Consider the following 72,089-nt stretch of genomic DNA (forward strand, 5'->3'; position numbering starts at 1 on the left):
CCCCAGACCCACCGGGTAGCAGAGAACCTGCTACATTATCTCACATGACTCTCTCCAAAAAGAGAAACGTGTTCAGAGAGAATATCATTTATGAGCAAGAATGAACAGAATATATATTCCCAGTGGTGTATCGTAACGAAGTAGAAGTACTTCGTTACTGTACTTAAGTCGTTTTTTGGATAACTTTACTATTTATATTTCTGTTGACTTTTACTTTTACTTCACTACATTTTGCAAAGAAAACTGATACTTTTACTCCGATACATTTCCCCTGAAACCTTCGTTACTCGCTACAAAATCAAATCTATCTTTAGGAAAAAAATGAATCATGAGAGCAGCGTCGGGGACTGTGGTGGAACACAGACTGCAAGCAAGCAGGTTTGGTGAATCAGTGGTCCTAGCAGCAAGTTAAATCATTGGTTAATCACGTTAATGCACAATTGCAAACAAGTGCTCTCAAAGCCGCGGCGTTTTGATTCCTAGTGATGCCCAGGATCAGTGGCGGCTGGTGGAAAATGTTCTAGGTAGGGCCGTCCTATCAATTTCAAAAAACATCCCAGTATGATTTAATGCAAACAAATTAAAGTATCAAACGCGCATTACTACTTTGCAGTTAAATATTTAACATTCATTCCAACACGGAAAAAAGCAGTAAATAACACTTATATAATGTAATATAATATAACAGCACATGTGTATGTATTGAGATGCCCCTATGGACATCATAGGAGGTAAAGATCAGGAGAAGTAAACATGAAGTGTAATTATGAATACTGATGTTAAATTAAGCTATGATGAGTTTTCACTGTTAATTTAACATCTCTATTACATGTTGATGTCTCCTTGACCAAGTTAAGCAGATGAGACTGAGGACAACTATGTAGAAGAAAAGATGTTCACTTTGTCTAATATGTAGCTTGACAGAGTTCTCCATGTGTGTCCTGGTGTTCTCATGTTTCCTTACCTCCTCATCCCTCACTCCCTACCCCTGGTGTTCTCATGTTTCCTTACCTCCTCATCCCTCACTCCCGTAGCTGTCCGTGCTGGATCTGTCCCCGTTGTTTTAAAAAGCTAAATAAATTATTAGCATGACGTCATCCAGCTAGCCAAACCTGTCTGGTGTACAGCTAGTACAGAAGCTTCGCATGTACTGCTTCCCTTTCCCGCGAGTCTGCTGTCTGATTGTGAGGTCAGGCTGATCTGATATCAGCTCTTTGGCTGCAGAATCTCCGCCAAAGTTCTCCTCTCAAACGGGGGTTGGAGGAGTAGTGCTCGCGCTGGCGCGGGCGCGGGCGCCTGTAGAGACTTCTCCTGACGAGAACGCGCAGCGAGGGGGGCCTGATCGTTCTGGCCCACAGCTGAATCTATTTGAGGGCGCTGATTGGCTAAATTGTATGTCACTCATTTATATCTTGAATCAGCAATTGGCTAAACTGCTTCATAGACCCGTCTCTTTTGGGCCAAAACGATTAGGCCCCCCTAGCTGTGCGTTCTCAGTGTCGTGCATACAGGCGGAGAGGACGAGCAGGAAAAGCATATATTTTGCGCAGATATCATATTTTACACACATTACTGGGTACATTCCATAGTTCAAAAACACAAATATTGACAATTTGTATAATTTATGATGATTACAATTTTTTTTTTTTGTGTGGCTCAAGGTGGGGCCATGCCCCATGGCCCTCTATTGACCAGCCACCACTGACCAGGATGCTACATGCTATAACTACATGAGTAGAATTCCACACAGGACGGGTAGGATGAGGAGAGGTGGATGGTCAAACTAACACTGGTGTTTCCTCCAGGAGGCTGCAGTTTGTGCCGTGTGTGAAACGAGAAGCCAATGTTGATTTATTTGTGACATGACTTCCGTACTTAAGAAACGCCACTTCCGTAGATATTTTAACGCAAACCACGATCTTTTCCTAAACCTAACTAAGTAGTTTCATCGCCTAAACTTAGTTGTTTCCTGTGAAGATGGAAGTTTATTTTGAAAAGACAGTATGCATGTAACAAGCCAAAACAGACTCATGTTGCTGGACTTTTGCAGGAAAAATGCACGAAAAATGAGGAGTAACTTTTCGTAAGATATCAATAAAACGGGGATGAATTTATATCATTGTATAAAGAGTGACATGAGAAGATCAATCTCATGTCTGTCAGTTAAATCAGCTATCATCACTCTTTTAAAGTGATTAGTGACTCATCTAAAACATTTAAAAAAGGAATAACTTCAATAGAATCATTCTATACACTGTAGCTGCTTTACATTATATGTAAAGAAGTTACATTCTAATACAATGTAACTTCTTTACATACTAATATAATTGTCTTTTGAAGATGAACAGGACATTTTTCAGTTTCAAGTAATGATTGGGTTGTTACTTTCGGTGCTGCTTTAGTATTGATCATGTTTTGACCCTCTACATCCTCGAGTTCAGGGGTGCCCACACTTTTTCGGCTTGCGAGCTACTTTTAAAATGACCAAGTCAAAATGATCTACCTATATTAAAAATGCTAAATATCTATATATATATATATATATATACATATACTGAGTATACTTTATATTTGCAATAGGGGTGCAATAACGGTTCACAAAACTCACGGTTGGGTTGGGTACGATACAGTGGAGCCACGGTTCGGTACGTTTCGGTACAGTAGAAAACTATAAATGCCAGAGAAATGTACTTGATTTTAAAATATATTTATTCATTACAACTAACATCATAAAGTTATTCTTTGACTTTGAACAATGATGGAACTATACCTGAGTGACCCATCTTCTGGGGTGTCTTCTTAGCAACACATAAGCATAAAAAACAAAAACTGCTCCTTAATGTTATGTAGTATTGTTACTTACATCTTGCAAAAGAGATTTTTAATCTCAATGAGACTACCTGGTTCGATAAAGGTTTAAAACTTTATTTATTTTTATTTTTATTTATTTTTATTTTTTATTCAAATGTATTTTATTCAAACGAACCGTGAGCCTTGTACCGAACGGTTCAATACGAATACGCGTACCGTTACACCCCTAATTTGCAATATATGTTGGCGTACCTTGCATAACTGCATGAACCCTTATGGCACAATACAATTCTGTACATTTTTGGTCATGACCTTACTCTGATGACGTGCACTGAATGGAATCGGCCAGAGTTGCATAGTCCGGACAGTAGCTGCTGGTAGCCGCCTCAAGCAGACTTCCAAATGATCATCAGTCATGGTGGAACGGTGTTTGGACTTAATGTTCTTCATGTGGGAAAAGGCTGACTCACATAAATGAGTAGAGCCGTCAATGCAGTCAGGAAGGTATCACATGTCCTCATGTTTGGGTACTTTACCTCTGTGAGTAAGTTCCAAAACTGTCCATGAGCCCTGGACTTCAGCTGAATGTCAGCTTGCAGTGTCAGGATCTCATCCTCCACTCCAGACGAGTTCAGGTGAAACAGCATTGCAATTTTTGATGCGAGTGAATCAACCTCAATATCTTCCTGAAATGTGCAGCACATAAGTGTAGCAACTGGCTCGAGCAAAGCAAAGTCTTGAAAGCGTTTGTCAAACTCTGACAGACACTTGTCAACCTGCTCTGTGTAGCGTCAAGTTACGGTTGTCAAGTTACGCACACGCCTTCTGTTGCGTCTCCAGCTCTGACGCGAGGTTTTGGAAGTTCCCCAAATCATGCGGTTGACTGCGGTTGACTGCGCATGTGTGGTTAGAAAAGACGTGATCTCAGACTGGCTGCCCTGCACGTCAATCAAGTGTCAAATGCCATAGGGAGGATGGACGATGATAGACTTTGTCATGTCTGTCTTATAAGTGCCCCTCATACACGAACCTAGGACACTCGGTCACAAGAGGCTAACATCTCATTTTTTTGCACTTCCTTCGCGATCGACGCATTGGGCATCCCTGCTCTAGTCGGAATGAGCATACTTATAAACGCACTGTTACAACTCCTTCATAGTGTCATATTGCTTTTCGGAGAATTATGATGAAAAGTATACTCATGTACAATATATTATGTTGAACATTGTTGCTCCTGGATGGATCACAGCAAACTCAATTATTTTCAACACAGCTCAATGTCCTTGGTCATGGTGCCACAGCACTTTTTTTAAACCTTTATTTAACCAGGTAGTCCCATTGAGATTAAAAATCTCTTTTGCAAGATGTAAGTAACAATACAAGATGTAAGCAACTTAAAACGTAAAGCAACTGCACGCAAGCATTGTACTTAAAGGAAAAGTATGTCCTTTTATATGTGGAATTTATAACACACTGTATGTTTTAGTGTTTCTGTTAATACGGTCTGGGTGAAATTTGCTTGATGGGAAAGTCCAATGTGCCTGTTGCATAGTCTAATATGCTTAAAGAGATAGTCTGGATGTTTTGAAGTGGGGTTGTATAAGATACTCAGTGTATTACTTACAGTAGATGGCGGTTGGCTCGCCCTTCAGTCCTCCAGCGCAGGAGCAAAGTAATGTACTGCTGTAGACGGGAGCTGCTCTACAAGGTCAAAATAAAACTTGAAAATAAAACCATACTTTCATTTTGGTGAAAAATGACTGTCATTTTTGGAACAATAAAGAGTTGCTCTATCACGTGGACAAATATCCCTTGTCTCCTGTGTTATTGTTTTTTATTGAAAATAGTGGGGCTGTGTTTGCTTGTTACGTGATATCTGGGGGGTGACCCCTCACGATTTTTTAATCCGATAATAAAAAATTGAAAAACTAATAATTATTAATTTTTTTATTTTTTTATTATTAGAATAAGTATCAGTGTGGTTTGGGCATTTCAAGAATGCCATCAGTAATGTACCGAGCTGGATCAAACACAACTTACCTCAGGGGCTGAAGGGGATCATCTGAGGCGTAACCCCCCTCTGGGCTGGCTTCTCAAGAAAATATGAAGAAAAGGACTTGGTCGAAGAAACTAATTCGTTATTTATTTATTTGCATTTAAATCAAAGTGTAGTCTCTTGGTCCAAAATACAGAGAGAAAATAGTTAACTGAAAAATATAAGAGAAAATCACCTAAGTATTCAAAAACCCCTTCAGAGCAGTTTACAGACAAAGGATCTGAAAAAACACTGACTCAGCCAGCAGACGGGCTTGCTGTGTAGCTTACGGAGGAAAAAGTTAATGATTCACCCAGCGCAGGACTGGACAGAGTGAGCTTTCTCTCCTGTTTCGACTTCAAAAAACCTTCTAAGTTTTCTTAAAAACTCCGACTCTCAAAGTCCGGAGACTCTGCAAAAAGTTAAAGTTCTCCTCCGTGCAGGCCGGAGCCCGCACGGGATTAGAGACTCCTTCCAACTCCTTCTCCAAAGCTGCTTCAAGTTCCTTCTGCTGTTTCAAAACTGCCCCTATATACTCGTCCGGGCCTCAGATGTCTGACTTCAAACGGATTCCTACCCTTCACATCACTTGATTGATGACACAAAAACCCTTACTTCAGCGTAATCTTTGAAAGCCAGGTCTGCCTTCGTGGTCCATATGAACCCGTCAGCAGTCTCATCGACGCCACTGTCAAGGCTGAGTTTACTTATATGTACCCCGAGGCTACTCTTACTGATCTGACCGCCTCATAGGTTCTTCCTGGAACTGCTGACTCGGTCCTTATAACTCCGTCTGGGGTTTTCCCTTCTTACTCCGCTAGACTAGGTGGCGTCTCAGTCTTCCTTCTTTGTGTGAATTTGCTGGCTCAGCTCTTGGACTTCCCCATGAACCGAGGAGAGCATCGGGGGGGGGGGGGGGTGAGGGTGTGTGTGTGTGTGTGAATGAGTGTGCGCCCACCCGTACACATCAGTGCAACAGGGGTTTTGCACAACACAAACCTGTCTGTCTACCCGGTGCAATATTATAAGAGCCTCAGAGTCATATGCCTGATTTAAACAACGGCTTTGCTGGTAGAGACATCACGACTTCGCAAAATCTCCACCGTGTTCAACAGCTTTAATTCTGAGAAATTCTGGTGAACACATGGCACTTGAAGTTCTCTGACTTTGTTTTGTTGGGCTTAGTAACTTCATGCGTCGGTAAACAAAGCATTCTGTTTCCCGCGTTGTGTTTCGCCTTGGTATTGTCATACATTGAAGCATTCCACACAAATGTTATACGTTATACGAAATAAAGAGGAAACATGTTGTTGTTGTTGTTAGGTAAGAGATTGCTGAAACTACAAATTCAAAGATAGTCATAGTAAAGTCAAGTAATGTCGTTAATAGGCATAAAAAAGTTCAAATATAGGATGTCCAAAAAATGTATGTATAGTATGTCAAGTATAGTATGTATTAGTAGTATAAATGTATGTATAGTATATCAAAAAAGGCATAAAAGAGTCATAGTATTGTTTGTCAACAAAATCATAGATTAAGCTGTCTAAAAAAAAAAGCAAGAAAAAGTCAAAGCCTAAGCCTAAAAACTAGTATTTCTAAAAACGTCTAAAAATATTATGTCCAAAAAGGTCATCAAATGTCAGGAAAAGTCATAAAACAGTCACAGTATAGTATGTCGAAAAAGAGTCATAAACAGTCATAATAGTACGGTATGTTGAATTTTTTTATAAAAAGGTCATAGTATGGTATGTCAAAAAAGTAATTAATACTCAGTGTATTACTTACTCAGTGTATTACTTACTCAGTGTATTACTTACTGGCGGTTGGCTCGCTAAAAAAGGAAGGTTTGAATGGTGACAGAAAATGAAAGGCTGGAGAGTGATTTTGGTGTTGTGTGAAAGCGCAAAGTTTAGTATGTCAAAAAAAGGCAGAAATAGTCATAGTACATTATGTCGGTCAAAAAAAGTCAGAAGTCAAAAAACTTCATAATATATTCAGTTTTAAGAATAGTCATAGTGTTGTATGTCTAAAAAAGGCATTCTAAAAAGGCAGTCATACTATGCTATATAAAAAGAAGGTAATGGTTTATGTCCAAAAAGTCTTAAAAATAAGATGTAGTATTTTGTGTCTAAAAATGGCATTAAAAAGGCATAGTAAAAAAAGTAATGAAAACGTCATAGTACAGTATGTCGAAAAATCATTCAGTAATCAGTCATTAACAAGTCATAGTATTTTTTATTTAAAAAGGTGCTCAATCAAAAAAAGCATTCAAAAGATAATTGTTTATTATTATATACTTCTCTTTTGTTATTCACCTCTCCTCTAGTTTCAGGATCTTCACTTCCTGCCTTTGTGTGTTTGTGATGGTCTGCCTCGCCCCCTGTTTCTAATCACCCACACCTTTAATCCATGCGTTTCCATGTCTCTGTACCTGTTTGTCTTAAACCTCAATGTCAAGCGGTCCAGCGATTTCCTTGTGTTCATGGTCCTGTTTTTTTTGTAAACTTTGCTTATGCAAGTTTTTTCTTCACCTCGTTTTTGCGAAAACCCTTCCTGAATTGCTTACCTTATATTCTGACAGATCTCCTGTGTCCAGAACCGCTTTTCTGCTTTCTGAATCGTGCATTTGAGTCCTGTTTGTCCCTGTGGTTCCACCAGTCATACACATATAAGTCCAAAAATGTCTTCAAAAAGACAGAGTATAGTCAGTTTAAGAATAGTATAGTATGCTTTATTGAAAAAAAAGCACAAAACGTCAAAGTATATTATGTTGAAAAAAGTCATGGAAGAGTCGTAGTATAGTAGGTCAAAATAAGGCATAAAAAAGTCACCGTACAATATGTCCAAAAACGTCATAGTATTGCATTTTGATTAAAAAAATCTAAAATTGTTCAAGTGTGGGATATCAAAAAAGGTAATACAGGTAATGCATAGTATGTCAAAAATGGTCTCAGTATGGTATGTCATAAAAAGGCATAAACAGTCAATATATACTTTATAGAAAAACTGACTGTGGCTCAGAGCAGGGTTGTCCTTCAATCAGAGGATCGGTGGTTCGATCCCTGGCTCCACTATCCATGTCCATGTGTCCTTGAGCAAGACACTTGACCCCAAAATTGTTGTGAATGTGTATGAATGTTAGTTTGATGGGCACATCGGTGTGTGACTGGGTGAATGATGACATGTAGTGTTGGAAGACTAGAAAAGCGCTGTACAGTCCATTTACGCATGTGCAAAACGTCATAGTACAGTTGGTCCAAAAAAGTCAAAATATAGTAAGATTAAAAATAGCCGTACTATGCTATTTTGAAAGTAAGCATAGAAAAGTAAAAGTAATAGTAATGTGTATAAAAAAAATTAAGAAAAAGTCATATAGTATGTATAGTCACTTAAAAGGCATACTATATTATATCGAATTAAGTCATTGAACAGTCATGGTATAGAATGTTGAAAAAAGTCATTAAAAAAACTCTTAATGTAGTATGTCATTAAAATGTGAAACAGTTTATTGTATGGTATGACACTGAAAGGTCATTAAAAATTGATGGTATTGTATGTCGAAAAAATGTCCAACAAAGTCAAGTATAATGTCACAAAAGTCATACAAAGACATAGTACATTTCATCAAAAAACTCCAAAAAGCAAAAGCCATTGTATATGTTTAAGAAAGTAAAACAAATATATACCTCATTGAATGTTTTTTTTAAAGCTATAATATAGTAAATGAAAAAGTCATTAAATAGTCATTGAATAGAATGTCAAAAAAAAGTGAAAAAGTCATGTTAGAGCATGTCGAAAAAAGCCATGAAAAGCCACACAAAAAGTCAGTGTAGGATGTCAGGTCATAGAAAATGCATGTTATACCATTTCAAAGAAAGCTATAAAAAAAGTCAAAGATGTTATGTCAAAAAAAGTTGTTAAAAAGTGTATAATATGTGAAAAAAGATTCATAGTGTAGAATGTTGTAAATGTTGAAAACTATACTATGTAGAAAGAAGTCACAAAAAAGTAACGGTGTATATTATGTCAAAAAAGGGACAGTTGTCAAAAAGTAATACAAAAGTCATGGTATAGTCTTCTAACAGAGACCACAGTGTCACAAACTCTCACACACACACTGCACGGCTCGCTGCATGTGCCAACACGGGCTGCACACACCATTCAAAAAGAAAAAGGGAAGCTGTCTTTTTTGGGATACAGTTTCAAAGATTTATGAAAATATTATTTATCATTTGTCACTGTGAAATATGTAGTTTCAACATTAATTATGACAAGATTCTTTGACCATGTTCCAAAACAAATGAGTTTCACCATAATGAAACATCTCTGTAACAATTCAATCTTGCACCATAAAGTCATGGTTAATTCATATTGTTGACATTTTGACAATAATTCATACTTTTATAACATTTAAAGTAATGCTATACTTTGATAGGAACTAAAGTTTTACAATTGCAACATGTATAGCTATTTGCATGCATGGAGGTGCAAATAGCATGCATTAGAGATTGTTTTCTTTGATATTTATTCTCTCTAAACACAGATGCATAACAATGTTAAAAACCACAGACTGGCCGCTTTAAAGCCTCTCACATGCTGCATTCACTGACACCAACGTGGAAATGCCCCAAAGCCATTTGCTTACAAATAGTAGCAGCACTTTTAAAAACAAATGTTGGGTATTACAAAGTTAAGGTAAAAGTTAAAGTTGTAAAACAAGCTAAATGATTTAGAGATTACTATTTAATGCAAGACTGTGTAACTTTTGACAAAATAAATAAATAAACATCCGGTAACAAATAAGTTAAATTCATGAGCATATGGTTGCTAATGTTAGCTAGCCAGTAACGTTAGTACACTTTAGGTAGCAATTGCTGTGTGACTGATGTTACTGGGTCAGTTAGCTGACTCGGCGACTCTCCTCGACAGGTGCTGTTGTTACACTTGCATGTTCCAGGATTCACCATCATCCCTTATTTGTCAATTATTGACCATTTTGGCTGTTACACAGTTACAAAGGTTAACTGTGTAACAGCGCTGCTTTAAAAACAATGATTTCCAATTCAATGCTACTATGCTAAAGTCCATGGATGTTACATTATGCTGAACATAACACTGTAGAACAGGGGTCTCTAACTGACGGACCGCGGTCCGGATCCGGACCCATACGCAGTTGCATCCGGACCCAGGACCTAAAATCGATATTTCGGAATCATACATATTAGGCAGCGAGTTTTTACTTTTAAGCGGCGCATCTTATACAGCCGTTACGGTACTTGTTCAGCGGTGCAGGAGACACCGACCAATGCATTGTAAATCACATCACGTGATGCAGCAGTTTTCTGACTGAGCGAGGTTTACACACACCGTGACACACGGGGGAGAGACGAGGAAATAGAAACAAGAGCAGGAAAATTGCGCTAATCAGAGAGGTTATCTCACATGACGTTCTCCAAAAAGAGAAACGTGTTCAGAGAGAATAGAATTTGCAAGCATGAATGAACAGACTCTTCTATGTTAATTCTTCCCACAGGCAGTTAAAACATATTCAACCCCTACCCAGAGTTTCATAAGAAACTAAGACTTTTTTTCCCATCAGACAAGACGGCAAACATGAGGAAATCCATACATATATTAACAGGAAATGTATAGCTGCATTAGTATTCCTTACACCTTATATTTCTGATCAAAACAATTGGCCACCATGCACAGTGGTCTTATGCCGTGGTGGTGTGGCATCAGCACCACTTCCAGTTCGGTTGTTATCATCTTTGCTCTGATAGCGAATGCTCTGTGCTGTACTTTATCCACAGGGTCAATTTATTGTCAATGCCTTTTTTACGGATTATATGGCAGGAAGAATTGTATACAGATTATGCTGCAAAATTAACCGATTTTTTATCAATATTAAAGGATTTCTGCCTGCGGTTACATCGTTAGAACTTGAAATTATTCTTATATTTATAACAGTACAATAGTAATGTAATGTCTCCAAAATGTAAATTACACATTATAGATTGCTTCTTGGTAGAGATAAGAATCCGCATTATGGAGCTTATGTTATAAATTGTAACTGATATTATTCATGGTTTTCTGTTGTGTTGAGTGTCATTCTGTTCTGAATGTCAAGACCTCATCCATGATTGTCCTCTGTCTCGCAGACTACAGTGCCTATATATGAAGCTAGTTAGCCATAAGTTAAAAATAACTGGTGTATGTAATGCAGTTAAGAGTGACTGTGGAGTAATGGTAATAGTTATCTATGTTAGTCTTGGGGGTAGGCCCCCCTTATTTTCTATATGCCCACCCACAACATGAATTATGGCCATGCTACTGCTGGCAACATTGTTGTTAATGATTGCTTACAACTGATCTATTGGTTAATGAATCCTTAACTAGGTTAAGGATTCATTAACCATTAATAAAAACAATATTTGGAAATCCCCCTTTATAAAGGGTACCTTATTAGAAAGTGGTAGCATAATGCTATTCTTTCAAATGAAAACCCCCTTCCAAGGGTTTGGTACTGTTGGGGTCTGACTCTGACCATATGGCTTCAATATGTGCGGTGGACAAAGGGAATCAGGCCTTCACTTTTTCAAGCAAAGGTCTCATCCTGACTTGTAGTTTGATGAGAGCAAGCCTCCTCTGGGAGGAATTTCACACTCAGGTGTGAATTCCCCCCCCCCAAATAACCATGGTAACCGCGGCAATCTCATTGGCCGAAGGCCAAGAGACCCCAGGACCCCTGTGGTTCGGCCACTGTTCTATAAAACTGTCTGCAGGTTCACACTTCTCTGCTTTTACCCTTCGACCGTCCGTCGAACAGGGAGCACACAACCGCTCTCTTCGCCCGGACCCCCCCGTCCAGGCCACAGAGAATCCAGCTTTCCCCGCCAGCGCGACGCCGGCCACGTGAAAGCCATGAGGAAGCCCCTCAAACCCTCATCAAACCCTGACAGGTCACGAGCCATTTCGCTGGACGAAGCAGCCCGCGATAACGAATCTGCATCAGCGATCCGTTCTCCGCTTTTCTTTTTATTTTGTGCACAAACCGGCACAGAGGAGCCCGACGAAGCCTCGCTCCTCTCGTGACCGAGGATCCCCGGTAAGACGCGCAGACCCGTCGTCTCATCCGAAGTTAACTGTCCTCCCTGCAGCGAGTACAGACCGGACCTGCGTTTGCTCCAGAGCCACGCCAACGGACCGAAGCCGCACCAGCAAAAGCCGTGCGACACACAGCGCCCGCTACCAGCCGCGCTGCAAGCAGCCTGCCCCCCCCCCCTTGTCCGACGAGGAAAAAGGACCAACTCTTCCACGAACACTCTTCCCTTGCTCCGAAGCATCTCAAAGTAAGAGTTCATGGCGTCTGGGCATAGCTTAGCTTAAATTAACGTAAGTTTAATTCAGGCCATTCATTTATATGTTGATATTCCCGTGTTTTTGTGTGTTTAAGTTACTGTCGCGTGATATTGAGGTATTGCGCAATCATTACGGCGCAGAGAAGCGCCGCTGTATTCGTGTATTAACTGCTATGACCGTTTCTTTGGGATTATTTTCATTCATTGTCTTCCACTCCGTGTGGAAGTTCTCTTTTCATTAACTCGACTCGGTGAGTGAGCTGAGGTGCGTGGCTTATCACGGCATAAGTTACCGGCAGTTCAAAGACGACAGCGGTATATTTATGCATGATAGAGCCAGCAAACTCAGGCTCCCTACCACATCGCACGCCGAAGCGTGATTCACTTCGAGTTCTCGCTCCTTTTTTCTCTTTCCTCCTCTCACGTAACACACACAGCTCCTAGCTCTACACCTGAGAAACCCCGTTGAAACGATCGCCTCACATCACGTGCTGCCCAGGCACACGTGATTACATACAGCAGCCTAACTGCCATTTTGGTCCGAGTCACTCGACTCCGCCATCTTTGTAGTTTCTAGCTGTAGTTCTTAAGGCCCCTCCCCTTTTGGCCCGCGTCACTCGACGCCGCCATCTTTGTAGTTTTTAGCGGTAGCTGTAAGACTCTCCTTCCTGTTCACCCACAGACCCACACACACACATACACACACAGACATACACCCTCATCCATTTTATTCATTCTTTAGTTTAGGCATATAAAATTGTATGATAACGTTTGTTGGTTGCAATATTAATTGATTTGATCATTTATTATTTTGATTCAATAAACTCTGTTATACTTTCAGGAGCAGTCGTCTGTGATTACTTGTGCATATGTATTTGATAAGACTGTATGTAGTAGCCTGTGCTCGAACTTAAAAACCTTCACTGTCACTGAATGTATAGTCATACGCAGACTATTGACATTATGAGTGACTACTAATTATGAGACTTAGTTTTATCGTTTGGTTATTGGTCCCTGTTCGCAGGGTGGTGCCCCGTTTTATTAATAATCATTAATAATTGTTACATACATCAATAATTCTATTGATGTCAAGAATTCAGTTTCTTAAATGCTGATAACCCAAACACGCTCCTTTAGATCCCAACATAATGGTGCCCCGTGTGAGGGACGTTATTCCAGTTTTGTTACAGTATATATGCACATTAATCCATAATTGTTTTTGAATAATTAATTTTCCAAAAAAATATTTTTTTCGAAAAAATATTTTTTTTCTTCTTTTGAATGATCCAAATTCCTGAAACTTATTTCCCAAAATAGGTAGGCTTTGATATTCAAAATCTTTTCTTATTGTAATTAAATTTTTGATTTTAAATCCAGATTTTTTATCTTAATCTTTAATTCCCTTCTCGAAATTTTATTTCGTTTCCAGGTTTAATTATTCGTTTCATTTCTTAAAACTAACAGCCAGCTGTGGAGTAGATTTGTTCGTTTATTTGTAATACCTTGCTTGCTTTCTTAAATCCCTCCAAAGAAGTTACACACAGCTGTCACAGGCCCAAAGTGCTAAACCACATTAGCATTTTCGCACCTCTGGTTGCAAAGCAGTAGTGATACCTCAGAGCAGCAACAGTAGAAACGTAAGTCACAGAGCTAGACATTTCACTGTGCGCCTGCATGAACCGTAACACTAACAGTAATTAACATCTAACAGTAGAAATGTAAGTCACAGAGCGACGAGCAGCAACGCGAGATCTGGACACTCCGAACAGAGGTTCAGGAGTTGTCACGTGACTGTAGAGCCCTACAGTCAGAAAATAGTAGCCTGCGCAGTGACCTCAGAGAGGTCAACCTAGAACTCTCTAAAGCATCAGAGAGTGATGACAAACTGAAAGCGCTTCAAGGTGTTCCAGCAACCCCGGTAGGTACTGCTACCCCCTATCGAGCCTTTCAGCCCAGTCATTTCTTGGTCTCGGCTCCCTCATTCCCCGAGACCCGAACCACCTTGCATTTCTTGAAAGCGACATCCCCAACCAGGAGTAGAGAGGGCCAACACCAGGTCCTAGTCGGCCCAGGTGGCTTCAAAACCACCTCAGGCGAACGCAATCCTCCACGCAGTTCACGCGCGCGACAAGAACTGACCCCATCCCCCTCAGGGAGGGAGGATGATAGTCGTTACCACCATCGCGAGTATGGAGACTCAGACGACTCGGACGGCTCAGGCCCCATCAACCTTGGAGGCCTGCGTACTCGACAGATTGAGTCTCTGGCAAAAGACGTAGAGCGCTTCAATCCCGATAATCACGACTCGAGCATCGATGACTACCTAAGGGAGATCGATCGCTGCCTCCTCGACCTATCGCGCCCCTCATCGCGCGAAAAGCTAAAGCTAGTGTGGAAAACCACTGCGCGAAGCGTCCACGCTTTCATTGAAACGCTCCAGCCGAGCATCCGCGACTGCTATTCATCCCTTTGTCACGCCCTTAGGGAGGAGTACTCCCTGTACACCGACCCAGCTTCTGCCACCCTCTGCGCCTTTGCCATTTCCCAGGAAAGGCTAGAGTCTCCGAGAGACTACTTCAGGCGTTTGAGATCTGCGTACTTCCAAGGACGTAACGCCCCAGGTCTAGAAGAAGACCATGCCTTCAAGTCGCTATTCTTGCACAATCTCCACGACAACGTGAGATACGATGTTACTATGCACTGCAGAACGAGTAACCTCACCATGCCAGAGATTAGGAAATACGCACAACTTGCATGGGAGACACGCGGACGGCCGACAAATCGGTACGAAGACACCGCCATAGTCTTAGGCATCCAACAGTCGAGCGACTCCGACCTAGCGTCGGAAGACGACGAGAGGACTTGGCCTAGCGAGCCCTGGTCACCCCCGAGGAACAGACGACCCTGGCGGTCGAAAGACCAACGGAACCAGGGGGGTGAAAGACACCCTCAAGGGCAACCCATCAGGTAACGCTGACTCGCAGCCCACCTGACTAAGCCAAGTGACCTTTCCCCCTGCTGCCAAGTCGACATGGTAGGGGGGGGGAAGAGAACTCAGCACACTTCCGGAAACGACCACTCCCATTTCGCACCTCGTTCTTCAACCTTCTTGGGCGACCTTGTTCGCAAAGGCAATGCCCGTTATGTATATATCTATACATATTCTTCAGTCTTACTGGGGGGTCATAACACTCTTGCTCTACCCGACTCCGGGTCAGAAACGAGCCTCATGTGTTCCCCCACCTTTTCGCATACACCTCTAGGGTGCCACAACCTTAGAGGCCCTTCGAGCACCCTAGCTCGTAAGATCTTTCGTCAACTAAGCCTTCTTCTCCTGCTCTGTCAGCATGAGCCACCTCCAGCTTGTTCAACGAAGCCACCGCCTTCTTTCAGCCGAGTCATCGCCCGGGCCTGTCAAGTCGCCAGTGCCGTAGGTAACTGAACTTGACCTGTGCGCCGGACCTGTCTCCATCTCTAATTAGGAGGGTGGGGGGAGGGAGATATCACCAGCCCGCCATGACACACTCCAGAGTGAAACTGTTCGTGACATTTCCCTGAGTGCTGACGGTAACGTGGGATATCCGCCCTCGCCACTTGAACAGCGCGAGGGGGGTGGATCTCTGACAACAGAAACTTAGAGAGATGTACTTCACAGGAAGTACACTCTAATCTCGCCAGTGCCGAAACAAACCGGCAGAATGGCAGCTTACTATTGACTACTGACGTTTAACTGCATGCTCCAACTCACCCTGTAGACATGCACTAACCGCTAACACATCCAACTTCAACCAGAACAGTTGCATGACCTGACAAACCATTGTGACTGTAAACTGATGCTCCACTCTCATAGAGAACCCTTTGCATGCTTTATAGACTCTACCAGAAGTAACCAAAGAGGACATAACCTCTGCCGTAGCAGTCAGATTTAACCCAGGACCTCATCTGAGAAGGCTCAGTTGTCAACAGCTGGAGCAGCGAAAGACCAGCCTAGCTAGTCACACTAGCCGTGCTAACGAAATCTGTAAATCTGCTACCACTACTGTTATGCAACCCCCACAGGTACCTCTGGCCTATAGTCTTGGCAACGCAACTCCAATATCGATAGATTCCAAAACTTAGACACAGGACTCGCTCTAAATCTACCGATTAGAGAGAGGTAGACGCACATATCATGTACTAATAGATCCAGAAGCGACAGACTAACTGGATTCCCTCCTATTCGTAACACCACGTAGCTAACCTACGACGGCTCCGCCGACGGACTCCAGTCCTGTCTAGGAGTTGAACCAGTAACCACTGTTTGCCCCTCACCTGCTTCTTGTCTTTCTATTCTTTCCATCTCTCTTTTGTGTTTTGTTTTGTTTTATTTGGGTTGTTACTTTCTTTGACACTATGCCGCAATGCTAGATTATCACAACATCATAATAGCGATTGAATTATTTGGGAATAATGTTTTGCTCACCTATGATTTGAATTGTGTATGATAGTAGATGTAGGTAGAAGTAATTGAAGTCATCTGCCCAGATGCCACCTTAGTCATCTGCCCAGATGCCAATGAACTCTGAACTTGAACACCATGAACTTGACCACTATGAACCTTGAACTCTATGAACAATGAACACTGCCTGTTTTAACCACTGCTTTTGGTCTCAGGAACACTTGGACTGTCTCACCTCTTCAGGTTTCCCCACCACATGGATGCACATGCCAGCCCTTGGTTTGCTCTAAAGACCGAAGCCAACACCTCGCTCTTCAGAACAAAGGGGGGATGTTGGGGTCTGACTCTGACCATATGGCTTCAATATGTGCGGTGGACAAAGGGAATCAGGCCTTCACTTTTTCAAGCAAAGGTCTCATCCTGACTTGTAGTTTGATGAGAGCAAGCCTCCTCTAGGAGGAATTTCACACTCAGGTGTGAATTCCCCCCCCCCAAATAACCATGGTAACCGCGGCAATCTCATTGGCCGAAGGCCAAGAGACCCCAGGACCCCTGTGGTTCGGCCACTGTTCTATAAAACTGTCTGCAGGTTCACACTTCTCTGCTTTTACCCTTCGACCTCCGTCGAACAGGGAGCACACAACCGCTCTCTTCGCCCGGACCCCCCCGTCCAGGCCACAGAGAATCCAGCTTTCCCCGCCAGCGCGACGCCGGCCACGTGAAAGCCACGAGGAAGCCCCTCAAACCCTCATCAAACCCTGACAGGTCACGAGCCATTTCGCTGGACGAAGCAGCCCGCGATAACGAATCTGCATCAGCGATCCGTTCTCCGCTTTTCTTTTTATTTTGTGCACAAACCGGCACAGAGGAGCCCGACGAAGCCTCGCTCCTCTCGTGACCGAGGATCCCCGGTAAGACGCGCAGACCCGTCGTCTCATCCGAAGTTAACTGTCCTCCCTGCAGCGAGTACAGACCGGACCTGCGTTTGCTCCAGAGCCACGCCAACGGACCGAAGCCGCACCAGCAAAAGCCGTGCGACACACAGCGCCCGCTACCAGCCGCGCTGCAAGCAGCCTGCCCCCCCCCCCTTGTCCGACGAGGAAAAAGGACCAACTCTTCCACGAACACTCTTCCCTTGCTCCGAAGCATCTCAAAGTAAGAGTTCATGGCGTCTGGGCATAGCTTAGCTTAAATTAACGTAAGTTTAATTCAGGCCATTCATTTATATGTTGATATTCCCGTGTTTTTGTGTGTTTAAGTTACTGTCGCGTGATATTGAGGTATTGCGCAATCATTACGGCGCAGAGAAGCGCCGCTGTATTCGTGTATTAACTGCTATGACCGTTTCTTTGGGATTATTTTCATTCATTGTCTTCCACTCCGTGTGGAAGTTCTCTTTTCATTAACTCGACTCGGTGAGTGAGCTGAGGTGCGTGGCTTATCACGGCATAAGTTACCGGCAGTTCAAAGACGACAGCGGTATATTTATGCATGATAGAGCCAGCAAACTCAGGCTCCCTACCACATCGCACGCCGAAGCGTGATTCACTTCGAGTTCTCGCTCCTTTTTTCTCTTTCCTCCTCTCACGTAACACACACAGCTCCTAGCTCTACACCTGAGAAACCCCGTTGAAACGATCGCCTCACATCACGTGCTGCCCAGGCACACGTGATTACATACAGCAGCCTAACTGCCATTTTGGTCCGAGTCACTCGACTCCGCCATCTTTGTAGTTTCTAGCTGTAGTTCTTAAGGCCCCTCCCCTTTTGGCCCGCGTCACTCGACGCCGCCATCTTTGTAGTTTTTAGCGGTAGCTGTAAGACTCTCCTTCCTGTTCACCCACAGACCCACACACACACATACACATACACACACAGACATACACCCTCATCCATTTTATTCATTCTTTAGTTTAGGCATATAAAATTGTATGATAACGTTTGTTGGTTGCAATATTAATTGATTTGATCATTTATTATTTTGATTCAATAAACTCTGTTATACTTTCAGGAGCAGTCGTCTGTGATTACTTGTGCATATGTATTTGATAAGACTGTATGTAGTAGCCTGTGCTCGAACTTAAAAACCTTCACTGTCACTGAATGTATAGTCATACGCAGACTATTGACATTATGAGTGACTACTAATTATGAGACTTAGTTTTATCGTTTGGTTATTGGTCCCTGTTCGCAGGGTGGTGCCCCGTTTTATTAATAATCATTAATAATTGTTACATACATCAATAATTCTATTGATGTCAAGAATTCAGTTTCTTAAATGCTGATAACCCAAACACGCTCCTTTAGATCCCAACAGGTACCTAAATGGACAATTAATTAAAAGGCAATAATTGTGACCTCCTGATGCATTCAGACCTTCTGTTGATCTCAAACTGCACATCCATTTTGCTCCCATGTCTACAAACCAGAGAAATGTAAACTGGGCATTTACATAGGCAACAAAGACGTCATTGTAGGCAAATCCTGCTGTATTACAACTCAGTAAAGTCACTCCAGATAGAGAAGAAAATGTTTTCTGTCCTTTGGATGATGGTGATGATGGTGATGTAAACGCAGCTGAGTTGGCAGCAGGCTCTCTTTAGGGCCACTGCTAGATTGAGTCTTTACGGGCAGTCTTGTTGTCTAAATCCCACTGCTCTGAGACCTCTACTAGCTTGGTTCCTGACTGCTCACTGGATTGTTTTAGCTGGAGTTCAGTCTCTTGAGTCCTCTCTGTATCTTGGCTCAGCTCTTCAATGCCTATCACACAGCTGGGCTTTCCATCACTGTCTACACATTTGTCAGAGTGTCCATTATTCTGTACAATTAAGGGTATGATAGTTTTTACATCAGTCTGTGTGATAAAAATTGTGTTTTTGGTGGGAGTGTTTGTTTTGAAGTTGTTGAGTGTGCTGGTGTGCGTGAGCAGCACCACGGTCGGATGACCGTTGTTGTCGTCGGTGGCGACCTCCTGGGAATCAGTGGCAGGGTTGGCGTTGCCACGGTGACAGCAGCAGCATAGTATCCTTACAATAGGCCTGACTATGGCTCTGTACAGGCCGCGGCGGGCACTTTCGCTTACGAAGCAGTAGAGAGCGGGGTCAGCCACACAGTTCAGGGTGGTCAGCAACAATGACAGGTGGTAGTAGTTAAATATTTCTGTAAAATAACGACACAGGCCACATGGTTAAGACAAAAAAGTTTTCAATCGTAGGGTCTTAACACATTGAGGGCGTGATGAATAAATTACACGAAAATGCGAATATTCCCCCTGAAAACTTCATTCATACTGTTGTGTTGAGTGTCATTCTGTTGCAGTGAGAGCTGCAACACTTGTTCAATAAAAGGTTTGGATTTGCGCAAGCAGAGGACCAACTACTACAAGTACTACAAGTACCCACTGACCCTGCTGTGAGCTTAATTGTTTTATTGCCTAAAGCTACTGTAAGCCAAGAACGGACTGGCCATCGGGAAGTTCTCGAAGGCTCCATTCCAGAAACCGGCCTGTAGTCATAGAGTTTTTATTTTTTAATTTCTGATGTCAGAAGTTACTGTATGTCCGTGACCATGGCATGGGACAGCGAATACTTAACATTTTGAGTGAATTTTCAGTCCCAATCCCTGTAATAAAGTTTGCCGTCTTGGTTCAGACTACAGAGCCTCCGTGTTGTTGTATTGTACATTCAAATATGTCCGTTTTGTAAAACGTGATTGGTTGATGCCTTTATTTGCAGCGATAAAGCTCAGAAAAACCAACCTTGTTCGGGAAAAACAAGATTTCTACGTATATTGGCGTACGAACTAATCGTACAAATAAAAGACGCCCTTGGTGTGTAAAGGCATTTAGTCACTGGATGACTTTGCAAAAAAATGCACTGTACCTGCAATAAAGGTGCAGTCTCGCTCCAGCAGGGTGCGTACTAACAGGAAGATGTGGTAAGGGGAGAAGCAGACGAGGAAGATGAGGACGGTGCTGCTGACTAACTGCCTGATCCTCGTCTTCTGATCCGGCTGAGTCCCAGCACTCCGACCCACGGCACGGAGAACACACAGGTAGCTGATCTGGACAGAAAAAACAGAAGTAATTTACTAATAGATGTTGTGCAGTAAAGCAAGAGTGTGTCCCCTAACCTTTGCCAAATAGCTACCAACTTGGTCATTTCCTAACATTCTCTGGAGTCAGTTGCTTGTTTATCAAAGACCATTTAGACCACAATCTTGCGTTTGTTACGTTTTACTTTAACAATGAAACCATTGAAATATTTATCTGTGACATGCTAAAACGAAAGTTACGAATGTAACTATGGTTCTATGAATCCTGGATGACCGCCAGAGGCAGTGCTTCACACTGGATATCTTCCGTCTCGCGCATGCGCAGGTCGAATATTTATATCAACAAAGTCACGTGTGACCTCGGATGACCCCCGTCGTCTATAAGTTCCGGTGTCATCCTGAGCTCAGTCCTATGGAATCTTCTCGCGAGTTCACGGGATTCCGAGTGACCAAGAACTCTGGCGGTCATCCAGGATTCATAGAACCGTAGTTACATTCGTAACTTTCGTTCTATTTCATCCTTACTGACCGCCAGAGGCAGTGCTTCACACTGGATGACTTATACCAAAAGAGTCACGAGGAAGCACAGTAACTACCTCGTATAGCTCCGGCAGAGAAAATTGGCCAAAGAACTCTCCCCAGTGGGTGAGGGGTGGCAAAGTTAACTCTGTAGTGTTTGGTGAATGTGCTCGGTGATGCCCATGAGGCCGCAGCACATATATCCTCCACAGGCACACCTCTCAGGCTTGCCCTTGGTGTGGAGACACTCTTGGTAGTGACCCTTCACCCCGGATGGCCGAGCGCAGCCGCTCACCTTGTATGTATCGGCAATGGCCTCCACTATCCAGTGGGACAGGTGCTGTTTTTTTTTGTTTTTTTAAAAGGAGCACAGCCCTTCTTAGGCTCACCATAACTGACTATGCAGGCGTATGTAGGCGGTGGCTTCCACATAAGCTCTGAGGGCCCACACTGGGCACAACAGCTGGATAGGCCGGTTTATATGTGAACGTATCCACACCCTTGGGAGAAACACTGCATTAGGCCAGAAAGTGACACCCAAGCCATCTGAGTTCCACCTCAGACATGATTCTTCCACTGACAGGGCATGCAGCTCGCCCCCACATTGAGCGCAAGGAATTGACGGCAAGGAGAAAACCGTTTTGCCGATAGCCATCTCGGCTCCGCCTGTGCCAGGGGTTCAAAAGGAGACAAGCATAAGGTGTCCAGTACCAAGGGTAGGTCCCATGCAGGGGAGACCGGCCCTTATCTAGGAGGGACTGTAGAAACTCAGTACAGCAGGCACGGGGCGCTGTACTGGGACCTTGTTCCAAGCCGCACACCAGTCAGAACAGCTTCCACCTGTTCGTTGTACTGCAGGCAGGTAGACCGCACACTGGCATTCAGAATAGTCAGTCAGACTGGTTCTATGCAGCCACTCAGCATCCGGTCGGGCCCTCCCGTGAAGGTCTGCTTTGGCATTCCAATCCCTGCCGCCTTCAACTATGGGTAGTTGAAGGCGGCAGGGATTGGAATGCCAAATCAGACCTTCTAGTTGCGACAGGAAATCCCTCCTGTCGGGGAAGAACTCTGACAAGCTTAAAGCAAAATCAGAGGGAATGGTGGAAAGGCATAAAGAAGATCTTCTGGCCATGTGTGAGCCAGGGCATCTTGACCCAGAGGGCTGGTCCTCTCTGTCAGGGAGACCCAGTGGGGGCAGTGGGTCGACACGTCTGGATGCAGCCGGCACTCTCACGGTGGAGGCTTGTGATGGAACAGGAAAACCACAACCTTGTTCCGTTCTCCTGGTGGGTACATTGCCCACAGGCTGGTCAGGCGAGGGGCCTCCCAAGTCAGAAGGGCACGGTGATCCCCGTAGCAACTTCTGCAGATCTGGTGCCCCATAGTTTATGGGAAATCACAGCAGAGGTGCTGTCCACCGGACAAGCACACGCTTTCCCTTCAAATATGGAAGGAAGTGCTTGAGCGCGAGCTCTAGAACCTGGACCTGCCCCTGCGGTCTTTCAGCAGACAACTGTCCCGTTCTGTCACACTGCACCCCACCTTGAGAGGCAGGTATCTGTTGTGACCATCTCCTGGTGGAATGGAACCGAGCCCCTGGGGCTCGGTTCCTGGGACACTGTTTGCCAGATATGCACTCCCTCCATGGGGATAGTGAGTAGGCACTGTCTTGATAATATTATTGCCCTGTATCTGTGCCACTTGGCATCCAAGTGAAGGCTGTTCAGCCATCTGCAAACCCAAGGGAACGACAGTTGAGGCAGCTGTCAGTTCACCCAATAGTCGGTGAAAAGGATGTAGGGCAACCGTCTGCCCCCTCGGAAGAGGGAGAGGTTGTGGGGGCTGTTGGCCACATGCTGGGGCGACAGACAGGCCCTCATAGGGCCACACTAATGAAGGTTATACTCTGAGAAGGGCTCAGGTAGCTCCTCTCCATGTTCACCTTGAGGCCCACCGGGCCACGTGAGAGAAGGCGAGCAGTGTCCTGTGGCGCCTGAAGCCGGGATGGCGCCTAGGTCAGCCAGTCGTCTAAGTACGGCAGTATGTTCACGCCCCGTGATTGCAGGGGGAAAGGACAGCAGTAACACACCTTGTGAACACCCAGGGAGATGGGAGAGTCAGAATGAAAGCACCCAGGACTGAAAGTGGCGGCCTTAAAAGGCGAAATGTAGAAACTGCCTGTGGTGATGGGAATGGGAACATGGGAATAGGCGTCGATAGATGTGAACCACTCTCCCTTGGAAATCTGCTGCTGGGAGAAAGAACCCCGACAGCCAGCCCGGAGACATCTCCTGGCCCCCATACAACCCTACCTATGGTGGAGGGACATAGGTAGGGTTGTATAGGTAGCGGTCCGGCCTCTCAGCAGGACGCCGAGGCCTGTGGCGGCTACTAGGGTAAGCTGGAGGCTGAGAAAACGGCCTTGTGGGGCCAAAGTGGGACCCCTAGGTCTGGGGGTGCAGGCATGTCCCTGCAAAGACCAGAGAACTGCTGCCTGGTCTGGCTAGCTCTAACAGTTCGCTGAAGCGCCCGAATAGCAGCTGACTCGAACAGCTCACCAGGTTCCACTGGGACAGTACGGAGGGTCCTCCTACATGTCTCAGATAGAGGTGACTGCGCCAGCCAAACCTGGCGGCGAGTCTGAACCAGGGTGGACATCATACGTCCAAGTTCCCTCGACATGAGCGCAAATGCCTGCAATGAAGCATCACTGAGCGGAAGCGTCGAAGTAGCCTGCTGCAGAGAATCTGCGAGGGAAAGCATGAGGTGGGAGAGGGAGTTGTCGATACGGTGCACAGCGCTGCTGTGTCATAAGCCCTGGCATAGCACGTCATCTTTGACCCGACATTGGGTCGAGGGCACCTGGCATCGGGCCTCAGAGTCTCCTCAGGGGAAACTATGATGGATGCAATAGTCGTCTAACTGGCTGGCATACGTGCAAGGCCAGATTTGCCACCTCCTACATGGTCTGATGTAAGGCGGGAGAGAGCCCTGATGTCTCCAGCATGCATGCAACACCCTCAGATATTTCTCGGAGGGAGGAACAGAAAAGGTGGTGAGGGCGGGAAGGCGCCTGAAGAAGGCACTCACAGGTGGATGTTCCAGCTGCTGTGTATGCCAGGCGTGCACGCGCCATACAAATGACCAGGGTAGGTTGGGCTGGATTCAGCTGCCCTGACAGGGGGAGGTAGACCTCACGCATCAGGTGTTCCACTTCGGCCAGCCTAGCAGACCTTACTGCTCAAGGCGTGATGCCGCAGGTCCTGCCTGGGTTCTCCGCGAGGCCCTGCCTCAGAAGCTCGAGGCTAAGGCAAGAGGTCAGGGCCGTCCTCAGGCTGAAGAGGAGCTATACAGGTCCTACAGCCGGGAGAGTTTAACATGGCCGCGATTCTGGTGGAACCCTTGTCCCACTAGTTGATGCGGAATTCCAAATCAGTCTGAGCGGGAGCGCTCTGCTGAATGTTGAGAGAACAGGCAGGGGGCAGTCAGAGGAGAGTGATCCTTCGGACACTCTTCACTTGGCCAGCCGCTGCGGATATTGGTGACCCACCAGTTAGCCTGAGCGAGAGCACTCTGCTACTGTGGAAACAGGTCAGGCAAAGTCCTTATAGTGAGAGGGGAGCGAGGACACTCTCTTCACTAGGATAGTTGTTGCAGATATTGGTGTCCCACCAGTTAGCTTGAGCGAGAGCACTCTGCTACTGTGAAAAACGGACAAAAAAGAACACAGTCCTTACAGTGAGAGGGGAGCGAGGACACTCTTCACTTGGACAGTTGCTGTAACTCTTGGTGTGCTACCAGTTAGCCTGAGCGAGGGCACTCTGCTAACTGATATCCGCTACTGATATGGCCATACTGTTTACAACAATCAATGGACACAATCAGAGTATTAGCTTAGTCTAGTTAGCCTGAGCGAAACGCTCTGCTAACTGATATGGCGTAATGTTTACAGCAATCAATGGACACAATCCAGCATTAACTTAGTCTAGTTAGTGTCCTACCAGGTTAGCCTGAGTGAGGCCACTGCCAGCTGGGACAGCCGTAATGCGTAAAAGCATCAATGGGCACAACCTCAATGTTGATTTAGTATAACTAGCATTCACCGAGTTAGCCTGAGCAAGCACACTCTGCTAACTGTGATAGTTGTAATGCTACAAAGTTGATGGCCACAGCCCCAGTATCAGCTTTGTTTAGCTAGCTTCCCACTGAGTTAACCTGAGCGGGGATGCTCTGTTAACTGTGACAGCCGTAAGGCTACAAATTTGATGGCCACAGCACCCAGTATCAGCTTTGTTTAGCTAGCTTCCCACTGAGTTAACCTGAGCAGGGACGCTCTGTTAACTGTGACGGCCGTAAGGTTTACAAAGTTGATGGACGCAGTCCCAGCTAGCATCTCACCAAGTTAGCCTGAGTGAAGACACTGCTAACTGCGAATTACGTCAGATGTAAAGATTAAATCTCAATGGACACAACGCCAATGCCGATCTAGTGTCTCACCAAGTTTGCCTGAGCAGGCACACTCTGCTAACTGTGATAGCCGTAACACTGAAGGGCGGGCCGACAGCGTAATTCTACGCTCTCGTTAGCGCGCCACTCGATTAACTAGAGCGGAAGCGCTCTGCCAACCGTGGAACAAACAACGGTTGTAGAAAACAATGTTAATCGATCTTACCGATTGCTGTCATCACGACTTAGGTGGCCCTTATCAGACTGGTGACGACCGATGATAGGGGCATCCACCAGTCCGGGGCTCAATGTCCAAAAGGCGAACATACCGTTCCCTCCGAAGAGGGACAGCTCGTCGCAGCCTTTGGAGGGCGAGAGAACCGCAACTCCAACCGGTGGTCACAAGGCTACAGCGACAAGCTCTAATATGTCTTGATCGTAGACACATCCTTGTTTATGCTACCATGGTAGCTAACCTGCATAGCGAGAAGATGAAAAAGGACTGAGCTCAGGATGACACCGGAACTTATAGACGACGGGGGTCATCCGAGGTCACACGTGACTTTGTTGATGTAAATATTCGACCTGCGCATGCGCGAGACGGAAGATATCCAGTGTGAAGCACTGCCTCTGGCGGTCAGTAAGGATGAAATAGAATGTAGTTTAACCAGTGGTGGGCCATCAGGGCTTGCAAGGCCTTCTCTGCAGGCCTAAACAGAATCACAATGTTATATCTATTTTATAATTTTATAATTTTCTTAAATACACTACATGTATTCAGTAGTTCAAATTGAAAGATATGGAAGAAATTATAATTTTTTTAGGGTTTTGCTTGGTGTAGATTTTATTTTTTTTACCTAGCTTTGTTTTTTTAACACTCAATGGCTGAATAAGGAGGAGAAACGGATTTAGTGGCGGAGTTACTGACAACGCCTTTCTCAAGAAAGGACATTTCAGGAAAATCTGGACATCATAAGAACTGGTCAGTCAACCCCACAGCTAGCAGCCTGACTCAGCCAGGAAAAGGATTTGTATGAACGGTATTTCTTGCTGACAGCGTCTGGGAAGCGTTGCACCAGTGGCTGGCCGTCAGGGCCTGCAAGGCCTTCTCTGCTGGCCTAAACAGAATCACAAAGCTACATCTATTTTATAATTTAATAATTTTTCGATACACTACATGTATTGTAATTTATAAAAATATTTTTCTCATTTTGTCATTGCACAGCTACTGTCTTCCTCAGTTTCCATGCGATTAATTGCGATTAAATATTTTAATCGTTGCCCAGCACTAAATAATATATAAACAAGCATATTAAAGCTACTGCAGATGTAAAAACAAACGCATTTAAAAGTCCCTCCTCCGCCGCCCACTGAAGCCTCGCGCTGCTGTCAGAGCAGAGAGGAGACGCACTCTCGGCAGATAGTGTATCTATAGGTGTTGGCTTCATTTTTACACGAAACAAATAATAACCGTAGCTGTGTTTCAGCTGCAGGACAGCAGTGAAGGCCCAGGTATAAAATGCACGGCCCGCCACTCCGTTGCACACTCCTCCACCACGGTCTGATACGCTGCAGTCACTGCCAAGGACAAGGGCAGGCTGCAGCGCATCATTCGCTCTGCCGAGAGGGTGATTGGCTGCAATCTGCCGTCCCTCCAGGACTTGTTCACTTTAAGAACCCTGAGGCGAGCAAGAAGGATTGTAGCTGACCCCTCTCACCCTGGACAAAAACAGTTTGTGCCCCTTCCATCTGGTAGGAGGCTGAGGTCCATCAGGACCAAGACCTCACGACACATCAACAGTTTCTTCCCGTCGGCAGTCGGGCTCATTAACAGAGCCCGGGACCCCCACTGACTCTGTCATCCCCAGGACAATTTCCCACCGGTCTATAGTCCTGTTATCTGTTCGTTTGTGCACTCTATTCTATTTTATTTTATATTCCACTTTATTCTATATTTTACTTATTTTATATTTTCTCTAAATTTAATATGTTTCTACTTTGCACTGTTGACTGTTGATTGTTGTTGATTGTTAAATGTTCTGCACCTCCCGTCATGTCAAATTCCTTGTATGTTCAACATACCATGGCAATAAACGATTCTGATTGTATGGCTGGGAATGTGTTTCATTTTAAGTGAGCTGTTGGTGTTTGGATCTACGCATACGCTAACCTGAGGACACCGTAGCATTTGAAAACTTTTGGAGAGACTCAAGTGGATCTACAACTCAACAAACACGTTCGCAGGGAAACAGCTCCACAACCGCGGCCTGGCGCCGGCCGACCCGGCGGAGGTGGGATCCCGGCCCCAGTGGAAACCTGCCGCAGCAGACCGGCGAAATACACCTGGGGAGGCTCGACTGTCATCACTGGCGTCCATGAATGGAGAAGGACTTCTTACTGGAACAAACATACTTATTTGAACCCAAACCCCAATCTTTTCCGAGACCAGTTTTAAAAGTAGTTGTGTTGCCTTAATCTAACCAAATGAACATAAAAAAGTTTATTTTGAAAAGACACTGTATGCATGTAACGAGTGGAAACTGTATGTTTCCTGTGAACACTGAAGTTTATTTTGAAAAGACACCATGCACGTAACAAGAAGGAACTGACGCGTTCAAAACTGACGCCATGGTGGTAAAAAGTCGTAGTTTGAAGCGTGAGGCCACTGACCAAGCGTCGTTATTTGACGACTTGTGAGTAAGAACGTGTTGATCTACACAGTCCTAGTCCTACACAGAGGTCTAATTAGGAAATATAAGTGAAAACACCTGTGTGGGTGTCTTCCTACAGCAATACTAAAGCAAAGATTTCAGGCACAAAAAGGTCATTGTCATAAAATATATGTGTTCAAAATATCAATAAATCAACACAAATGTGATCAAATGCAGTAAAGTGCTACAGTATCAAAATCTTTTAAAATTAGATTATTATTGTAGTAAAACGGCTATCATACCGATAGAATAGCCAGCGGGAACATGAAACCAATAATGAAGCGGTAATAGTTGATGGGATACTCCCACGGCTGCATGGGGTAGTGCTCGAAGCACACTGATTGGTTCTTGCGGTCTTTGCTCAGTTCTGTATGGCGGAAGAAAACCACACCGACGGCGATCTCTTTCAGCCAGATGACAACGCTGACAAGCCACGCTGCACTCATAGAGCGGAGAGAGGTGAACCTGGAGACAGAACAGGGACAGAAAGGAGAAAACTGGTAATTGGCGTTAAATTAAAGCTCATATATTACAAATCTTATATTATGAAAAGGTAACAGTGGCGGTGACCTGCTGTTATAAATTACCTTAAAGGATGGACCACAGCCAGGTATCGATCCAGGCTGATACAGCACAGGAAACCAATGCTGATGTAGATGTTCTCATAGAGCAGGAAGCCGCAGAGCTGACACAACCACTCCCTATGACTCCAGTCATCATCCTGAAACAGCAACACACATACATGAGTAGACTAGCTCGGTTTACGAGACAACAGGTAGGTAACACTTGGTTAAAAGCAGATGGAGCTGGACAAATAAAAATTAAAGGTATAATTAGACTGACAGCACATTCTACAATGAACAAATATCCAAATAAGTCTACAATGTGTGTTCACACACATTTTTGTTCAGATATTAGGAGCTGCATAAAAAAGTCCATAGAAGTCCAAGTCCATGTAATAACCTGCCTATAATGTAATGTGAAAAATCACAACACAAATTACATATTTTATTTCGAAATTTTTGTAGGTTGTACTCTACCTGAAAGAAATACTGAAGCCACAGTGGTAACGATGCCAGGTATAACAGATCAGACACGGTGAGGTTCATTAAATAAACTCCCAGCTCATTCTTCTGCTTCAGCTGCAGGGCAGCGTGGTACAAAGAGTACAGGTTGGAGGGAACGCCAACCTAGAATCAAGAAGATCATTTAATGCGATTATTCTGACACCAGGCAGCTTTTTTCGTTACTTGATTACTAAAAACACATATTTAGAACGTCCACATTGGATGATTCAACAAAACCCTGGATTATGTTCAACAGCCTATATGATCCATATTCACTGTTCAACCATTTTTATTTTGAATGCCTACATTTTTTAAATGCTCTCTTTGTAAAACATCTGCACATGGGAACTTTGGTATGGTCAGGGAAACAAAACACAGTTAAGGAGTAGTATAGTTTAAGTAAAGGCAAAGAGCATGGTTATGGCAGGTTCGTTGCGGTTTTGGTTTCTAAAAAGGCAAACGTTAATTACAGCTCTGTAAGATCTGACAGAACACAAACTGTCTTCTGCATGAGAGCAGAACTCACGCCCATCCGCCAACCCGACCTCCACACCTCGCTACATAATGGGTCATTTGACAGTGAATATTGACATTGCAGTAAATCGTGACGTACAGAATCCTCCAATATGGAAGGGATTCCGAAGGATTCTGGACTGGCAGAAGAGTGTAGTTTAGGGCTCTTGGTGACATTAGGGTGGAGGGTGGACATTAGGGTGGAGGCCCCACAGCAGAGAGTGGCAGCAGCTATGAATAGCTGGATGCATGTTATAAAACATGCCTGTTGCAAAATGGCAAATTTTCTAAACAAGTTTTGGCTCAGATTTGCTGTCACAACTCCATCTATCCATCCATCCACTTTCTCTCCTTGTGTATTCTTTGCAGAGTTGCCGCAGAGGTATAAACCCAGCACACATTGGGAGAGCGTCACTGTATGAAATTGAATGAAATTTATTTATAGAGCGCTTTTCACAGACATAACATCACAAAGTGCTTAACAGAGCAGAAGTTTAAAAGCATAAAAAACACAATGTGACCCTATGGTCAATAAATTACATACACAGAGAAAAATTTTAAATTTAAATTTTTTAAATAAAATTAAAATTTAAAACATATTTTAAGAGCAGGTCTAGGACATGGGTTTTTACTCAAACGCCAGCCTAAAAAGGTGGGTTTTGAGCTGTTTTTTAAAAACTGTACACCCTAGAAACCCATGTGTGACCAAAGCACATAACTCCGGGATTCAGTCACACAATGCAAACCTTTAGTGGAAAAAGACAATGTAAATTCTTTACCAGCAGCAGGTTGTATCTCCAAAGTGAGTCCACAGATATCCCCCATGTCATTCACATTAATACTAATATTAATAATTTGAAGATGCAACCAGCTGCTGGATAACAATTATGAAAATACCACTTTGATTTTCCCCTAAGGTTCAATAGGCACCGCTTCGTAACCAAATCACAGAGTAATCTACACTACAGGACACAGATGGGTGCACCGTTGACATGTCTCCATTACAGTGCTAACACAATAAAACATAAAACAGCTGCAATTTGCACACATTAACTGAGCTTTTGTGTCATTGCTGCAATGATGTGATTTCAAGGAGGAACTAGGCTTTCTAGACCTTGAGACATGACAGTTTCCTGTGTCACACTGACCTCAATTTGGGGGGAAAAACTTTTCTAATTACTTATTACTCACTTTATAAATAATTCAGACACCTAAACAGTTTTGTGCAGGTATTGAAGATGTACACAAACTTACCAATAGTACAAGTATATACACACAGGAGAAGAGGTACTGGTGGATTTCATGCCTGATGGTGCAGTTCATCATGTCCTCAGACATGGTGTACACCATCACTCCTCGCTCACACTCACACTACTTCACCTTTAACACACAAATCTTCATGTTGGTTGGAGCACTCAGCGATGGCTTAAACTTCTCTCATCTGGGTGAGTATTTGTGTTCTCTGATTGGGTAGTCCAGTTTCATTTGGTCACTGTGGAACACAGAAGAATTCATCTTTATTATATATTATAAACAGTGTTTACCCTACCATTATATTAGAGGGGCGCCCCGCCCCCCAACGCCCCCCCTTGAAGGTCAAGATCATTTTGTTTCATTTTATTTTCTATACAGTGGCAGATCACAACAGAAGTCATTTAAGATTAAGTTGCTAAATCGGTCAATAACCCCTCAATCTGGAGCCATTGTTGAGATCTTAACAGGACTAAAGCTAGTAGAACTACAGTAATTATTTTCACTCAAATGAGCCATTTAAAGCAGGGATTCCCAAAGCTGCCTCTAGGGGGTGCGCGAGAGGAAAAATGTAATGGTGGTCTAATGGTGTAATAAATTAATATAAAATATAATTTAAAATAATTTAAGTGGGATTTTTCACAAAATAAAAACATGAATTATAAAAATTACCTTTGTAAGATTTCAATTTAAAATTAAAAACTTACAATTTAATAAAAAAATGCACTTCAGCTCCTGCCGCCAGACTGTCTTTTACGTACACACTAGCTAGCCTAACTTCATTCATTCAGCAACATTCATGCAAATATGCTAAACTGGCTGAAATCGGGGAAACTGTCAGATGGAACATCTGAAGCTATCAGTCATAAAAGAGGAGAGGGACAGAGAGCGAGAGAGGAATCGGAGGCAAGAGAAACAGAGAGGTGCATTGGGGGGAGACCGGGAAAAGAAATCGAATGGGAGTCAGAGAAAGATGAGACGGAGGAGACCGAAAAGGAGGAAGGGACCAGTGCAAGTCAAAAGCCCCTTACATTTTTTTTATATCAAAATTGGAGGAGTTACAAAACAGCCCAAAACAACTGCAGTCTCATTCATGTGTTGGGTCTACAAAAAAAGCACTCCGGGCTTCATATCTGGTCAGTTACAGAATAGCAAGAAAGGGGCTACCTCACACAATCGCCGAAGACGTGTGCTTGCCAGCTGCCAAAGAGATGGTGGAATGTATGATTGGAGAGAGAGAAGCAACATAGTTGGACATGATCCCAGTGTCCAACAACACTGTCGCGCCGCATTAATGCTTTGTCCGAAGACATCCTGGCTACATTAGTCGGTCGCGTGAAGAAGAATGAGTTTTACTCTCTGCAAGTAGACGAGTCTACAGATGTGGCTAATCTGGCCAATCTTCTGGTGTATGTCAGTTACCTTTTCGAAGGCACGGTGCAGGAAGATTTTTTGTCTTTTTTGTGTTTTTTATCTTGTAAACAAACGCCACGCACGAGCAAACTGTTCTCTCATTGGTCCGATTTTTATGCGGCTACAAATAGGCTCTGTTGCTTTTTTTTTTTTTTAAGGTGTGGGGGATTGGGGGTGCGTGATCCCGGACGGGATGTAGAAGGGGGTGCGTGGCCTAAAAAGTTTGGGAACCGCTGATTTAAAGTCACACTCCCACACTGCCGCCAAAACCAAGCTGTAATCGCCGCAACACCCGACTTGATGTGAATGCAGCCTTGGGGTCAATGCTAGGGACTCTGTGAGGCTGTAGTAAGGCACAACATTGCTTTAAACTAAATGCTAACAACAGCATGGAAAAGTCAAGGGATCACCAAGGTTATTAGAATTCATAATCATGTAACCATATTATCTAGCTCATCTTCATTTAAACTGATCTCTGAGTGATTGAGACAGAGAGAATCTGAAGTGGAGTTTGACCCTAACCCCCTTTACCCTACCCTGTTTATTAAAGGACACTTTTTGTAATATGGTTACTGTCCCTGAGTCACCTGTTTTACTTCTGAATCTTGCCTCCACGTCCCCCGGGTTGCCACATTTGGTGGAGAATGTGGGCAGAATGATCCGTCGCTAAAGATTCAGAATAAAATAGGTACTCAGAGAGAGAGACCCGCAGTGCTATGGAGAACGCACTAGCACAGCTCATATACACCCAAACCCAGCAGGCCGAGAGCCTTACAGCATTACAGGACGCAATGACTACTCTGGGCCAGCATCTGATAAAACCAGAGAGGCCTACGGAACCCAGTAAAGTGCTCACCAAACAGACTGGTGAAGATGACATTGAGGCCTACCTAGAGGTTTTTGAGAGAACTGCAGTGAGGGAGCGGTGGCGTAAAGCAGAGTGGGCAGGGATACTAGCCACTTTTTTAACAGGCGAAGCACAAAAAGCCTGTCGGGACCTCTCCCCCACAGAAGTGAATAATTATGAGGCATTAAAAGCAGCCATTTTAGCCCATTATGGTCACAACCTCCAGACAAGGGCCCAACAGTTCCACTCCTGGACCTATGACACCACTGCCCCAGTACGACCGCAGGTTGCAACCCTTATGTGCCTGACACATAATTGGTTAACCATGGGGGATGGGCCCTCAGCCATGGACAGAGTTGTAATGGGCCGGTGTATTAGAGCACTACCAGGGGATGCCAAACGACATGCCTCCCAAAGAAGCCCAGAGACAGTGGATGACCGAGTGGCGCTATTAGAAAACCACCAGGTCACAGTGGAGCTGATGCGGAGCAGTCGGCAAGAGCCCTTATGACCCAGCCACTCTGACCCCAGGGAAGACAAGCCAAGGCTGAGGATGGGTGACCCGGAGACACCACCCCACTGCCAGATCCCCCAGGTGGGCCGGCCCAGGCCACCCCTCCCCGTCGACCCCTTGTGAATCAGGACCACCAGAAGTGCTTCACCTGTGGCCAAGAGGGCCATTTAGCTTGGAATTGTCCAGTGGGTGATATAATGATGCCTACGGCGGGCTCATCAGATGCACAACAGAAGGCTAATAAGGCTAGTAAGCTACCTTACTACTTGCTGGGCCCATGAGGGCCCCAAAGCTTCCCGTCAGAATAGGGGCCCAGGATGCAGAAGCCCTACTGGACTCTGGGAGTGCCGTCACTCTTCTACGGCCAGGACTGACAACCGGGCCCAGAGGGCCCCCTATCCCAGTCTCCTATGTCCATGGGGATTCACATAATTACCACACCACCCACATTAAGGTTCAAACCACAAGAGGCGCTTTTGAAGTCATGGTTGGGGTGGTAGAAAATTTGCCGGTACCAGTGCTGATTGGGCAAGACTGCCCCATATTTTGGCGTTTGTGGGCCACAGGAGAAGCTGTTCAAACTAGAAACCTTGGGGCAACCGGAAAGCCAAGGTGGTACATGCCTGTGCAGCACCATCTAGCCCAACTGTTTCATTTGGAGTGGAGACCGATGAGGATGCCCTAGCCCCAGCGAAGGCCCTGGCGAGGGAGGATCCACGGCCGGACAAGGCTTCGTCAAACGAAGTTTTTTCTGAGTTTCCCCTGGCAGAAGAGGAAAATGCTATCCGCCCAGGCCAGTTTGGGACCGCCCAGTTGGAAGACCCCAACCTGGAACAAGCCAGACAGAACCTGGGGGTGGTCAAAGGGAAACGGTAGAAGGGGTGAGTGTTACCACTTTTCGGTGAAAAATGGCCTCTTGTATAGAGTAGCTATTCGCTAAGCTGGGGGACCTTGTTGTTGAACAGTTGCTAGTCCCTAAATGCTATGTTCCAAACGTGTTGTACCTATGTTGTGCCCATTCACACATGTTGGGAGCTCATCTGGGAGCAGAGAAGACCTACGACAGAATCCTGGGTCGCTTCTACTGGCCTGGGGTGAAGAGGGCGGTCCAGGATTATTGCAAAAGCTGCCAGGAGTGCCAGAAGACAGCTCCAAAGGTACACTATCAGAATCCCTTGATCCCGTTACCCTTAATTGATGTCCCCTTCCAGAGAGTGGCCATGGATATAGTAGGACCCCTGCCGAAGTCCAGTAGGGGGCATCGTTACATCCTGGTCATCATGGATTATGCCACCCGCTACCCAGAGGCAGTCCCAATACTCACTGCAAGTGCTAAGGCAGTTGCCAGGGAATTATTCCTCCTCTTTAGTCGAGTTGGCATTGTAAAAGAAGTCCTAACCGACCAGGGAAGCTGCTTCATGTCTCGGATCATGAAGATGTGCAAGTTGTTGAAGGTGAGCCAAATAAGAACCTCAGTGTACCACCCACAGACGGATGGCCTCGTAGAATGTTTTAATAAGACCCTAAAACAAATGCTGGGGAAGACTATTGATGTGGATGGGAAAAACTGGGACCAACTAATCCCCTTTGTCTTGTTTTCAATCCAAGAAGTTCCCCAGGCTTCCACAGGGTTTTCGCCATTCGAGTTGCTGTATGGACGGAGACCCAGGGGCATGCTGGATCTGGCTAAAGAAGCCTGGGAGCAACAGCCATCACCCCACCGCTCCGTCATAGAGTATGTGGACCAGATGCAATAAATAAACATTAACATTAATGCCATTTGTTAAGTGTTCAAAAAGCTGGGCAGGAACAAGCTGGTAAAAAAGGGAACCGTACATATGTTTTATTTATTACTATTACAGATAAATATACCAGTATCGTATTTGTAGTATTGTATCGAATTCTGGTATCGTATCGTAAGTATCGGGTATCGTGATACTAATGGATACTTCGTATCGAAGTCATGATTTTGGTATCGTGACAACCCTAGGTTAAATATGCTATAGTTAATCATATATTGTAGGTATGTGGCAATCTCCGCCGCTCTCTGCAGGCCGGGTCACTACGTGCACAACGGCTCTCTGCAGAAATGCGGTGTTTTCATTAGTTCGCATGGGGTATTTCACCGGAAATCCCTGCTTTGACGTAGAGGGAATGCCCAGATTCAGTCTCGTTTTCGATTTTTTTCGGATGTGTAAAGTTCTCACTTCGAGCGGGAAAGTTGAACGTTTTGCTCCGAATAAAACCCCACATAGACCCTGACCGAGCAATCAGAGAACAATAGGATGTAAATAGAGATGTTTAACCATATCTTATCTGTAAACAGACGAAGTTTCGTCAAGATCTGACGATCAGAAACATGTTAAATAAGCTCCGGTTGAGTCATTGTGTATGTAGGCCATCGCACTGAAATCCATCATGGCGGCTTGGAATCGGCTCCAATAATGCCCGATTAAACTATTCCCCATGCTTTTAAAAGTTGAAATAGCACCCCCTGGCTCTTCCAAAAGCATCCTAAGATACAATTTAAGTGCATTGTGTGGAGGGATTTGCTATGACGTTTCCGACGATTACAGATAATTCTTTGTCAAGATTAGTAATTTGCGACCACACTTTTCTTAAGAAACTAATGGAAAACAATAGAGAAGAAAAGACGTTTTGTTTTAAAGTAAAATTGCTCTAATTTCTTTATTTTCCAATGGATTTTAACAATCTTAGTCTCATTTTGTTGTTTTTTTCAAGCTTAATCCAGTCAGGTAGATTTTAAAGGTTTTTGAGTAGTTTGAATTTTTTGTCACATACCTATATGTTGATGTAAATAAGCTGCCGTTCAAACAACGAACACGTAGCCTCGGCATTTTGCCTGGTGACTATGAGTGTCTAAGTGCGCTTTTACGCAGACGTACTCTTAGTAAACCATGTGTAACATATTCATTTTATGTTGTATTGTTATCAAATTTGAACTTGTATTAGGTGCTATGACTTCATGCTATGGTACCATTGTGTTTCCCAGCTAATAAGTCCCAGCCATAGTTAACTGCAGGCATATGCTTGCCAAAAAACATCCAGGCAGAAATAAAAACCTTCTGTTTCAGTGTGTTGTAGCTTCATTAGCTCAATGCTAGTAGCACTTACAGTGATTCTGACTGTTTGTGAAGAAACGTCAGATTGTTACCTTTCAATAGAGACTAAAACCATACATGTACTCCCAATGGTTCAATAAGAGCTATCAGTTTACTTTGGGTACGCCTTGGATAGGCGTTTTAGGCAAATTTTACAGGAGTGATAAATTGGGAGCGCTTAGATAGTCCTGAATAGGGTTGGGTACCGAAACTCGGTGCCAATATGGAACCGGTTCCTATACGTCCGGTATCTACCGGACCGAAACGTAACGCAGATTTCGGTGCCTCCTTTCGGTGCTTGAGCCGATTGAAATACTTTTTGACACTACTCTGATGACTCCGTCCTGGCAGCAGGACTCTGTCCTCCGCTCCTCACTCATAGTATTATTACAATGGGGTACTTCGCGCTGTCGCTCATAAGCACAACAACACAGGCACGCGAAAGCTTCTTCTTCTCCTCCTTTGAGGAGTAGTGGCGGTTGGCAAACGACGAATTGGCGCATTACCGCCACGAACTGGTAAAATAAAATAAGTCATGAGACGTGTCGTAATTTGCCAGAGAAGGAAAATATGCTCATATTTCTGCTAAATAATTGCTGAAGTTTGAAGCTGTAGTGTGTGTACAGAGTGTGTGTGTGTTTTGTATTTATTTATATTTAAGTATACTGTAAACTGTTAACAGTTAATATATTGTTCACAGTTAAAAAGTTTGAAGCTGTAGTTTGAAGCCAAGTGTTTTGTATTTATTTATATTTATAGTATACTTTAAACAGTTAATATATTGTTCAATTTGAAGAAAAAAGTATTGGTTCAGGCACCGGTATCGTTTTAAAACTATCGTTTTAGCACCGGTATCGGAAAAAACCCAAACGATACCCAACCCTAGTCCTGATGCGTAGCCCCTTCCATCAGTGTATGAATGGGTGTATGATGTGTACCCGCAGTACAAGAATCAGCCTATATTATGAAATGTCTGTATCCTGTGCAATTATATTTATTTATAAACATGTTTTTTTATTTTCTATTCTGACCCATTTTGATTTCTTACTCAATCACTCTTCTTTCTTGCTTATTTGACTATTGAGCTGCCGTAACAAATTAATTTCCCCGTGTGGGATCAATAATGTTATTATCTTATCAAGAGCCTTTTGCAAGATTCTAAAATATTGTTGCGTTTCGCGAGATGATTTGCAGAATGTGTGAAATATTTTTTTAAACAATTTCAAAGTGTTTATATTGTAACCAGTGGTGTATAAAGTACCCAAAAGCCATACTTGAGTAAAAGTAAAGATACCTTACTGGAAAATGACTCCAGTAAAAGTCACCTATTAGAATACTACTTGAGTAAAAGTCTTAAAGTATCTGATATTTATTGTACTTAAGTATCAAAAGTCATTTTCTGATATTAAATGTACTTAAGTATTGAAAGTAAATGTACAAGTAAATGCTGTTAATAAAAAAGCAAAGGGTCAGAATTTTGAGAATTATGAAGTTTATTCTTTTAAGTGCTGTGGCACCATGACCAAGGACATGGAGCTGTGTTGAACATAATTGGGTTGGCTGTGATCCATCCAGGAGCAACAATGTTCAAGATCGTCACCTTCCTAAAATAATGGCCTAAGTCATTTTTTGACTAAAATGATTTTGTTGCCTAAATCGTCTCCTTATGATGCTGGATCTGGTAAAATCGCCTACATCCCCAGATGAACAGATCATGCTATTCTACCCCTGTAGTATAATGGCCTATGTCAAGACTCAAGAGTGTTAGGTCGTTTTATTTTGTGTTTTCTGAAAAACCTGAAAAAATGACGTAGGCCATTATTTTAGGAAGGTGACGACATAATATATTGTACATAAGTATACCTTTGCATCTACCATGAACTTATCATCATAATTCTCCGAAAAGCAATATGACACTATGAAGGAGTTGTAACAGTGTGTTTATAAGTATGCTCATTCCGACTGTAGAACGATTCTATTGAAGTTATTCCTTTTTTAAAATGTTTTAGACGAGTCACTAATCACTTTAAAAGAGTGATGATTGCTGATTTAACTTACAGACATGAGATTGATCTTCTCATGTCACTCTCTTTATACAATGATATAAATTCATCCACGTTTTATTGATATCTTACGAAAAGTTACTCCTCATTTTTCGTGCATTTTTCCTGCAAAAGTCCAGCAACATGAGTCTGTTTTGGCTTGTTACATGCATACTGTCTTTTCAAAATAAACTTCCATCTTCACAGGAAACAACTAAGGTTTATGCGATGAAACTACTTAGTTAGGTTTAGGAAAAGATGGTGGTTTGCATTAAAATATCTACGGAAGTGGCGTTGCTTAAGTACGGAAGTCACATCACAAATAAATCAACATTGGCTTCTCGTTTCACACACGGCACAAACTGCGGCCTCCTGGAGGAAACACCAGTGTTAGTTTGACCATCCACCTCTCCTCATCCCACCCGTCCTGTGTGGAATGCTACTCATGTAGTCGCTCGCTAGCTATAGCATGTACACCACTGATTGTAACCATACTTGTAAAGGCTACATGGCTACAAATAAAATATTGTAATGTACATTTAATGTGTCCCCAGATGACCCGTGATTACGCCAGATTAGCGACTGCTGCCGGTCAGTCTACAGACCCACAATGTAAACAATGTGCATCCAATTCTTGCTAGCCTATCTAGTTCAAATCAATAAGCTTTATGCCTTATATTTTCATACAAGATAATGTAAGAAATTTGAGTGTAGAACTGTGTGTTTAGAGCTATGATAAAAGTGTTTCATGATTCATATTTAAGAATTCATAATTAGTCATAATCATAAGTGTTTTGGAAATGCATAATTAAGATAAGCATAAAGTGTTTTAGGATTAGTAGCTAGAAGTAGAACTTGAGACATGAAGCTTTTGCCAAAAGTTGCAAAGGCTTATCTTTTCTATAGAATGATTATCATAGAAGGGTTAAGCCATAACAGACAGTCATTGAATGTGTTAAGAACGTAGGGACAGAGAGTCTGAGACAGGCGATACAGAGTGCACCTGGGAGTTAGCCAATAGGAATTGGGATAGACGGAAGGGGAGGAGATTCAAACAGGATGTGGGTGGTTTATTTAAGTCTTTTTCTCTTCTGGCATGGATTTTGCTTGGAGGGGACGCATGTGTCTCCTGAGGAGCTGGAAGTTTTTTGCACCGGGTTAAATAAGATAATATTTCATAGAAATAGTGTACTTCACTGTATAATTGTATTTGCTTCAGTAGGATTAAATTCCTTTTAATTGTAAACCAGTTTTGGTAGATTTATTATCGCAGCGTGTCTACTGTAAACAGCAGCTGGACATGCGCTCCGGCCTCCTCTCTGTGGGGTGAATCCAGCCCCCCACAATAAAATGAGGGTTGATGCCTAAAACCAAACAGAGAGGCCAGCGGCAGAATAGAGCAAAGCAGCACTGAGTTCACCAAGCAGTGTAAACAATGCTTATGGTTGAAAGGCTATTGTTCTTTTGTGTTGGCTATTAAAGTTCAGTATGATCAGACTGTTTGTGCTTCAATCACCTCTGGAGATAGTGGGGGTTGCAAGTCTCTGGCATTGGTATTTTGGCGGTCACAGGCTAAACTAAAAACTAAAATATGATTGAACAAGTATTTTTACGGGGAGGGGGTTTAGCGCACACCGCACTAACATAGGTACACACAATGTATGAATGTTGTATGTATGTATGTTCTTCAGGCATTACATCATATTATACACCAAATACAATACATTCTGGACACTTGCCATACACAGCTACAGCTGCTGCCAAACTGTGTGGCCGTACACATGACTGCATGTCCACGGTGTGACGTACACAGTCCCAGTGCAGATGTCCAGTTCTCCCAGAAAACAAACCAGTTGAACATTGATAACTCTAAACTTAATCTATCCTTCAGACACCAGAAACAATAATTTAACAAATTACATACGTGAACAATACCTTGATTTCTTTCCCTAAGGCAGTTGGAATGCCATTGCTGCTCTTTGATCAGTGACCCTGACAGCGGTAACCAGGGCAACAGCAGCAAGTTGTAAATCAGGCACTAGTGAGGCTCCTGTCACCGCTACAGGGAATATGCTGTTCCTCTTACTCACACATCTGGAATTATCACCCTCATCTTCATCCTGACCAATCAGTATCATCCCCACCACTGTCGCGCATGATTGTTATCCTCAGCCCCATTATATAATCATCCGTTAGAATATTGATGCAACAGGGTTAAACATTCTGATCTCATCGTGATAGACATACAAACACATTTCTTGCAAATCACAGGATGTTTGTGTGTCATTCTACATCGCAGTATTACTTTGTGTTACTTACTTGAAGCAAATCATCTGTTTGTTTTAGTTCACCAGTCAGCACCAATTATGCCTAAATTCCTCGAATGAGACGTTCTGTAACAATACATGCTGATGCACTATGTTTTCAGCTTTGTCTGATGCAGCAATAGTAACACAACTCCAATGTATCATTTTTGCAGTGTCATAACAAATTAACACACGGGAAGGAGTGATTGTCATTAAAAACGGTGCAATAATATTTAATTTACTACCTGTGGTGATGGTTTGGGCACAAGCCCTCACTGCAATTACATTTTCATCCAATAGGTCCAATAGGTTGGATACTTAAAAGACTTATTTCAATCAAACTTGGTGTGAATATGTCTCTCCCTCCTCCCCTGCTGCTGAGGTCTCTCTCTGATCTGTCTACAGGGGCAGCGCAGTTTTTGATTTATTCACCCGGTGGCTATGTTTGATTTACAACACACTCAGGGAGGAACCACACGGAGGAACAGAGGCAAACACAACTGGGCACTGCCCAGAAAAGACCAGCGTCTGGTATGCGTAGTAAACTGTTAGCAAGTGTTAGCAGTCAGTTACTGGATGTTGTTAATGTATAGCTCACATCAATGTAGGTGATGTTTAGCACTAGCTAACATATTCTCCAAACACTCCAAACACCATGTTCAAGTGAGGCTGACAGCTATTTCCTCATGCAAACAACATTCCCTGTAACATTCAGCAACAACAGTCTATTAATGATGACAATAGAACAGTGGCAGGCCGTCAGGGCCTGCAAGCCCTTCTCTGCTGGCCTAAACAGAATCACAAAGTTATTTATATTTTAAAAAAAATTATAATTTATTTTATAATTTAATAATTTCTCTTAAATGCACTAGATGTATTATAATTGATAAAAATATTTTCCCCATTATCTTATTTTCTCATTGCACAGCTACTGTCTTCCTCAGTTGCTCTCATATCTCACCTCTGTGTGTCTATGTAAGAACAGCCAGAGGCCTGCAGACTCGGCTCTGCCGCCAGTGCAGATTAAAGTAAATGGGGACGATATTGTTGATTGTCATAGTGTTCAACCAATCAGATCTTTAGTTTGACATGTTGGGCGTATTCTTTGACGTGTCAGTGGCAGCTAGCCGCCTATAATGACGTCAGCATTACGTGCCGCTCGTGTCCAGGTGCACGCGCTGCCGCGATGCAGAGTGTGCTGTGATTGGTCAGCGGGCGAGCACGTGACTATCGTGAATCGAAACTTAACTTGCCAGCAGAGCTTAGTTGGAGGAGTAAGACTTCAAATTTAAAGATGTGGAAGAAATTATAACATCTTTAGGGTTTTGCTTGGTGTAGATTTTTTTTTTTTTACCAAGCTTTGTTTTTTTAACACTCAATGGCTGAAGGAGGAGGAGAAACGGATTTAGTGGCGGAGTTACTCACAACCCTTTCTCAAGAAAGGACATTTCAGGAAAAGCTGGATGAAATGGTCAGTCAACCCCACAGCTAGCAGCCTGACTCAGCAGGAAAAGGATTTGTATTAACGGTATTTCTTGCTGATAGCGTCGGAGAAGCGTTGCACATTGTATGGCTGGGAATGCGTTTCATTTTAAGTGAGCTGTTGGTGTTTGGAGCTACGCTAACCTGAGGACGCCATTGCATTGGAAAACTTTTGGAGAGACTCAAGTGGATCTACAACTCAACGAACACGTTCGCAGGGAAACTGCTCCACAAATGCGGCCGCTAGCCGCCTATAATGACGTCAGCATTACGTGCTGCTCAGTGTTCATCTGTAGCTTTCCCGCTAGGTGCAGTGTGCTGTGATTGGTCAGTGGGCGAGCACGTGACTATCACGAAATTTAACAGCCAGCTGAGGCTGATGGGTAATTCAGGTCAGCCAATCAAAATGCATTCTGACTGAGTTGAGCTGCACCATGACACAAGGTGCTGAGAGGAGGAAAGACACTGCAGAGCAGTACGTTCAACCTTCATGTTGTGAAAGTAAAATGTCACTCTCTTTGTGTCATTAAGGAATGACGGTGGATCCCACAGCCAGACCAGCTGAGAACATTATATTTTCCTGAATTTAGGCTTTTGCATTCTCTAAATGCTCTAACACTTGTACCGAACGGTTTAAAACGAAGATGTACATAGTTACAGCCTTAAAAATGAGCTGTGGTGCCACAATGTGGTTATAAGGTGGTATTTCAGCTGCAGGACAGCAGTGAAGGCCCAGGTATAAAATGCACGGCCCGCCACTGCAATAGAAGTTGCTATTATTGTCACAGACATCATGCCTAAGGTCTTTGTATCGTCATTTGAAGGTGCAACGTGTAATACCTGATAGAGGCAGCATTTCACCTTGACTATTGGGTCCATACAATCTGAAGTTACAATCATCAGTTAAAAAAAATGTCATACTAATCCATCCAATTGTTGTTGAGACACTTCACAAATGTTAACCTTAATGGTTGCTCTAAGGAAAGGTAAGGGGTTCACATGAGCCATTAGGATTATGATTGATCCTCTGGGGACCATGAACATGTTATGGTAATCCATCCAATATTTGTCCGGACTTTTTAGTCTGGACCAGAGTGGCCAACAACCCTAGAACCCTTTCATTAGCACTTATATAGAGACCATCTTGCCGAGGTGCCAAATTGGGCCAGGGGCGTAGAGTGGGAGGGGCATTCCTACCCCTCTACTTCCGGCGCCTTTGCCTCGGACCACATGCATCTTCTAACTCAGCCTCCATTTCAATCTTAACTACACACCTGTAAAGTTCTGTGATTTCATCAGTTGTGATGCTATCGTGGTGACAGAATCTGTCCACACACCACACCTGGCAAATTAGTTAAAACCTCTTCTGTGGTAGTTCCCAAAACACACACACAATGAAAACAATACCAGCGTCCTAGTCGCTGCTGGTAATAGCAGCTACAGGTAGATTAAATTAAATAGTATTAGACTTAAGAGACTACTGGTCAAATTCTGGTTTGGACCACTAGGAATTCGAGGCTGACAGTTAGCATCACAATTGAATATAATCGAAAAAAATTGAGTTAAAATTGGGGGAAAGACATCCTCTGACAGACAGCCTCTGATGAGTCCGCTGCAATAGGTGATGTCCCTGTCAGTATTCAGTACGTGGCATTTTGCAAAACCCTCTTTCGTCTCCTAATTACTGTGTGGTTTTTGCACTGCATTTCCCAGCAATGACCTACACCAGTGGTTCTCAACTGGTCTGGCTGCGGGACCCACCATCACCCCTTAATGACAAGGAGGAAAAGTTTCAACTTCTCAAATGTATTTAATGTAAAGATGGTGCAGTTTGAACCTGAGCTGAAGATGTCCTCTGCAGTCGTAGTAGTAGGGAGCTCTCTTGTGCAGAGAACTTGTTCCTGTAACTCCCCGTCCCACATGTTTCACATAAACCAGTAAAACTGCTTTGTTTATGTCTGCAGATTCGTCCAGTTGTAATGACCACTTGCCTAAATTCGAGCTGTGGTCTGTAGTTTGATGTCATCCGACATGTCTTCAATTCATCTTCTCTGATCAGACATGGTGCTTATCTTTGCTCTTTCACAAAACATGTCATTTCTTATATGAGGATAATACTGAACGTTTACTTCCAACAACAAGCTGTGTTTAAGATCCTGGGTACCCAGAACTATTTGAGTGCAATCGCTCTGCTCAAAGCTTTTTAGACACTACCAGCTGTGGATTTGCTTGGTTTTATTTAGTTCAGATTTATCAATCAATCTTTTGATTTTCATACTCAAGGCGATGAATGGATTAACCCACTTTGGGGGTGTGGGGCAAAAATAAGCTATGGGCCCAATGTTGACTCTCCCACCAAGCCTGGCTTTAGACCTCTGAATCAAGGCCACAATGTGTTCACCATCTAAATAGCTCTGGTGCTCGCCTGAAGCTATTTCGGCCGTTTGGATAAGCAATCGACCAATCACAAACTTCTTCTGTCTTCGTAAAAAAAGCATATGTTCTTAGTGACCACAGCTATGATGTGGACTAAAACGTGGGCCTGATCTTTCACTTGCTTCTGATTGGGCACGGCAAAACAATATGTACAATGACAGCACAATACAGAAGGAAGGTATTTAAACTAATTGACAGACAATTAGAGAGTGATGAGATAGGGCCTTAAGTAGTAATGCAAGTCCTATTGAAAGGCCCTAATCATTTCAATTTCAGTTGAAAATGCAATATAGTGTTGCACAGTCACAAACAAATCTACAATTAATCAACTGCCCACAAAACATAATAAACAGTGAACCTGAGACTTTGCTTGCTTGGTAATCCAGCCCTGCTCAATGTGATCCGCTATATGGCCACATCACAGCAATACAACACAGAGTATGTTGCTTTATTAGGTGTCAGTCAAAGAGAGTAGAATACTAAATACATTATGCATATGCTCCATCTGCTTCCCAGTATCCCCACATCCAATATTTAAATAAAAACATACAAAGCAGCATTACATGTAATAAGGTGTACACATGCCTCAGTATCATTTCATTCCAGACAATCCTGTCGGTGCTATTCTCCGTATGGGGATAAAAGCCTTTAACTGTGCGAGTTAACACTCGCACAGATAACTAAAGTATTCTTCCGAGATTAGCCAGACACCTAATTGCTCGCTCCCTCTCACCCTCTGAACAACAAGCTTATCAGACAGAACGAGAAAGAGGCAGCGAGTGAGAGGAGAAAGAAGAAAAGTAATAAGTATCCATTCTTAATCCTCTTGTTAGCCCAAAGATTTTCATCCAGGGTACTATATGGGACTTACGTTAAACATTTATGGAATTACACTTTTAACTGTTAGCACTTCAGTAATAAGCTAAATATAATTGTCATTCTGTCAAATCATGTCATGGTATTTAAATCTTGTTCCTTATGTTGCAAAATGAGAAGTCACAAGGAAGCCCTGAATCCTGTGAGATGGGCCCTGAAAACCCCATTGAAGGGCCACCGCACTCCTTGACAACCATGGGTCCACCAGGGCCAAAGGAGTTCCAGTGTCCAGTGGGGTCCTGGGCCTAGTTGAGGGCCCTGGTATAGGTCTAACGTGTCCTCAAGAGTAACCGGTCCCTAGACCCAGTTCCGTCATCAATGACAAAAACACTTGCAACCAGAGTCCCCCTTAAGCAACTTGCAGAGCTCTTAGGGGGACCCTGGAACTCCCTTGTGGACCTCTGAAACCTCCACTACTGCCACAAACGAGTCCAGCAGTCACTAGGGGAGGTTTTGGGGTCTTCAAGAGGCCTTAACAAAATGTTAGGCTTTCTTGTGGGCCTGGTGAAGGGCCACTTGTGGTCCGATGGAGGTCTAAGGTGTCCTCAAAGCAGGGGCGGACTGGGGGAAAAAAGTGGCCCGGGAGTTACTGTCAGACCGGCCCACTCAATGCACGGCGCGTTGCCCACTCAATGCATCGCACGTATCGATGTCAGTGGCCTACTTGGAAAAATACCCATACACTTAACATTATTTTCGATGATTACAAAGAAATTACATCATATATGTTTTTTTTTTATAACATTTGGATCCACCAATTTGCCTGGATGGACACATTGAATAAAATAATACTCGCTATTGTAACACTCCAAGGTAGTAGTTTGCTCGATGAATATGCTGAACTTTGGGCTAGTATCAGATGGTTATACGTATAACTACAGAGCCTTAAGGAATGAATGTCAGCAGAGAAAGACCACACAATAAAGAAACTGGAATCAGAGGGTAGAACGAGTTTGAACTGTATTGAAATGAACAGAACATACGATGGGGTGTGAACAACAGTGGTATCAGTAGTGTTGCATGCTGGGTGTGTGATTGTGTGTGTGTGTGTGTGTGTAGGGGTGTTGAAGGTGCATAACAAAACAATAAGTTAAGTAACAGAACCTAAACTAACTCTGCCAGCCCAGGTGCATTATAGTCACATGGTAATAAAAAACAATATGAGTATACTCATGTGTTATTATTACCTCACTACACGAGTAGTTTTTGCAGCAGCTCACTCTTTTCTGCAACACCGTCTATGATTTTCTCACTGTCCAGCATCTGCAAAACATCTGTCTGAGTAGCCATCAACATAAAAGCCTCCAGGTGCTGTTGAGAGAGCGAGCTCCTGAGCCTGTTTTTGATATATTTCAGGGTTGAAAAGCTTCGCTCGCATGCTACCTGTGTGACAGAGAGGGTAATCAGGAACCTGTATGCAAGGCCTATGATGTGGTATGCATCTGTCAGGAGGTTGTACTGCTTCAGAACTCGGTAGCAACAGATTGGATGGTCCTTGCAAGATGAGCACTTTTTGTAAACCATCTCTGCCTCATCTTCAGCATCCTCCGGCTTGGGTTCTGTTGTCTTGGTTGTGTACTCCTCAAATACTGATGCCTTCAGCCTATCCCACTGTCGTGCCAGACTTTTGAGCTCGCTTTGTAACTCGGCCACTGTTGCTCTGTCATCAAATGGCAGCAAACACTTGCTCAACTCTTGGAGTGCTGCCTCTGGGAAACTATCGCCGTAAGATGTTACCTGGCTGAAGTTTTTCGGGTCCAGAAGTGCCAGATCAGCATACAAAGTGCCATTCTTGAGGAAACGCTGGTGCATGCTTCCTGCGAGTGTGTCCATGATTCGATTGTGGACCTCAATCTTGTACGATGTTTCGGCATCAGCCACAGCCTCATCTCGGGACATCTCTCCAGGCATGGATTTCTTCCTTCTTCCCCGTTTCTGTGGCAGAGTGGTCTCTACCTCCAGCTCAGTCTCCTCACTCTGCTCCTGTAGTTGATTGTTGGCCCACTGGACGAATTTGTCGGCCGCTGTCTTGACACTCTGGAAATCTCTGGTCATATCCTTCAGCTCTGCTTCTGCAGCCGCAACCATCTGATGAGCTGTCAGGATGTCCATTCCACTTGTCTGAAGGTATTTAGAGACTGGTGACGTGACCTGTAAAATTCGCAGGAAGATCTGAGCTGTAAGTATAGTCTCATACTTCAGAAGCTGGCCGATGTATCCCTGTGCATTGACTCGTGCAGTGGCATTGATGGTCTCTCTATCTTGAATGGCTGAGAGGGTGTGGAGGACATCAACACACAGGGCCCCATCTGGCTTTCCAAAAGAGCCAAACACCTTTGTCACAGCTGCATCTTTGGACCACAAGCGCGTTTCTCCTATCGAGGTGAGACGTCTGCGTCTTGGGTCTTTGCTCTCCTTCTCCCAGATATTCATCCTCTGGTAGGACTCTCTGAAGAAGACAGCGATGTTGTTCATCAGGGAAAAAAGAGAGCCACTTGCCAGTACACACTGTGTTGTGTCTGACAGCACAAGGTTTAGGATGTGTGAATAGCACCACACATGGATTTGAGTCGGGCACTTTTCGGAGAGCAGTGCAGAGAAGCCTTTATATCGGCCTTGCATATTGGAGGCCCCATCAGTGGAATTTCCAATACACCGCTTCACATCCAGATCCATGGTCTCCAGCACGTCATTCACAAGTTGGGCAAAGTATTGCCCAGTGGATGCCTCACATCTGATCACAGCAACTAGTCGCTCATGAACAGTGTCTGTCACATACCGTATGACAACAGAGCACTGATCGTGGGCTGTGATGTCCTGTGTGGTGTCGATCTGGACCGAGTACATTCCAGATTCCCGAACTTCAGCAGCGATGGCAGTTTTCATCAGGCGTTGAATGGTGGTGATGATGTAGTCGATGGTCGTTTTGGATAGGAGAGTGACAAGGGCACCTCTACCTCGTCTTGAACCAGACTGGAGTATCTGCTTGCTCTTTTCGATGCAGAGAGTGAGGTGTTCCTTGAGACAGACGTCATACTTTCCCAGTAAAACTATCATTTCCAAAAAGTTACCATGGTCAATGTTGTCATCATCAAGTGTGTATGCTGCCTCTCCCTGCTTGGCTCTGTAGCTCAAACCTCTTTTGCTGATGAGCTTCATCACATCTATAATGCGCTCCAACACTTGTCGCCTCCTGCGGACTTGCTCTCTGTGAAGCAACATCTGGGGTCCCATGAGAAGGTCCTGGATCGTGCTTCTTGAGGATCTGAGGAAATATGCCTCAGCGCAACCTCTGTGTAGGTGGATCTTCTCATGCTCTTCAACTCTCTGGTGTACGTGTGTGAGGTTGGACATGCCAGTGATGAAAGAGTTGCTTTCTCTGGGATTAGCAAAAGCCAGACAAAGGGAACAGAAGAGGGCTTCTTTGTCTTGACTGTATGATAGCCATTTTCTGTTTGTGCCATCTTTGCAAAAAAAAGCTCTCTGCACTACAGCATTGTCTGCCTTCTGCTGGGGGTGAAAACGGAAGAACAGGTCTAATGTGTCTGACATCGGCCTGGTGAAATAATCAAAATCTTGGCCTTCACATTCTGTGTCATCTTGGCCTTGACTTTCTCTGTCATCCTGGCTTCCTGGCTTATCTTGGCTCTGGGGCCCCTGGCTGCTGCTTCCAGCAGCAGAATCATCAATCTAGATAACATATTAAAATTGTTTATAAAGTTAGTGTTGTGTGTAACACTGTGATTTTAGCATAACAAGCTAGCTGGTTAACTTAAACATTATTTGACATAAATTATTAGAAATGATAAGATTGCCCTCTTTACAACTACCACCATGGATAGCTTGCGCATCGATTGTAAGCAAGTAACTACGGCTAACATGTTAAATTAGATCATCTCGATGATGTGAACAGCGCCAGCTTGCTTATTTGACCAGATCATAACGGTCTCAATTTTGGACATTTATCATTTATCTAGCTAACGTTAGCTAGGCTAGCTTGTAGCCGAACATTAACGTAACGATGGCCTGCCTCGGTCTGCGCTAGCTGCTATTGGCCTGTCTCGAACGATTCCGTCATGACGCCCTTTCCGGTCATTACGCTGTCATTTTCTTCGGCGATCGCCAACCAAACGTAAATAATATTTATTCATACATATCAAATAATCTACGTGTCAAATTTCATGAATATATATGGACGTTTATATGTCTAAATACTATAGGAAAGTGACTTTGATGAGAGAAAGCAGAAAGAACGCTCGGGCGACGCTTAAACGGCTCAAACGGAAATTAAGGAGCTTTTATTGCATCATTTGGAGTTGTTGAAGCGTGATATCTTATTGTGAAGGACAGAACTACGGTCCCGGATGTGTTGACAGCATTGATGACAGCAGCAGCCAGTGTTTACAACGAGGATAGAAGTCTGTACGGATTAGGCCAATAGCAGTGCACGGCTAATTCACCCGTGTTAGCATCGTTTTAACGACTCTGGTAAAGGCAAAGCTAACTGTAATAATTACAACAACATTTCGTTTGAAAGGTACGAAGTTTAACTTCAGTTTAACACCATTAAATCAACTGAAAACATTACCCGATCATTTTTATCAACATTGTAAGTGAATTGTATTGAAACATTAGCTAAAAACTGTCCGGTTTGGGGTACAACTCCGTTACCTCATCTGTGAAAAGCAAGCTAACATTGGCCAAGTCAATGCCACAACTTACCATCATAACACTGTCACCAGTCGGTGGTTTCCCAAATAAGTCAGAGATTTTTAAATATTTTGATGCACCTTCCTCCAGATATCTCTTCTTTTTCTCCCTGAGCTTTTCAGCTCCACCTTTAAAGGATTTACGTTTTGGTAACGGTGCCATGCTGCTAGCTCGCACTCAAAACGGCTTGTCTCCGAGCGAGTGACGCAAGCTGCAGATACATGAATCCGTGACGGGACGCTACGTCAATAACGGACAACGCATAGTCAAATCAACGTAATTAACACAATGACAGCCACAAAGTCATAAGAACCAGTCACATATATTCATGACAACAAAGCACATCAATCCAGCAGACCTGCAGCGGATCCACGCATTCCACCACACAAGAGCACGAGCCATCAAATATTATTCATAAAAACGTTACTGCAGATGTAAAAAAACAAACGCAGTTTGTCACTTACCAAATTCTTTGTTGACAAAGAATTTAATCCCAGTACATCGTTTCAGTTCCAGTAAGAAGTCCTTCTCGATTCATGGACGCCGTGACAGTCAAGCCGCCCCTGTATTTCGCCGGTCTACGGCGGCCATTCGCACCTCCGCCGGCCCCGCCCCGACCGTCGCCCGGCACGAGCGCACGGCGCAGACTGCGGTTATGGAGAAAAGTTTTTAAAAGCACCGTAGTGTCCAGCCGTGCTATGGCGTCCTCAGATCGCGAGGAGTAGTATAATGTCAGTTTATACTGTTGATACAGTTTTCACTGATTATTGACTTTCGGTATTAGAGTAAATTGAACGTCTTCTGTGAAGCATATAATATAGTCGGGGCCAGCGATGTCAGAGACCGGCCCAAACCCCGTCGGCCTACCGGGGATTCGCCCGGTATCCCCGATGGCCAGTCCTCCCCTGCCTCAAAGAGTTACAAGTCACTAGAAATGCATCATCAATGGTCATTTTAGAGACCCTGGAACCCCCTGGAGGACACCGGGAGACTTCCGCCAGGGCCACTGGACTCCCTTGTGGGCCCCTGGCACAGTCACAAAGGCCTCTTGGACTCCCCTCGAGGCCCTTGGCAGTCCTTGATCGCCACATTTAGCACCACTGCCTGAGTTGTATTGTGTATGTAAAGCCACTGACACTACAAACAGAGTTTGGCTTTTACTTCATTTCTGCTAATGTCTGCAGAGAGCTGAGATGGCCTTTGCACGGATGAATGAAGTTGGTGTACACAAAGGGTCACTGCATTCTGTCCAACTGGTGCCTAATGTCTGGGCCTGGACCCAAGTGTGGGCTGTGTTGTGAAAATAAAGCTATCTTTCACACTTAGAGCGGATTTAAGAATGAAACAGAAGCTCTCAAGAGGCGTATAGTTATGTCAAAAGCAATAGTTTATTTATCAACAGAGTTATTCAGCCCAGCAATCAAACATGCATGGGTTAATAAAGCTTCACTCGCATTTGAGATCTGCCATAAGAACCCTGAACATTGCAGCGTGATAATTCATATAGTCACTTCTTATGGAAGCCCATTGGTCAAATTCAAAGATGCAGGCGTGGCACGTTTGTACGTGTATGACACCTGGTTGGAGGCCTTGAACGTCCGTTCACATTGGCCCCTCCCAGAAGGCGTTTCTTCTGTCAGTGTGTAATGAGATTTTGAGGCGAGAGGACCTGGGAAAAGTGTGAAGAGGGGAGTCTGTGATCAACAGGTATTTGTGCAGTCGGAGGCGAGCTGCTGCAGAGTTCTGCTCTGACTGCTGATCTCAAAGACGTCAATGTGAGGAAAAATCAATTATATTTGCAGATTATGTCTTTGAGTGTTGCTGGTTACAACTTAATTTCCTTTATTTCCTGTTATCTGGTTATAGTTTGATTTCTTTATTACGTACTATGTGAAGTCTTGTATTCATTCTCTCTCTGCTGTGACTAATGCTGTTAATGTTAATGGTGGGCACTAATGCTTTGCGGTACATGGAAGTGCTTTGGCAATGCTGCTGCTCCTCCCTCCATGTCAGTCTATACTAGGGGTGGGAAGAGGTCCCGCGATACGATATTATCACGATACTTAGGTCACGATACGATATTATCCCGATACTGCGATATTATCACTATACTACGATAGTATCCCGATATATTGCGATTCATTACTTTTTTCAACTTCAAATGATGTCCCCAAAGGAAAACTGTGTCATGTTTTATCTAATAAGGTAAAGTTTTCAGTCTGTTCATCTATGAAGGTAGATTTGTGTCTTTATTATGCAAACAAAAAAAAAGTTTTAAAAGCAAATATATAAACTGAGAATAATTTATTTGTTAGTTTTGCTTATGAAAATAAAATCTTTGGTTTCAAAATGAAAAGCTTTGGTTTTGAATCCAAAAGCCTTTGAAACTAAAAGTTTTGAAACCAAAGCTTTGAAGCCAAACGCTTTGGAACCAAAAGTTTTGAAGCCAAAAGCTGAGTTGGGTGTAGTGGGCGGGGCATACGCTGCTGAATGTATCAGGAGTTTCTATTGGTCAGTTTGACTTGCGTCTCGTATCTTTATCATCTACACCACATGTGTCAAACTCAAGGCCCGCGGGCAGAATCCGGCCCGCCACTTCATTTTATGTGGCCCGCGGATCTGCCAGCAAAAAAAAAATTTTAATAAAAAAAAAGATTTTTTTTTCTTTTTTTGGAAAAATAATTAAAATTTAGACTTGATAATAGAAGTATCCCCATTGTCGAAATTATGAGATAGAAAGTTGAAATTATGAGATAGCATGTTGTCTGTGTACCGACATTAAAACTATCACAACACGTGGACAGGAGAGGCAACAGCCCGAAAAGAGGTTTTCCAACAATTGAAAAAGATCGACAAATAATCCCAAAATGTCCATGAAGAGAGAAATTGATGCAGAGGGAAGAAAATGTAATGAAAGATGTGAAAGTGAATACATGTTTGTGCTTCAAGGACAAAAACGGGTCTGTCTTCTGTGTTATGAGGCGTGTCGGTGATGAAGGATACAATTCACATCGGCATTTTGACACCAAACACGGAGCTAAATTTAGCCTCCAAGAAAAACATCAAACTGTCCAAGAATTAAAAGGCAGACTGCAATCACAGCAGAATATATTTACACAGCTACAGCCCAGTGCATGCTAAAGGTATGTGAGCAGAGCTCCGACCAGATACAGACTTTTACAAATGTCAGTTTGTGAAGAAACACCATCGCAGACCGAGTTCATGAACTAGCAGCAATCTAACAACACAGCTAGCTAAGAGACGAGCAGGTACTTGTGTTTTTAATTAGCTGTTGATGAAAGCACAGACAACACGGATACATCATCTATCATGTTCATCAGACCTGACTCTCAGTGAGCAGCTCTTGGATGTAGCTGCCATGCACAGGACGACGACAGGGAGGAACATTAGTGATGCAGAGAGGTGACACAAACCGCTTTGAACAAAGTTATTGTAATAACTTGTGTTTGATATTTGTCTTTGTTATTTTCTTCAATAGTTTGATCTTTGATAGTCATGTGGGTTTCTTAACCCTCAATTAAAATGATTTATGTTATAACAGAAATGTGTTTAAATATCATTTTTAATTTATATAACTGCATGTACAATATGTTTACACTTGAATAAACAATAATCAAATGCAGAGAGTTATTTAACAGTATGTTAGGAGAAGTTAGTTATACAGTCTTACAGTTACAACCGGCCCTTTGAGGGCGACCGTGATGCTGATGTGGCCCAGAGTGGAAATGAGTTTGACACCCCTGATCTACACAGACGGGAGGTTACGGTGACATGGAGGTAAGTTGACGTTGTACTGCTCTGTTTTGTCAAAATTATTTTAAATGTAGCAGCACTTCACTTTGTTTTCATCTTGTTAGTGTCTCTTTTTTTAAGGAACGACATGAAGCTCCGCTTTCTCAGTCAGCTAGCATTAGTTGACAAGCTAGCTAACATTAGCTGACAAGCTAACATAGCCATGTCTCAGGCAAAGTGCACGTAACGTTAGCCCACAGTGGGCTGACGTTACTCCCTTACCGGGAGCTATAACATCACGTTTGTTAAAATAATTGGTTAAGTTACGTGACATTTGTAGCTGACAAGCTAGCTAACTTTAGCTGGAAAGCTAACTAACGTTAGCTCGTCTGCCTGTATCCGTCCATAGTAAAGCCTTGTAAAGTAACTTGTTTTGCCTTCACTTTGAAACTTCAGAGGTTGAATCATATCTTACTGAGATTGTGACGATTTTACAGATCATTTATACTTCATATTATGTCCTTAAACGGACCAACAGGAGCTCAGGTTGTGAACCTGGAATATCACTTTATGTCCGGTAACGTTACAAACGAGATTAATTACTAGGATAAACTGAATTTGAGTATTTTGCACCCTTTGTTTTGTGGTGTGAAATAAAACTAACTCTACATTTTGTTTTGTTTTAGGGAGCCAGGAGCAAACGGCTCAGTTCAGGGGGAGGGAAGAATGACGGCCTCTTCACCAGGGACAAACATTCAGCAACCGTAACTTTGAATTAAGACATTAGTCCATTTGACCATCCTATACTTAAGGTTACAGTTACATTAGCTCTACTCCTATATAAAGCCTTTGCTAATAGGACAACCAGTAGAGAGGACAATACACTTCTGATGTGTTGCTGTCACACAGATGACAGTTGTGACTGTCACCTTTTTCCTTCTTTTATTTAAATTGAAATAAGACATCCATGTAAAGAATTTCGAAATGAATGTGTATATTCTGCTGTGTAAAATGTGTCAATCATATTTTCTCAATGTGATTTGGACAATTTTGGCAGTCACCCTCCCCTGGGTGATTGCCTTGCAAGCAAAAAAAGCGACAACTTATAGAAAAAATATGAAATAAGTGTTACTGCAAGTTAATAAACATGTTTGCTGATATTTGTTTTGCTGCTGTTTTTGTTAACTGTCCTCTGCCTTAGGATTGCAAGTATCCAGGCTCTTTTCTCTACTGGAAAGATTGAGAGAGAAATAAATATATATGTGTATATATATACATGTATATATGTGTGAATGTGTAAATACATTTTATTCATAAGAACTATAAATTATTGGAAATTAGTTATTAACATATCAACTGATTGAATAATTAACTGATTATTAATTTAGAAAAACTACTTTAAGAAAAATAATGAATTATTGAATATATGATTGAAAAACAGATTAAAACTAAAACCTTTACAGTTTATTTGTATATACACATTATAATCCTGAGCAGGCATTCTAGGCACGGGAGCAGCAAGGGGATTGGGGGGGGGGGGGGGGGGGGGGCTGGTGACGCAAACAGGAAGTCCTCTGTAGCATAGGCCGTCTCATTTCGGAGACCGCTCGGTCCAGCCTTCGTGGTCCTCAAAGGACACGGCCGACGTGGACCGCGAAGGCTGGGTCCCCCGAAGGATGCAAAATATGGATGGACAAAATATGATTGTCAAGCAGACAGACTGACCAACAATGTCATATATGTTGCATGAACCTGACAAACTGAACTGTTTGTATTACTACATCGTCCAACTTAACTAAATGCAAACGTGTGGACTCAGTATATGAACTATAACTTATATAAGTAAGGCAAGGCAAGTTTATTTGTATAGCACATTTCAAGGTAATTCAAAGTGCTTCACATGAAACCATGAAAAGCATAAAGGCAAAAGTAAAGGAGATTTAAAACATACATTGAAACAATAAAAACAGTCATTAAAACACAAAATAGCGTGGGACTCCAACCCGGCCTCTCTGAGGTCTGAATCGATGTCTCCCTGAGACATTACGCTGCACGCAATCAACCACACACTGCTGTAATTCTGCAACTACTCGCACACAAACCACGTCTGGAAAAGATCTCTGCCGATCTGCGTTTTATAGTGTACGCTTTGCACGAACTCGGTCCCGAAGGAAATGGCGATATATTGTGCAGTCCTTTTATATAGCGTGGGACTCCAACCCCGCCTCGGGACTCTAACCCGGCCTCTCTGAGGTCTTAATTCAAAGTGCTTCACATAAAACCATTAAAAGCATCAAAACATAAACACACAGCAATTAAGAACAGTGTAAGAAATTAAATGCAGTAGTAAAATGCAGAAATGCAGGAAATTGATTAATATATGAATTGAATGTGGTTCAATTAAAGGCAGCAGCAAACAGAAACGTCTTCAGTCTTGATTTAAATGAGCTGAGGGTCTCAGCAGACCTGCAGCTTTCTGGGACTTTGTTCCAGATATGTGGAGCAGAAAAACTGAACGCTGCTTCTCCATGTTTAGTTCTGACTCTGGGAACAGATAGTAGACCGGTCCCAGACGACCTGAGGGGTCGGGATGGTTCATAAGGTAGCAGCAGATCAGAGATGTATTATATTAGTAGGATAGTAGGATATTAGAGTTATATAACTCAGTATAACTTGTGATGCGTGGACGTCGAGGGCAGAGAGACAGTTATGCGCTGCACTCTCCCCATGAGCCGGCTGCTGTTGGCAGGTTTCACCCCGTTGTGAGGCCAGATGTCTCTTTGTTTTGACCAACTTCCTACCAATCACGCTGACCCGGGACCTTTGCTGACCTCACCAGAAAATAACTCAGCACCATCTAGTGGACTGAAAAAGTAATTGATTTGATTTTTCTAAAAACAAAATTTTAATAGTTTATATAATAAAAGATCGATACTTGCCGTCCGTGTATCGATAAAATATCGCCACGCAAAATATCGCCATACTATGCCGTATCGATTTTTTCCCCCACCCCTAGTCTATACTAAGGCCGAGTCAGTCGGTGCAAGACAGCTTGACAAGAAGAAAAAGAAGCCTCAGGAAGAATTAGCAGAGCAGCTGGGCTGAGCCTCTGTTTTTGTGGGCAGGGAGTCAAGGTTTGGTTATGGGAAAATTAGAGTGAATCCAATATTAATCAGGAAGTAGAAAGACTGTATGCCAACCTTATCAAGTCCTTGCGATGTACAGTATAGCCTGCAGCACAATCCTGCAACTAAAAACTAAACTAAAATCAGCTCATCAATAAATGTCATTTGACCACTTTAAAGTCGTTCAAACCCATAGAACTTCAATTTAAATTCTAGAGACTTCTCAAAATCTCCAACGATGTCAAATTAAGACGAATTTTGGGATAATGTGGACAAGATGTAAGGCATTTGAAATATTTCCATTTGATTGAATGGTGTAGCCATAAAAACATCCCTTTAAATTTGAAAAATCCAATCTGTGTAAATACACAGCTTGAAGAAGAAAATTATGAACTCAAGGTTGCAAGTTTTTCCTGTAGCTTTCAAGCACATCTCATGGATCACGGAATGCATTTAAAAAAAGAAAAAGACCAATCATTTTGTGTCATACATTGTCCCTACAGGCCACCCTTTTCACATTAAGCATAGTCCTTTGATATGAAATAAAAAATATTGATTACTGCAGCTGTAAAGCTAGAGTCATATTTCCAACGGAGCTTCAGTCTCGTTTGATTTGATTCAATGGTTAGAATTCCTCTCCACTGTTTGGTTTGCTGGCAGGAATCTCAGCAGTGAAGATCTCAAGATACAGAACATCAAACTGCACTGCCGGACAGAGTGGGGGTTACAAGCTTGTTATGTATTTTGGCTTAAGTGACACAAAATCAACACAATACAAAACTACGGTGACTTTTGGTGTTCTTATCTCCAACAGCATCTTCATATTACTCATGAATCATGATATTCCTTTATCTTTCGATCTGTATCGTTTAGAGATAAAGTAGCCCACATGCTGTATCCCATCACTTGATAAGCAGTCACTGAGTCCACACATGGAAACTCTGTGAATGTTACATGAAGCTCTACAGTCCATCAGCTGCTTCACGCAGTAAATGAAGTCCAGTGAGTGATGGACAATGTCTCCGTGACTCCACAAACACTGTTTGTCTCCCCCAACAGCCTGCCGAGTGCCGACTGACACGACTTGATAGTTCAGATCAATAATGAATAAGTCCGCACTGGAGAGCCTGTAGAGGCATTCTAAACGCATTTGAAGTCTTCACTTGAAACACGTGATAATAATCTATATTCAACAGGAGTCCGCCGATATGTCACTTCAGCTAAATAACGAATATCAAAGACTATCGCTGACTGATATGACGAATAAAAAATGTTCTTCCGGCAGATGAATACACATTATCTCTACTGAGCTTGGTGAAAAAAACAACTTAACTCAATGAAATGAGGACGCTTATTTCTTACCGAGTCTCTCCGCTCTGTAGGTCTGCAGCACAATGACCGCCAGCTCGCTCTCGCTGACGCACACTCTGCCTATACGCATACACACACGGCGAATATGTGAAGATGAAAGGAAAAGCTGTAAAATGTTATTTGGCCTATATATTTCTATTTTTAGTTTTGTTCTAGTGACTTCCAGGGATGAGCATGCATGATAGAAAAAAGATTGTATACAGATGAGGGTTGGCTGATGGATGTGAGTGACTTGTTTCATCACACCCATCATCTTGCATAACTTCCCAACAAACCCAGAACAGACATCACAGTAGACGTTGAACAGGATGCATCATCTGAATTAACTATGTATAAAATCACAACATTTAAATGGGTATATAAAAATGCAGCCAATATATTTATTCCGTTTGAGTGATGCTGTGCATTTTGTTTTATATCCACCAAAATATACATATCTCAATATATCTGCAATATCCTGACATCAGCAGACTCACCCTTTCACCGCCGTAATCTATTGAAATTCACCGCTTCAATTTCAGGGCCCTGGTTTTACGCGGTCGCCCACTGTCATTGTTGTTGTTGACTTCAGGAGAACCCACTCCCAACCCCCCCTCCCTCTGACCATCAATGGTGCTGCTGTGGAGCAGGTGAGCAGCACCAAATTCCTGGGTGTGACAATCACAGATGACCTCACCTGGAACAGCAACACCACTGCACTGGCAAAGAAGGCCCAGCAACGCCTGTACTTCATCAGGAAGCTCAAGCGAGCAGGAGCCCCCCCCCCATCATGCTCTCATTCTACCGAGGCGCCACTGAGAGCATCCTCAGCAGCTGCATCACGCTGTGGTTCGGAAGCTGCACCGCCTCCAACCGCAAGAGCCTGCAGCGCATTGTGAACTCTGCCCAGAGGATCATCGGAGTCTCACTCCCTACACTACAGGACATTTACAACACCCGCCTCACCCGCAAAGCACTCGGCATTGCGGGTGACCCCACCCACCCCTCCAACAGCCTCTTCAGCCTCCTGCCTTCAGGGAGAAGGTTCCGCAGTCTCCGTTCGAGCTCTACCCGGCTGAGGAACAGCTTCTTCCACCAGGCGGTCAGGATGCTGAACTCTCTCCCTCCCTCTCTCCTCTCGCTCCCCCTCTCTCCCCCCCTGCCATCTCTCCCCTGACCTCTCTACCCTCCCCCTCACCCACCTTTCCCCACTGCCTCAAATGGAACATACCAGGACATCTACTCCCCCTCACACCCCTTCCCTCATCCAGCACCAGTCACTTTTTATTCTCTGCTGCTACTTGTTAATCCTTTATCTAGGCCCTTATGTTCTTAACTTTATTCTATTTTTTCTATTATATGTTATATGTTCATGTCTATATTACACTGTGGGACTGCGAGAAACGGCATTTCGAATTTTCTGTATGCATAACACATGTGGAAACTTTGACAATAAAGTGAACTTTGAACTTTGAACTTTGAACTCATGCTGTTGTGGTTTACAGGGACCGAGACGACATTAATAATAATAATTGGACACTTTCACTCTGAAAAAGGCCTATAGACTAAACCAATTATTGATAAGCAACATCTTAGGTCCCAGCCATTCACATACATATATATAGATACATACATATATACACATAAATATATACATATACATATGTATATATTTATTCGGTATACATGTAAAATATGTCTATATTTTCCTTGCACAGCAAAAGGAAATAAACTGGGACACTGTGCTAAAATAAAGACACTAGGCACCGCTGGCACAATGAAGTTGCATCAGTTCAAGTTTGTAAATCTTTAATACCAAAAAGCTTCAACCTCAGTTTCTACTGAATCACACTAGTAGCCTTTTTCAAACAGTAGTCACATCACAGCAGAGCAGTCAGCAATACCCGGTAGTCATAAAGTGAAGTCAAGCAGCAGTCATTCCAGTGACAGCAAGACGTGGGCTCCGCTTCACCTTCTGCTTTCACTTCTCTCCTACAGTGAGCTGGTGTCCTTCTGTGGGCCTCTGGTGCAGAGACCAGAAACAGAGCAGGAAGCACCAGAGTCCCGCTGAGGATTTGTGGTGCTCTCAACATGGAGCAGGTAAAGCTGACTAATAGGAACAATCGAGTGTGTGTGACGGTCTTGTTTCAACAACAGAAAATATAAAATTGCTTTTGGGTATTCAATACGTTTTCTTTCGACATCAGCAAACTGTCTCTCTCGCACGCACGCACGCGCACACACACACACACACACACACACACACTGTTTTAACAATTTTAAAATAATCTACAACTCTTGGAACCGCATGACTTTTACCAGTGTACAGGAATTGATCTGAAATAGGTTTTTTTTGGTATCAACAAACATTTTCATTTTCCAAGTTCCAGAGGATTTTACAAAAAAGTATCCAAAAAGTCTGGGAATATCTGCAGCGTTTATAAAAATCGAATGTCATGTACAAATGTTACAGGTAAAATAATTTAGCTCGATGAATATTGACATGTGCTTTTTGTTCAACAGGTGAGCGGAACGGTTAGTGATGGCTTCCAGTCAAACGTTCACTTCCTCCAGTGTTTCCTCCTGCTCTTCATCATTCTAGTGCTCTTGGGAAAGTCTTTGCAGTCAGTCGTCACTAATGCAGGAGGGACAGCTTTGTATGTACAAACAGCAGTACAGACAAAAGGTCAGTCGATCACAATAATTCGCATAAGATTATTTTCTTCCATTGACATCATCAGCCGTCTCAGAGGCATACTTTCATGTACGTCCCCCGCCTCTTCATCCTCCTCTCTCTGTTTGCTGGGCTTTAAAGGACACACAATGTATTTGTAACAAGCTGTGTACCGAGCTTCTCCCTCCTCTGCCTGTTAACTCTCTCTCTCTTTGTTCCTCTTCATCCGTATATTATGGCTCAAATAACTACAGCCAGCAATCCAATTCAAAGACCTCATCCACATTGTTGAAATCTTATCAATATCCAGCCATGATGTAGAAACTCTTTTAGATGCCGAGCTACTCTTTCTGTGCTCCATCACAACAAACTCTCCTCTGCATTGTCCTCTGGTAACACATCACCCCGCGGGATTTCAAAACGTGCCTTCTCCTCCAGCGACTCTTTCAAAAAAGTTGTCAGACACTTATATTGCAAAAGACACAAAGACATGGGAAAATAGGATCCAGGTTCAAGGATACCAAGTTATGTGTGACAGTGTGAAAGACTTAAACATCTTCTATTATTCTAGAGTGCTCTTAATGAGGTGAACACATCCCTGTGTGTATTCAACCTTCTGCTGCTGTTCTCTTAATGGTGACTTAGTTATTCTAAAAACTTAAATTCATCACATGCAAACTCTAACTATCCAGATAACAGGGGGTCTGAATCTCTCTGTGTCGCTCTCTCTCGGCTGTGCAGCGCTCACTACTGTCTAGCTAACTTAGCGTGCATTAGTGCACCATACCAAAACACAGTGGTTTACCCAGTGGTGTGTGTGTGTGAATGAAGGCCAGCTGAATGGTTAGCGAAGCCACAACCGAGCCCCTCAAGGACAATTCCTCTGTGTCTGTATATATCATTATATATATGTGTGTGTGTGTTTGTGAAGCTAGTGTTGGCTCGAGCTGTGCAACGTTTCCAGTAAAGTGTTGAGAGTGTTGCATGCTGGGACAGAATCTAAAGATGGAGGGAGAAGGACTGTAATTTAACTGGGAGGAGCGCCTCCTCTCTCCTGTTTATCTATCTGTCCTCCCATCACTCCGTCCATCTCTACATCTGTCCACCGCTCTCCTCCGTCCCAGCGTCCCTCCATTTATTCTCGCTCTCTATCTCTACATGCCTTTCTGCTTCGCTTGTCTCAACTCTCTTTGCTTGAATCCATCCCTTCTCTCGCTCCTCTCTCGAGGAGGACAGAAATAGGAGGAAAAATCTGATACATTTATTCGCTTCTGGTTGCCTTCACGTCAGTCCAACCACTCCTCTCGGTGATGGCTAATTCCCAACGGCCTCCAGGTAAACATTAACAGGTCAAAAGAGTTCAAGCTCATAGACCAGGCCCGTCCTTAGTATTCTGGTCCTCAGCTCTGCATGTAGGACTTGTCCTCTGTTCCCACAGGCTTTAAGTGTTGTGGATTCTCAGACTTCAGACATCTCAGCACCCATCTCCATTTCTGGATGTGAAAAATAAAAAACAGCCTGTGGGCTCCGGTAAACAGGGCGATAATAAAATGGCAGAGGCCAATGAATTCCAGCATTGTCAGGGACCATCGATAGTGTTGTGGTGTTCATGTCTAAATCCTGAGAAAGATCGTCAGGGATCTCATCATGTCTACATAGCATCCCCCTCTAAGAGATCCAGCTTGTGATGAAAAATGGTGAAATTGATTCTACAGATCCAGTAGTTGAGGTGGGACGTGATTGTTTTGGTGGTGCTGAAATCCCTGAGAGCTGCTTTGATTTGGAAAGCTTCCTTTCTGTGTTAACCCGCTGTATCGGCAGGTGGCATACGGAATCAGGTCTGCTTGTTAATCTACAAAAGTTAGCTCCAGAAAATACAAACTGAAGTCACGACTCCTTTATGTACAGAAATGTTTACATTTGGCTTTTGCATTCCAGGACTTAGACTTATTCCCAGTAGATGTTGTGTTTGAGCAATACAAGGAGCACAGTCCAGAGACTGATTGCTTGTGACTGAGGGTTTGGATTCAGGCCCAGCAGACTGTAGTTTGAGTTTTTGGGTTTCTGTCTTTAGACACAGCCACGCCCATGGAAGTCCATCAGTATCAGTGTTTAGACACAGCCGTACTCATACCACACGGTCTGAGGGTCGTTGTTGGGGTCAGGGGAAGAAGGTGTGCTCTTTGGGCGTTCAACGGAGCCACACCTGGCTCTCTCGCTTTCTTTCTTCAAGTGGGAGGAGTCACCCGACTGTCCCTCACTTGACACCTCCCTGTGCTCCGAGGCCTCGTCAGGCCGCGTGGCAGGAACAGCCCTGACGGGGGTTACCATGGCGACCTCTCCGCGGTGGTGGTAGGTGGAGGACGAGGTGGGGCCGTTCCGAGAGATGGGGGTCCTCCCTCTCTCTCTTTCTGCGTGTCCCTCCGTTTGCAGGTTGAGAGAGGACGAATGGTGAATAGGGGGATTCAGGAAGCTGCCGTCACCGGGCTGATTGGTCGGGCCAGCCAGCCGAGCGGAGAGCGGCCGCTCTCTCCCACTAGCCCCTCCCCCTTGTCGCCGAACGACCACATCCAATTGGCCTTCATTTCCACGGAAACTGTCTGGTCCGTTGGAGCGCAGCAAATCAGCTGAGGCCAGGCTGAAAGCTCTGCTCAGCGATTGGCTGCTTCTCTGGGTGACGGGCTGACCTGAGGCCAGGGATTGGCCTACAGGCTGGCGTGGCGAGGGTTTGACGCTCTGGCCCGGCCTCTGGTTGGATGACTGCACAGTGGGCGTGACATAGCTGGTGGGAGTCACCTGATCTCTGCCAGCGGGAGCTGAGGGGGCGGGACTTCTGGTGAAATAGTCCGTCATCAAATCCTCCTTGCTTCCTGTTGACACCTAGACAAAGGAAAAACAAAAAAAATAGTTTTTTAGGGTTTAGTAGTGATGGCGAGATGAAGCTCCATTGAAGCCTTCCATCCAATTGGTTCACTCGTGGGCCGAAGCTTCATCATGCTTCATTTGCTCTACTGTGCCATCAAGTGGACAATAAACGTAAAACAGGCAGAGTGATTATAACGACACCATGGCTTTGGGGTGTGAAGCTTTGAATTGAATACATGAAGGATGTTTGTGATGCTCGAATAGATTGCAAACAAACACGCAATAAAGTCCCAAGTCCACAAAATGTGAGGGGGGTCCATTGTGTTTCGCTGCCCCTTACATTTTGAATCGCACGCCAAACCCGCGAACCATTTCCTGAATCAGTCACGTGGTAAGGCCGGCTCGCGAGGCTTCGAACGTCACCACATACGTCACCAACACAAGCCTCGATACGCGCTTCACAAAAATCTTCCTGATTATTCGACACATGCTTCGAAGCCTCGACACATCCCTAGGGTTTAGCTAGATTTTCCAAGTGACTCTAACAATATGGCATGTGACACGTACACGGTATGTCACTCACCACTCCCCATCAGCATATACTGATTGATTACTGACATACGCCATCTGCTGCTGTGTGACACATTAATATGGTATGTGTCAGCTCTCTATATAAACTATAATAATTAAGGCCTAGAGCTTAGTTCACAGAGGGCCCTCCCACAATATGGGTCTACGAGATGAGCCCCCCAGTATAAATACACTATTATACATATCTTTAGCTCTTTCAGTGTAGATCCGCCCATGCTCAAAAGCTAGCAAAACATTTAGTTTCGCAAATGTAAGAAATTTGAGCAAAAAACGGTATGTTCAGTAGATATAATAAAAGTGTTTAATAATTCATAATTAAGAATTCATAATTAGTCATAATCATAAGGGTTTTGGGAATGCATAATTAAGATAAACATAAAGTGTTGTAAGATTAGGAGCTAATAAGACATGAAGCTTCTGCCAAATTGCAGAAGTCTAACTTATATACTGAAGGATTATCATAGAAGGGAGTAAGCCATAACTGACAGGATTTGAATGTGTTAGCTGCTCAGGGAGAGAGAGATGTGGAGATAGGCGTTTACAGAAGTGCGTAGAGAAGTTAGCCAATAGAAATTGAGATAGACGGAAGGGGAGGAGTCGCAAACGAATATGTGGGCGGAGTTAGAAGTGTTTTTTCTGCCTCTTTCTAGCGTGCGGGCCCCAGCGACGGCTGTGTCCTGGGACCAGAGGTAGTTTTTTTCCAAAGTGGGTTAATATTGTAATATTTCATAGGAGTATGTACTCCAATGTTTAACTGTAATCGTACTTGCATCAGTGGAATTAAATTCCTTATAATTGTAAACCAGTCTTGGTAGATTTCTTATTGCAGCGTGTCGACTGCACAAAGCAGCCGGACGCGTGCTCTGGCCTTCTCTCTGTGGGGTGAGTTTCATCCTCCACACAAACACATACAACACATTTTAATACACAAATTTATTTTACTTTCAATAACACATTATTTGATTGCAGGGTCAATAGCTAACACCCTCATAACTATGTTTTGGTCTCAAACCTATTCTGCTGGACATCCCACATTCATATTTCACTATTATTATTGCTGTGTTCCTGTTATGTGCTTTGTGAGCAAGTGCTGTAGAAACGATCACTTCTGGTAGAAAGAAAGAACATGTGTCTGGCCTACATTAATATGTCTGATGTCAATGGCCGTGAAACCTTTGATGTAAGGGTGGGAATCCCTGTTTATGATATTAATTTATTATACTGATTGAAATGTGGTGCCGATATCAGAATCACCCTAGATTTGATATTTCTTTGTCATAAGGAATGAGTGTTGTTTTAGAGGCAGCTCTCTCTGTGGGACCATCAATAAGAATTATTATGGGTGTTGCAGTTCTTCTAGTGACTGGCTCACTGGATGACAGGCTGGAATGACACATCTGATTTGTAGGCAGGAGTCTACCTCACAGCTGTTAGATTGGAGGTAAAAAGTACTACTTCAGAAATATGGACAATGACTAATACATGAGCGTTTGCTGCTCAGTCAGAAACGTCCCTTCTTTGGTCGGCTGTCTTCTCTGCTCTGTGGTGATGCAGATTAAACTGATCTATTATTTATTAACTGATCGAAGGCCGGCACAACCTCAAATATGTAGCTCTGTGTCGAGATAAGAACACGTGTCATGGTTTCTTTCTTCGTGTGAGGTGTTTGATGGAACTGAGAGTGTTCAGAGAGTTTAAAGTAATTTTTCTCAATGTTGGAAGTCATCATCTTTAAAGAATTGGTCTTTTTTCAAATGTAAAATGACCATACAAGGGACGGGTCCCCGCCCCCCAGTCAGAGAAGTTTATCCTAAAACTCAACAGAATACTGTTAAGATTGAAAATGAACAGACATGAAAAAGACAAAGAAGTGTCTATATCAACACGTTTTCAAATAAATGCATTCAAGGATTGATTGTAGCTCCTGAACTTCCAATAGATCATTTAGTTTGTCCCAAGCAGTCTGTTCAGCTGGGAATAAATATGAAAACTGTATTATTCATAGTGACATTAGTAGGGTTGGGTACCGAAACTCGGTGCTAATATAGCACCGGTTCCTGTACGTCCGGTATCTACCGGACCGAAACGCAGATTTCGGTGCTTCCTTTCGGTGCCTGAGTCGATTAAAATACTTTGTTTACACTACTCTGATGACTCCGTCCTGGCAGCAGGACTCGGTCCTCCGCTCCTCTCATAGTATTATTACAACGTACTTAGCGCTGTCGCTCATGAGCACAACAACACAGGCACGAAAGCTTCTTCTTCTCCTTCTTTGAGGTGTAGGAGCGGTTGGCAAACGACAAATTGGCGCATTACCGCCACCAACTGGTAAAATAAAATAAGTCATGAGACGTGTCGTATTTTGCCAGAGAAGGAAAATATGATCATATTTCTGCAAAATAATTGCTGAAGTTTGAAGCTGTAGTGTGTGTACAGAGTGTGTGTGTGTTTTTATTTATTTATATTTATTTAAGTATTCTGTAAACTGTTAACAGTTATATTGTTCATAGTTAAAAAGTTTGAAGCTGTAGTTTGAAGCCAAGTGTTTTGTATTTATTTATATTTATAGTATACTTACTATCGGTGCCTGACAGCGCAGACTTCAGCGGCTCGAGGCTCTGAGGAGAAGTCATCAAAAGCTTGTTTCTATAACAACGTTTCTAAAGTTTCTGCCTCCAGTGTGCTTTGAGATTAATCCGAACATTGACTACATCAACCATTATCTTCAGGAAGGGAATTGGAGATTCAAGCATGAAAGAAACCTCCTTCACTCGCTCCCGATCTGTGCCGTTTAAATGCGTTTACCATGATTTCAGCATATAGGTGCACTAACATGTAAGTGTCTGCTGAGTTGACCACGGAGATCTGAGTGTCTGCTGACTTTACCGCAGCGATGTCCAGTAGTCTCCAGGGAGAGCAACAGCTGGTGCAGCTTCTCTCTTTATTTTTTTTCCTGACTATAGGATGTTTGCTGGCTTTTATCCCACTGTTCTTGTCATCCTCTTGTTGTTATGTATATGTATTGTCTGTTGTCTCTCAATAAAAAAATAATACATTTAAAAAAATGCGTTAGCAATTAACGAGTTAACTTGTCCAGCACTAGTCATTTCTTAACATCCCCCATATCATGTATTGTGTAAACCACAGACCCAAGGGAGCTCTGCAATAATGATTTGTCTCGTCTCACAGGTGAGTGTTTGTTACTCACTGTGAGGCCGTTGTCTTTAAGCCTTTTTGCCCTAAAAGCCACCAGTTGTGGGTTTTCACTGTGTCTTTATGATGATAATGTTTTACTGTCTCTAGGGATGAGATGTGTAGACAGGGAGGTGTCCATAATAAAGTGAATACCATGTCAATGTTCCTATTTTAAGAGCAAATTATATTTCTTATGTGTGTACATACATATTAGCATAATAGTAAACTTATTTTTCACTATACATGCATATATTCCCTACCATAGGAGGTGACTGTTGGTTGCTCTCTTGTAGAAACTCCTCTAGCGTCACCATCTCACTTCCAGGAGACGACGGGCGGGCCTTAGTTCGAACCCCACCTCCGCGCTGCGGTTGGGCCCTCTGGGGTGCGTGGTCGTATGGAAGGGTGGAGCTACGTGACAGAGTCTGTTGTGATTGGCTCAGACCCATGACATCATCACTAGAGAGGCTGGCTGAGCGAGCCTGACGATCTGATGAGTCTAAGACGGTTAAAAATATCGAGTTAGTATTGACTGAAACTGGGTACCACTTCAGTACACCTGAGGTTTTTAGGACAGAATATTGTATATAAAACATGTATGAGCTGCATATAGACTGGGTCATTTCACTTTGTTATTTATCTAATGTTATACATCATCAGTAATACACAATAGCAATTTCTCTTTTATTCATATAAATATTCTGCCTGCTGCCCAATTGTGGGCCTCAGAGCGCTATCTAGAGGGTTCCGAGATACTGCCAAAAGGTTAGAACAAATCAAAAGAAGCTAGCTAGCTGTTATTAGTATCTGTTCATATTATATATTTTCTTTTATATATACTCAAGAATTCCCATAATAAATGACTCCCCTTAAACTCGGAGATCTATTGTTCACTGATATGTCTCTTACATATTGTGTCAAAAAATGTGGTCAAATTTTTGGCCAAGCTGTGAAGGTGCGGCAACATATAAAGAAATTGTGTGAATGGGATGAAGACTGGCATTATTAGACTGGAACATATTATAACACAAACATTGGAACATGTTGGGACCCGTTGTGTTACCGTGGGATACATGACCTTTCAATTCTAAAGATGGGAATATGATATTCATAACTATGTTTTCATGGTGTGTAATCACCTGAAACCAAGAATGGTTTTGTTTTGGTTAGCTTAGAATGAGCCCTTTATATGTACATAGCGAGCAGGTCCACTTCATGGAGTCCACCATGATACACCACCATGTTTCTACAGTAGCCCAGAACGGACAAACCAAACACTGGCTCGAGAGAGACTTTCATGTTTTTACATCACCAAAAGGCTACCTTAGTCCTCATGCATATAGAATATATGCAATGGAAATTACTTGGATACATTGGCATTACTGCTGTATGGATTGCAAAATTGTAAAATTATAGACATCTTATCTATTGGAAGAGAATATGGAAGAACATTTATCTTCCATCAGGTAGTGATAATCACCAACAAGGTAATGCTGTCAGCTGAGGATGAGCCCAACATGCTTTCTGCTTTCAAAAGTAGTGTATTGCGCACTTTTATTTTAAAAGTACTGCTATGTGAACAAAAGGACAATAACATTTGGTTTACAAACACTTATTAAAACAAATACGGTGCTTTTTAACAGCAGTGTTCCCTTTACACAGCAGCAGTTCTATCTCTTCACTATCTGTGCTCAGTGTGTGACTGTATGTGAAACGTTCCACTGCTGTGCAACAGGAATAACATGTTTCAGCACGTTTCAGCAAAAATGTCTGTCTTCATGACAGTCAGAGCATGTGAATGCAGCTCTACTGTTCATCACTATAATGCTGTAACTCCGAGGTGATGATGGTGAGCCAGCGATCAAAGAATAAAGACACTTTACGCACAATTTAGGTGTATTTTCCCTTTAACTCACGAGATGCAGTATGTTTTATACTTAATGTGAATATAATTCATACTTTGTCTTATTATGAAATATCTTATTCTGAAAACCGGATGTTCGTCTGAAGAAACCGGATGTTGTCTCACATTAATCTATCCGCTAACTTTCTCAGCTCATTCTTGAGGCTCATTCATGCCGTCATTCGTTGCGATCCTAAAGGTGCGTTCACACCAAACGCGAGGCGAATACTAATCGTTACTAATCAGCTGCAGTTTGTCTCCACTTCTCTGTGGCTTTTGTTAGCTTGTCTTGCTTTTGTTTATCTATACCTCTCTCACACGCTGCATCAACGTAGTCTGAAGACTTCCTCCACCGCTGCCAGTGAGCAACGGACTTTCAAAATAAAAAATAATAAAAAAATGCTTTAACGGCGATAAAATAATTGTCAGAGTTATATATATATATATATATATATATATATATATTAGTGCTGGGCAAGTTAACGCGTTATTATCGCGTTAACGCATTAATTCATTAATGCCGACAATTATTTTATCGCATGTTAACGCAGTTTTTAAAAATTATTATTTTGAAATTGCGTTGCTCCCTGGCAGCGGTGGAGGAAGTCTTCAGACTACGTTGATGCAGCGTGTGGGAGAAGTATAGATAAACTAAAGCAAGACAAGCTAACAAAAGCCACAGAGAAGTGGATACAAACTGCAGGTCGATTAGTGTTGTGGAAGATGTCGGTCTGAGGAACGTTCTCAAGCTGCGTTCTCGTCGCGTTTGGTGTGAACGCACCTTTAGGATCGCAACGAATGACGTCACGTATGAGCCTCAAGACGCACCGTCACAAGAAGAATACACGAGTTGTATGAAAAGGAGAGGACGACTAAAGCGACGGCGTTACAACGTGCACCAGCTGTTGCTCTCACTGGAGACGACTGGACATCGCTGGCTCACCATCATCACCTCGGAGTTACAGCATTATGTTGATGAACAGTAGAGCTGCATTCAAATGCTCTGACTCATGAAGACACAAGACAGACATTTTGCTGAAACGTGCGCAGAACATTTTATTCATGTTGCACAGCAGTGGAACGTTTCACATAAAGTCAGCACACTGAGCACAGATAGTGCAAGAAATATGATCGCTGCTGTGTAAAGGGAATACTGCTGTTAAAAAGAACCTTATTTGTTGGCAAATTTGTGTTTTGTGTTTGCAAACACAACCTCATTTGTGTTTGCAAACCAAATGTTATTGCCCTTTTGTTCATATAGCAGAACTTTTAAAATAAAAGTGCGCAATACACTACTTTTGAATTCATTATTGAACTGTACACATAATGCGATTAATCTCAAAAAAATCATGCGATTAAAAATATATATATATCTATCTATATATATATATATAGACATATATATTCATAATATATATATCTATATAAATATATTAACAATAGGTCAACTATAATTGCAAACAAACAACATAACCTGTAATATCTGTGAAATGTAGCGGGGAATAGGATGAGTCAGTGCTCCTTTTTTGTTCCTAAGTATGTATCATGAATAAAATGTTTGTCACAAAAAAAACAACTCATGAATAAAGAACATCAAATTAAAATGCATAATTTCAATGACCAGTTATGTTTGAATGAACCTCGCATTTCACAACACATTGCCAGGGAGAGACAGACCTG

At 43.2% G+C, this 72,089-nt stretch overlaps 2 protein-coding genes across 2 annotated transcripts in view; both read right to left on the reverse strand.

The window, feature by feature from the left end:
- Positions 1-19,256: 19,256 nt before the first annotated feature.
- On the reverse strand, positions 19,257-31,292 carry gpr68 (G protein-coupled receptor 68; the record flags this gene model as incomplete). The annotated part of the gene is made up of 6 exons (XM_079286086.1): positions 19,257-19,804; positions 20,527-20,707; positions 28,617-28,839; positions 28,962-29,095; positions 29,415-29,564; positions 31,209-31,292. The coding sequence occupies 6 exons, from the start codon at positions 31,290-31,292 to the stop codon at positions 19,257-19,259; spliced, it is 1,320 nt and encodes a 439-aa protein (XP_079142212.1).
- A 29,681-nt stretch (positions 31,293-60,973) lies between these two features.
- Positions 60,974-72,089, reverse strand: part of ccdc88c (coiled-coil domain containing 88C) — a gene marked incomplete at its 5' end in the record, with an annotated part of 57,459 nt that continues 46,343 nt past the window's right edge. Inside the window, 2 exons of the mRNA XM_079286645.1 lie at positions 60,974-64,735; positions 68,767-69,005. Coding sequence (XP_079142771.1) covers positions 63,968-64,735; positions 68,767-69,005 — 1,007 coding nt within the window. The 3' untranslated portion in view covers positions 60,974-63,967. The remainder of the gene's footprint in view (positions 64,736-68,766; positions 69,006-72,089) is intronic.

The sequence above is a fragment of the Melanostigma gelatinosum genome (genome assembly GCF_949748355.1).
Source record: "Melanostigma gelatinosum genome assembly, chromosome: 16".
NCBI lineage: Eukaryota > Metazoa > Chordata > Actinopteri > Perciformes > Zoarcidae > Melanostigma > Melanostigma gelatinosum.